Genomic DNA, 72089 nt, shown 5'->3' with positions numbered 1-72089 from the left:
TTCTCCCTAAACTGATCTCTACATTTAATACAATCCAAATAGAATTCCTAACAGGCTATTTTATAGAAATTGACAAAATTATTTAAAAATTAATATGGAAATGCAAAGAATCTAGAAGAGCCTAGATAATTTTGAAAAAGAAGGACTAACACTACCTGATTTCAAGAGTTATAAATCTACTCAAATCAGGACAGCATTGTATCAAGATAGAAAAACAGACCAATAGAACATGATATAGAATCCAGAAACAGACCCACACATATATGGGAAATGGATTCTGATGAAGGTGCCAAGGCAACTCAGGGGAGAAAGAACAATCCCTTTAACAAGTGGCGTTATAACAGTTGGACATTCATGTGCAAATACGAAAGAAAAGCAGAAAGGAAGGGAGGGAGGGACAGAGGGAGGAAGGAAGGAAGGAAGGAAGGAGGGAAGAAAAGAAAGAACTTTAATCCATATCTCACACCATATACAAAACTTAACTAAAAATGAGTCATGAACTAAACATAAAGCATAAAACTATACAGGTAAACACATGTAAAGCTCAACTTTAATCATTAAATAAATGCAACTTAAAACCACAATGACATACCACTACACACCTAGAAGAATGACTAAAATCTAAAGAGATTGACCATACCAAGTATTTGCAAGGATGTGGAGGAACTGGAACGCAACTATATTGGAAAACATTTTGGCACCCTCTTAAAATGGTAAACAGTTAGATATTGAAATCATTAAGAATGATGACAATTGTATAGGATAGAGTGACAGACATCTGCTTAAAGCACACACAAACACACACACACACACACACACACACACGAAACTTTTAAGGACTAACATGAAGAGCCCTGGGATTTGTAGATATGTTTAACAAAAGCACAGTGACTAATCTAATATGATGACAAGAGCTTCAAAAACGAGGCTTTTTCAGGAAGTAAGGAAGGGCAAGCATCTGGAAGTGCCAATGAGGAGCAAGACATGCACTTAATCATCTCCAGATCCAAAGACAAGAAGACTGGAGAAAAAAGCTCTGCTGGAGAGGGCTTCCAGGGAAGAGTATCTTTGGAGACAGCCAGGGCTCCCTCAGAGCTGGAAGGTCAAGGGAAACATAGGGAAGAGAGACAGAACATATAGAGAATTTTGATGATGACAGACTGTGAGTTCCAAGAAATGCTGACAGAATTGTTTCTGAAGAGACGTTGTTTATCTGAGGACTATGAATAGATTTTATTTTGTAAACTGTGTACGAAGACAGATATTTATGTGTAGACTGTGCCTGTGGTTACGTTCCCATTCAATGAAGACATTTTCTAGAACACTTACCTAAAACATTAAAAGACTGCTTTGGCTATTCGGGGTCTTTTGTGTCTCCATACAAATTTTAAGATTTTTTTGTTCTAGTTCTGTAAAAAATGCCATTGGTAATTTGACAGGGATTGCATGGAATCTGTAGATTGCTTTGGGTAGTATAGTCATTTCCACAATATTGATTCTTCCAAAACTTTTTATTTTTTATTTTATTAAAGTATAGTTGATTTACAATGCTGTGTCACGTTCTGGTGTACAGCAAGATGATTCAAATATACATGTATATATGAATATATTTCTTTTTCAGATTCTTACAGACATAGAAAACAAACTTATGGTTACCAAACAAAGGGGCGTTGGGATAAATTAGGAGTTTGGGATTAGCAGATACACATTACTGAAAAAGAAATAATCATCATCATCATGGTAGGAGGGAGACGCTCAGGACAGAAAACCCAATGGGAGAGGAGAGGGCTCAGGCCAAGAGAGCTGAAGGAGGAGATGCTCTCAACACACTGCCCAGCAAAATGAAAGGAGAATGTGCCAAGAGACCAGGATGAGGAGGCACTAATGCAGATGGCATTGCTACCCGGCTGGGAGGCAGGGCACAGCAGAAGACAAGACTTCCTAAGGTCAGTCTAGGGGGAGAAGCAGGACTCAGGCCAGCCTGCCTGGGGTGGAAAACGGCGGCAGCGAAGTGCGGTTCTTACCTGTGTGGCAGCTCAGGAGGATCCGGCCTGGTGTGGGGTCGGGGCTGTGAAGAGCAGCGCCTGGCCGGGACGCGGGCCTCCAGACAGAAGCCTGAGAATGGTGTCTGCTGCTGGGCCGAGACTCTGGAGTAAATGGCAGCAAAAGTTCAGACCGCTGAGTCCTGGAAGCACTAGGAAGCAGATGGCACGTTGGAGCATTCTGGGTCTGGGCAGCCTCTTCCTGGTGGGGCTACTTCTTGGCACGTTTCCCCCCGAACCACAGTCTGAGTTCGTCCGCTGACCGGGCCAGTGCATCTTGTGAGTCCCGTGGCGGCCTTGCTCCTGGGTGCACGGCATCGATTTTGGCCCTTCTGGGCCACCATCCTCTGAGGTCTGAGCGGGAACCCCGGCTGCCTACGAGGTCAGAGCCTCTTCACCTGCACACCGTTTACAGAGGGCAGGTCAGTGTCCCCAGGGATGATGAAAATGGAGGCTGCAGTGGAGGAAGCTTTCATGCTGCCGAGAAGCTCAGTGGTGCCGGGTCACTGGAGACTGGCGGAATCTGGGCAACAGGACCAGGGGTGCCAGTCCTGCCGGTATCCATAGCAGCAGGGTAACCTCGTTCTTAGGCCCACCGGCCGCCTCACTCTGCAAGAATTCAGACTGCTGCTGCTTCTCTCCTCCTCCCAGCCTGACTAGGTGGCCATGACGCCAGGTTCTCAGAAACAAGACACTTCGCTGCTAACTCCGGCTCAGGTGGAGCCCGCGTTAGCGGAGCGAGGAAGCTGGGCGGACTCTGGTCGAATCTTCGCTTCTGATTGGTGAGCCGGATGTCGCAAGACTCGTCTGTCTTCCTAGAGCGGTCCAACCCAGATCCTTCTGGCCGCAAACGGGAGAGTGTGCACCACCGCTTTAGAATCAGCCCGGGTCTGGTCGGTAATATGAATATCCTCAATCTTTAAACGTAGCCCCAAAAGTGTGTGACTGTGTGTAGGAGGGTCGAGCTCTTTCGAGTGACCCCAAATCAGCACGTCAGCATCATTCTGGTGGCTCCAACTCAAGAAATCACTTCAAAGAAATACCGCACTGGTCAGAAAAAGATAATCCCCTAGCTAGGTCGTCCTCATGGAATCTGGTCAGAACACCGGGTCTACGGATGACCCCACAGGAGACAGCCCTGGGACTCCTCCTGGCATCTGGATCACCCCCTGCCGAAGTGGTATCAGTTTAAGAGTTGAAGCTTGGCCTTCTGAAAGGTGAGAAATGGGATGAGGGCCACGCTGTTCTTGAAATGTTCGGCACTGCCGCCTCTGTAGTTCCCAGGCACTAGTGGGAGTTTTAAAAATTTAGCTCAAGATGTTGAATATGGTTCTCCGTGCTACACAGTAGGACTTTTTTGTATCTGTGTGTATGTGTGTGTGTGTGTGTGTACATGGAAGAGTGTACCTGGGGTTTTGGAAGTTTGGAAGACTGCTTCGGCCCACCTGGCCCACTGAGGCACAGGCAAGGATTGCCTGGGATTAAGAGTGGTACTGCCCTTAAATATACAACATTTGTATAGATTACATAGTAATCTAGTAATGAGTGTATGCTAATTTATTTGACCTTGTTTCATTCTTGGCCACAGATGTCTAGTTTCTGTTAATATAAATATGTTCTGATGCACAGACTTTAAGTTTAATATTTAGACATTTATTTTAGTTATTATTACAAAAAGGTTGCATGTTTAGTACCCAAAACAGAAAAGCAAATGTAAGAAAACTTGCACCTGAATTTCCACACACCCATAGGTAACTACTGGAAATGTTTAAATATATGTTGGCAGAATGGCCATTCACACAAAAAACAAAAAAAAACCAGATACACACACACACACACACACACATATGTATATAAAAAAAAAGGCCTACTATGTATGTAGCATGGGCAACCATATTCAACATCTTGAGCTAAATTTTTAAAGCTGGTTTTGCCACGTAGAAAAGGCAGAGTGAGGAGAGGGTATTCCAAAAGAAGGGAGTGCTATGTCCAAAAGTAGTACAGAGTGATGAGGTACAATAATTGTAGTTCAGTGTGGCTGGAATATGTAAATATTGGGGGGAGCAATGGACATGAGGCTCAAAAAGAAGATAGCAATCAGTCATGAGGGGCTCTGCCTGCTGTGAGATTTGCTCATCTCTTGGTGACGGGTGAACTTTGAAGGATTTTTTTTAAGCAGGGAAGGGGCAAGACTAGATTCATATTTTCGAAGATCATTTTGGCAATCATCATCATGGAGTTACTGACTGCTTGCTTTAAATACATTATTATGGTTAATCCTGAAAGTCACAGTGTGAATGAAATATCATTATTTTCCACATTTCACAAATAAATGATTAGGGAACTTGTCTAAGGTCACTCATCTATTAAGTGAAAAAGCAGGGATTCAAACCAGGGCAGTTTGAACTAAGCTCCCTCACTTCTAACCACTACATTTCATTGCTTCAGAGTAAATTCTAGTGAAGTGTGGGTGATCAGGGATGGTCAAAGAGATTATTGAAATAAAATAGGTAAGAAAGTGGTTGAGAAGAAACAAATCAATTCAAGAATTATTTAAGAGTAGAGTTTCCTAGTACCTGATTTTGAATTGGGTCCGCCAGCATTTGAAATGTGTGGGAAGTATGTTGAGAAATATTTTATATTTTTAAGTAAAAAGTATTATTATTGTGTTATGATATAACTTTTATGCAAGTCTTCTTGCTCATTCTCTGGGGCTACATTGTGATAACTCAGCTTCTTTGCTGTGTGGTTAGCTTAAGTATTACTGTACAATCAGTGCAGATCACTATGGCCAACTGTGTTATTTTGAATTTATATGAGCTTCTCTAATATGAGGCAATGTATAGACACACTATATCATTAAAATTTTTCTTTTCATAAATATTCATGGTTTTGTTCAGCTTTTATCTTTCTCATAAAATGTGTGTTCCTTTTGGGAAAGAAATATTTGGTGGCTTTAATAGGCTGGCTACCCTAAATCAAGTAGTTTGTTCAGCACTTCTTGCGATCATTAGCAACACCTGCAATAGTTTGTTGTTTTGAAAGTTACATTTGCATTGTAGAAGTACTTTTTCTAGTTTTTTATAGTCAGTAGATGTAATTTTAAGTTTATGTATGAAACACTAAATAGTGTTTAAATATCTGGTGATCTGGTTTCCTTCTATAATTCACTACAGCGTGCCTTAAATAATTACATCTAGCTCTGGATAGCTTCCCCTCTAACTCAGTGAAAAAGGCAATGTCACATGACCAACCTAGACATTCCAGCCTACCTGTTACCCATTGTCTGACCAGTCTTAGCTTCTACCTCGTACCCTTACTCCTTTCTCTTGGTTACAATGACTGCCTTGCTTTTCCTCAAACAAGCCAAAAACGCCGGGCCTTTGCAATTGCTATTCTCACTATCTGGGATGCTCTATCCTACAGTATGCATGTGGCTGGCTCCCTCACTCCCTTCAAGCCTTTGCTTAAAATCTCTCCTGAGGAGAAAGGCCTCCCACACCACCCTACATGTAGTACTTCTTTCAAAATTCTCCTTCTTACCCTGTTTCATTTAGGTTCATTGCACTTATCCTCACCAGATATATTGTATTGATACATATGCAAATGATACACAGTGCAAATCCAGATGCCAGACTCGTGGGTGGTATAGTCTCTGCCCTGATTTCTAGGCCCTACTTACTTGCTCTTGTTTCTCTAGTGATACAGTTTTATAAAAGCTCTAACCATCATCGGTTCACATAGATGGTGAGCACCACTGTTCTGAGCTTCAGCTCACGGCAGGGAGAACTCACTGAAGCTCCAAGTTTTAGGCTGTGCGTTCTGACATAGTCTCATCTTGTAGGTGGCACTTTTAATTTTTATTACCAGAGCCAAAACTGTCAGCAGTCTTTACGTGTTTCCAGTTTGGGAACCAGCAAATTCCACCTCCTGCTTTGTATTTCTTTTCCATTTATGATCAGGAAATTGTACATCTTGTCTTTGAGAGTGGTTTTAACGTTCCAGTTTCTTTCACTTTGTTTCAATTAAAATTCATATGGGAAATGGGTATGAATTTGTGAACTTAATTAACACTGCTCATTGTTTGATAAGTTGGAAATGGCAGAGATATTTAATTAAACTTTTTTATTCTGAATATCACAGCTGCTCTTATTTAGGCAAGTGGTTCTGTGGCACTTGGATAGGCAATGAAATAGAGTTTGGAATAATTCCTCCACAAAATAAAAATAGGACAGCCTAGTTACTTTTTGAAATACATAGTGTATTGTATATACCCTGTTCAATGCAAATATTTGTCTACTGAGGTTAATGGCATTCTATTTCATTTTATTTATTGGAGACCTGGGCTGAATATTTCATTCCCTCCCAAAGACTAGATGTTCTCAATGTAACATTCAGGGAGCAGGACCAAATATGCTTTGAGTATGCTTTGGAACCTTGTTATAAAAGATTAATGATCTTTCATTCAACAGATTTTTTTTTGGTTTTCCTTCAAATGCTCACGTGACCGATAGCTTATCCATGTGCATTGTACGTTACAAATGAACTTGTCAGAAAAGGAATTATAGATGTCCGGGAACCAGAGATAACTTAACCTCAGGACCCATTTCCCATGCCCCACCCCTGGATAATGTGCAGAGTGTTCTTTCGTTAGGAAGAAAAGGTTTTCATTATTGTCAGACAATGATTATTGTCGTAAGTTAGTCCCAGGATTATAGAGATTTTTACATATTTTAAGGTTTACTTTGCTTTTTTGCTGGGAGTAATACCATTGCAATAAATGCGATGTGAGTGGTTGTCCTTAAGCTCCTAATGTGAGAATAGCATGTTTGAGGACATGTTTGTAATGGAAAACTAAAGATCATGGATTGGATTGCTCTCCAAAGGGGGATGAAAAGTAGAATGATTGCAAACACCCTCCACCCAGAGCAACTTTATTTTAGAACATTTCCTGTTTCTCTGAAGTTGACGGTTACCATTTTACATAGCATGTAAGCCATCTTTAAACAAAAATTCAAATTGTTAAACAGCTCTCATTATTGTACAGAATTTTTAGCAACAAAGCCATGGGAAAAAAGTATTTCATGGGTATAAAATAGGAGAGGCAAGATTGACCAAAATTGAGATTGAGTTAAATTAGGAGATTTTCTCTTATTCAATAAGCCCAAACTTTAGATGCTCATAAAAGAAGACGATGAGGACAGTCCAAACATGCTCATAGCTCCCCACATACACTGTTAATCAGGGGAGAGTTGTCAGACCGGGAGACAGAGGAGTCAGGAAAAGGGAACCTGGGATTCCAGGCCTCCTAAACACAGTGGCTGCTCCACAGTTTCTGAAAAGAAGGGCTTAAAGCTGTTTTTGTATAACACTTTTCTCATTCAATATAGAAAAGCATCAGTTATCCATATCAAAGATTGTGGGGAGGGAGGCTGTTGGAGATTACAGGTCCCTCACTTTCTTCCCCCATCTAATGCCACCAAGTGCTACTAGCTGTAAACACAACCGAGCCTGAAAAAAAAGAGTCTGTATACTTTGTGTCCCATAAGCTGTCCTTCAGTCTCACTCACTGAGTGACAAGAAAATGCAAAAAGCCTGTATTGACAAGTTAAACGTTTCAGCCAATCTATGAAACAAGACAAGAGAAAGATGTCCGAACTTGGGGCATCTGAAATATGATCTTGGGAAGATTAAAATAGTAGGTCAGGGGCTTCCCTGGTGGCGCAGTTGTTGTGAGTCCGCCTGCCGATGCAGGGGACACGGGTTCGTGCCCCGGTCCGGGAAGATCCCACATGCTGCGGAGCGGCTGGGCCCGTGAGCCATGGCCACCGAGCCTGCGCGTCCGGAGCCTGTGCTCCGCAATGGGAGAGGCCACAACAGTGAGAGGCCCGCGTACTGCAAAAAGAAAAAAAAAAAAACAGTAGGTCAAGCCACAGGCTGTGTGGGTCACCACCAGTGCAAATGAGCAGATGTAGGGTGTCCTAGTCCTAAATTGCTATAATAGGTAAGGTTGACGTAAAAAGCAATAAGCCAGTTTTATAAGTATTCAGATGCACCAAACACAACCAAAAATGTGAGAGAAATATCTAATAGACTTTTTTTGGAGGTAAGAATGGGATTATATTGTTTAAATTGGAACCAGATGAAAATCAAAGTGTTCTCCTGCCTAAATGGGAAAGGTTTCAAAATAAATTTGGTAACTCAAAAATAAAGATTTTTACATTAGACATGAGATAACTCTGAGATAACCAATGAACTAACTTTCTAATAAATACAGATTTAAAAAAAAAATCAGTATTCTTGACTGCTTGCATGAAATTTTTGTTTGTCTTAAGTAATTTTGAAATGGTTCTTTATTCATAAACTTGATGCAAGTTTACAAAATTTACTGTACATGGCCAAATAAATCTGCAATGAAAAGTAAGGTCCCCCCAAAAAACTCAGAAAACAAAGCATGGGGGGGCTTGGGGTGGGGGTGTGATGAATTGGGAGATTGGGATTGACATGTATACACTAATATGTATAAAATAGATAACTGATAAGAACCTGCTGTACAAAAAATAAAATAAAGTAAAATTCAAAACATAAAAATTAGAATTACCATCTGATCCAGCAAAATTCCGCTTCTGGTTATATACCCAAAACAATTGAAAGCAAGGTCTAAAAGAGATACATGTTCCCTCATATCCATAGTGAAACGGGAGGGAAGGGGGCAGGGCACAAACTAAAAAAAAAACAAAACCAAAAAAGCCCAAAGCATGCCAAATGTGCAGCTACAAAAAGTATCCACAAAAAGCTCACAGTTGCCTGTCATTCATGAATAATTTTGAAAATAAATACTTTTTTTAAAAAAGTCTTTTATTAAAAAAATTATTTATTTATTTGGTTGTACCGGGTCTTAGTTGCAGCAGGTGGGCTCCTTAGTTGTGGCTCACTGGCTCCTTATTTGCAGCACATGGGCTCCTTAGTTGCAGCAGGCAGGCTCCTTAGTTATGGCTCCAGGACTTCTTAGTTGTGACATGTGGGCTCCTTAGTTGTGGCATGCGAACTCTTAGTTGCGGCATGCATGTGGGATCTAGTTCCCTGACCAGAGTTCGAACCAGGGCCCCCTGCATTGGGAGCGTGGAGTCTCATCCACTGCACCACAGGGAAGTCCCAAGAATATATATGAAATAACTAGTAAGATTTAGACTCTGTTAATTGGAAATTTGATGGGCTTATTTTAATGGCCAAGGATGCTGGATTTGTCAAAGAACAGTACTGAAATCTTTTAAATAAGTATCTTTCACTAAATATAATTGTCCATGTTTAATTATCACTCTTTTCTCCTTTTTGAGAGTCTGCTATGATCAAGGCACAGTATAAGGGAGCACAGGCTCTGTAGACAGACCTGTTGTGTGACCTTCAGCAAGTTATTTAACCTCTCCGTGCTTCATTTTCTTATATATAAAATGAAGATAATAGTACTTATTTCAAGGACTGGTAAATATTAAAAGTTTTAATATGCTTAAAATATACATAAGGTGCCTGGCACATATATATAAGTGTTAAATAAATAAGAGCTACAAAGATAATTGCATTTTGGGCTTCCCTGGTGGCGCAGTGGTTGAGGATTCGCCTGCTGATGCAGGGGACGTGGGTTCGTGCCCCGGTCCGGGAAGATCCCACATGCCGCGGAGCAGCTGGGCCCGTGAGCCGTGGCCGCTGGGCCTGCGTATCCGGAGCCTGTGCTCCGCGGCGGGAGAGGCCACAGTAGTGAGAGGCCCGCGTACCGCAAAAAAAAAAAAAAAAAAGATAATTGCATTTTACCTTCACATATTTTATTTAAGTTTTTTTATGAATATTTTCGTGTATACTATTAATTACAATATTCCTGTAAAATGACCATTGTTAACCTTATTTTTTGAATATGAGACAACAAAAGAGGTTGTTCAAAACCAATGAGCCAATAAGAACCAAATATAGAAGCAGAGTTCAAGCCCCCTGGTTCCTGCTCCAGGATGCAACTCCCTGTCCCTTGAAAACTGAGTTTTAATTAAGTCTAAGTCACACACACACACACACACACACACACACACAAAATGTGAGAGAGAACTTTGGATAAGCAAGGAAAATAATCTCACAAAGAATGAACTTCAAAGAAGATAAGTCGTTATTTAAACACGGCCAAAGAAGTGGACAGAGCATAAGGAGGAAGCAGTTAATCCAAAGGAGTCCACCAGCTTGTTTCATTTTATTTCTTAGTATATTGAGCACAATGTCCATCTGTGGCTGAGGAAGAGACCCAAGCCCTGAGTCTGTGCTAAGGGGATCCTGAGTCTGTGCTAAGGGAATCTTGAAGGTCTTCCCCAGGGTGGTCAGTACTTCGCTGCGAGGCAAATGGAGCCACAGACCCCGATACCCGCTGGGTGAAGGCAAGGCAGTGACTGTTCATAATTAAATCATTTGTAACCCTTTATCTTGTTTTGGTTCTTAGAAACAAATCAAGGACACCACTAACAGAATGTAAATTGGCCTTTGTAGTCTTGCCCTCTGGTATAATTAGCAGATGTCTGGTCATAAGGCAGACCAGTGCAGGAAAAATCTATTTACGTAATGAAATATGCTATTTCCACATTCTCTGGAAAGTGCTTCTTCAAGTTCCTGTGTTCCTCTTGTTGAGATGACTTGGGGTGTTTTACCATGTTGATTCCAGCATAGAATCCCCGGACCTGGAGTCTTCAAATTATAAAGGAACATTTAAAAAATATCAACAAATGAAATGGCAATGTAATATGTGTTGTGAGCTTTCCTAAAGGAGTCTTTCCTTAGATCTACAATCATGAAAACACTGACAGCATGGATAAAAAAATGCAACTTTAATATTCAATAAGTATAGCATCTTTTGTTAGAACAAATGTTTGAAACTTGAGGTATATGGGGAAGAGAGAGAGAGAGACTTTCAATTGAAAATGTTGGGAATCTTTCCCTAGTAGACAACAAAGGCAGGCCATTTTCAGATGGAAGAGAAAAAGAGATGAAGGTATGAAGGTTCAGAGACTCATAAAGGAGAGAAACACCGGGAGTATAGACTCTGTAGCACTGTCACAAAGACTTATCAAGGTCTGGAAAGCAACGTTTCAGTGCAACTTGGAATTAGAAGAGAGAGATGCTAAATTGTGTTTGGCTACCCAAGTCTTCTCTCATTTCATATGCCAAAGTACACTTCATTGAAAAAGGTGGAAAAGATTTCTAGCAGGTATTTTATAGGATCTCTTTACAATAAAAAAGGTTCAGAAGTAGGATGCATAGCCACCTGTAAGCTGGCAATCTGCCAATTAATGTAAAGTTTACAATCAAATTTAGCTATACATAAAGTAGTAAAATTTAAAGTGCAATATTTTAAAGCTAAGAATATAAGACCAATAATTAAAAAAAAATAGCAGCTATGCTGAGATTATCACAGCCCTGGTGGTACTGCTGAAATATTAAGAGTAAGACTTGTGTCCATGATCAGTGTTGTTTAGAGTATGATTAAATAAAAAACTCCAGGCAGATTTCTTTTAAAGCTTAGATAAGATGGATAATTTTATAAAAAAATACTTCCGACTCAAATTGACCCCAGTAGCGAGAAAACCTAAAAAGACCAGTTGCCACAGAATAAAAGGGAAAGTAGTTAAAAAGCAGGTGACCTTGATGGCTTCATGCAAGACTTGCTTCATCCTCAAAAGTACACTTTAAAAATCATATAATCTCAATGTTCCTTAATTATTTGATTGCAGGGAAAAAGAGGTAAAACTTTTAAGTTTATCTAAAAATTAGTAAAAGATTTTTTTCCCAAAACTTGACAGATTTCACCAAAAAGAGAAAACTGCAGACCAAGCCCACGTATACTACCTGAGTAAAAATCTTAGATCAATTACTAGCAAATAAAATTCAACAATGCATTAAAAACGTAAACATTCTTACCAAGTAAGATTTATTCTAAGAATTGAAGAGTGGTTAAATATTAGAAAATCCATTAATAAAATCTAACACATTAACAGAGTTATGATTTTAAAAAAATCTGGGCATTTCTGTTCTTCATAGATGCAAGAAAGGCATTGGACAAAATTCAACACCTATCATGTTTAAAAACAAAAGCACTCAATAAAGTTAGAATTGATGAATAAATCCTTAATATGGCCATGTATATTATAAGCCTCTGTTGAGCTGGACTGAGTTATATATGCTTCTCAGTACTACATAAACATTTTAAAAATTGAGGGAAAGTATTACATGGATTTAAAAAATGAAAAATAGTATTAAAGAAAAAAATTTGTTTCAGTATTAAAAAATAGAGCAACAAATCCATAAGATCTTTTAAAGCGGAAGTACACTGGGGACTAGGCAGAACCTGGAGAGGGAGACAAACCCCAAGAGAATCTGAAGTGACATCAGTAGGGCCTGGGGGCCTTCACCAGAGCTCCTCCTAAAAAGTGAGTCCATATGAGTGAAAGGGAGCAAGGGGCGCCCTGTGCCACTTGAACTTCCAACAACAGTGTTTCTTTTGTTTTTTTATTCGCCTCCAGTTTTCGATAGTTTGGATGTCTCTAGAGTGATATTGATAATTTTTGATATACCGTTTTTCACAAGAATCAGTTTAAGGAGTGTAATGTAAAGAGAAATCCATACATTATTAATCTTAATACCCTGTCAGTAAGATCCAGGTTTGCTTCCTTCTACCTCACTTAAATATTTTTTTCCCTATTCCTTTGCTGTGATTTACACATTACTCCGAAACTTTTGTCTTCCTGGAATTCTTTTAAAAATTATCACATCTTGTCAATAATTTTTAAATACGACAATTCAATTTACTTTGTAATGAGAAACTGTAAAAGTATTTTGAGAATTTGAAAGTGATATATAAGGAAAATGTTTTATAAGTATATTTCAGTTTCGCATATAACAGAAGGTTAAGGATAGCAAAGATGTTGGTAATTTTGCATCAGAATGTATGCTATTTGTCATGATTGTGTAAACACCTCTAATCCATTACTTCATTTTTCTAGCCTCTTTTGGACAGACAGAGAAAGGAGGATTAACATTCCTCTGAATACAAAAACTTGGGATATTCTTTCCCTTTACTTGAGGGAAAAATGCAAACTGCATAGGAAAAGAATCAGTGGTCTGTAACACAGACATCTCATCAGGTTGACAGTTTGAGTCAACCACAGGGGCAACGCCACTGGATGGTGCATTTCCTGAGAGTGGGTACCATGTCTGTTTTAGGCACTGCCGTGTCCCTAAGGCCTAGCAGTGTGCCTGGCACATGTTGGATTAGTGATGTTGGATGAATGAATGAATGATTGTTAATGATTTGGCTAAGTTGACAACCTTTTCCTCTTAAATATTCTTCCCATGCCACACTGAAAGTCACATGATATAACCTTCTTTGCAGAGGAATGGCTTTCCTCAGTCAATGCTAAATAAGTAATAGGGACTGACTACAAAATAACTCCTATTCAAGTTAGAATGAATGTCACCAAGGTTATTTGACTTAGCCATATCAAAGTTAGGAGTCAGACAAGAGTTTTCCATTTTGAGGAGGCAAATCAATGAGTTAAAGTGTCTAGTTAACAAACTCAAAATTTGTAATCGAAAACTGAGCATCACCTGAAAATTGTAAGCTTTTTAAACAAACGAAGGACATGGAGGTAAATGTTTCTAATTAGATTCACTTATCTAAAATCTTTCGCTTTCCTTAGTAGCTTGACGCTCACAGCATAAGGTCAATGTGAGATTAGTGATAAAATACACAGGATTGTAGAGTTCGTAACACAGCCTGCTTGGGAGGATGTTATGTGCATGGCCCACAGGCAGGACTGTTTATTTCAGCCCGTGACAAACATGACAAATGACATGCCACTCTGACATCATTGCTACTGGTCACTAGAAATGCTGGCTGAACATCAGCCCAGAACCCAATTCCCACAGGTCCACTGCCAAACAATTTGAATAAATCCAGGCAAGTTTACAATTTTTGCTTTGGCTGAAAAATACTTCTTTCCCTTGGCTGTCTAAATAACTTCAGAGTATTTGAGGGTGGACTGTCACCTCCCATGCCTACAAAGTACTGTTAGTCTTTTTAAAGACATCTGTATTGAAATATAATTCACGTATCATACAGTCCACCCATGGCTTTTAATATTTTCAGAGGTGTGCAACCATGACCACCATCAACTTGAGAACATTTGCATCACCCTAAGAAAAAATCCCACACTCCTGATCTATCACCTCCCCATCTTCCTACCCCAGCTCTAGGCAAGCACTAATGATTCCCCTCCCCGGCTCTGAGGCTTGTTTTTGTTGTTATTTGCTTGTTTATTTGTTTAGTGACACGCTAAACTGTTTTAGTGAAGTTTGTCTCTCCTGAAGTGCGAAACCCTGGGTGTCTGAGAGGGCACAGCCACACAGTTATCTGAGATGACAGCATTTTTAGCAGGGTTCTGTTGGAGTGTCTCCTTTCCTGATCATTCGGCCTCATGTGGTATCACACCCACCTGTTAGGCACCACTAATTACGAGCTGATTACTCCGATAGTTTTTGACAATGCCCTCAGGCATAAATAGCTCTGTAGTCTGATCCGATTAAATTCAGACAAGAGTATATTTTTGAGAACAGTCTTTATCTTTTGTACTCAGGAGGTACTTCTTAGTTATCTCTTTTTCTCTGGTGAACTAGCTGGCCTGTAGTTAAGCTTTTTACTCCTAATTAAGAGGAGCTATTGTTTTCAAGAACACCCTTAGGCTTGAACCTCACCAAACTCTATTTCTAATAATGACTTTATCATTTCCTTTGGATAAAGCTTCAGAGGTCTCTTATAAACTGCTTCTCAACCTGGGCAAAATCTCTCACTGCTATTCCAGGGCAAGCTGCAGCAGTTAGCCTCTCGTCCTCTGGTCCTTTGACCTGACTCTCCTGGTGTGGAACTTCTGCTCTATGATTATGTTGATGTCAGGGTGATTAGGACCCCAGTATTCTTGCCAGCCATGGCTGGAGAAGACCTTCCAGGTTCTAAGTGAGGGCTGGGTGAACCTCTCAGTAACTCTCAGCCAACCTCCAGTAATACCTGGAATTTATCCTCTTCAACTTGGAGTTGGAGGGAATGAGAAATTCTGGTGATGAAACCAAAGGCGGCCCTGTGGGGTGCCCAGGCACAGAGGCCTTTTTTTTTCTAAGCTCATCAGCACAAACAGAGCTTTATTTAATTACAAGTGATGTAACCTATGTACACGTTAGTTTCCCTTCCAAGTTTAACTGCTAAAATTACCCTTACAGAGATTAAATTGTAAATTGTATTTCATTAGTAATTTATTAAATTTGCCTGTCAATTGACACATTCTCTATGGAGCTTTAAAATGATGTTTTGAGAGTTTATTTACAATCATTGAAAGCAACAGTTCTGTCAAACAGGTAATTACAGCTCTTTAAACTCACAACATACATATATTTAAACATTTAAATAGAAGTCCATTTTCTTCAAAAGTAATTTTCTACTGCTTTTTCATAAAAATATGAAAAGACAACATCTGTACTTTAAAAACCTATATTTAACCGAAATCAAGATTTTTCTACAAATGATACCTCTTTCCAAAAAGCTTAAAAGATATCACAAAATAATGTGATGTTAAACCAGATAATTTCGCCATGGCCTACTACTTTAAAGAAATACTGTGCAGTATTTCTTTTTAAACTTTCATGCTGGATTTCAACTGTGTATGTGCTATGTAAACATACCAGATTAATCCAATTCACTCATATTTATGCAGTAGACTGTCATATACGACCAGTTACCATATAAACTGTCATACCACAATTGCAAAATGGTAAAAGGCAATCTTTATGAAAACTTAAGAACTTTAGTAAAAGGCAACCAACGTCACTCTAATTTTCTATAAAAATTACCTCTCTTCCTCCTACCTTTTTTTCCCCTTTGAATGGTACCTTTTATAGCATATCAACACACAATGGTATTTATATCACTTTTACTTGAGTTAGCTTTTTAAATGACTTTTCTCATACACTGAATTTATCAAAAGGCACCAAGATTAGAGTCCTATGTAGTTTCATAATTTTGTTCCTTTTTAAGTTCCTCTGGAATAAAAGGGTAACTTTAAGAACCAGAAGAAAATGAATGATACAACACAGTAACTTGAAACTTGTACCATCCAAAAGGTATACATTTATAAATAGATTCCTTGAACTTTTCATTTAGGACAAGAAGTCAGAACAACTTTCTGAACATAAACATAAAAATAGAGCACATTTATTAACAGTAGGAAAACTCTGTTTAGAGAGGTATTTAATCTTACATGATAACATACAGCCAAAAGCATTAGAAATTCACTGCCAGATAGATATTCTGAGGCACTCTCCTGAAGACATGTCTGGCACATAGCACACACACAACAAAGTATGGCATTTATTTCCCAGGGAGAAGAGATAGGTTTCATCACAGAAAGATTTACTAGATTTCAGCTTTGATTAATTTTAGAGATATATTTTAAAGATGAAAAACAAGATTCACCCCTAAAATAAAAGCCTTTATATATATAATCCATTATTAATACTCTTTATGCTCTTACAATGTAAAACATTTAGAAGCTTTTGAACTCTAAAAATTTTGATCAGTTAACCTATTTGGTCTTAACACACTCTAACTTCCCTTCTGAGAATCACATTGATGTTTTTAGTCCATCAGTCCAATATGGATGGAACAATTCTATTTCTTTTTCTTCTTCTTTGGTGGTTTGGTTCCTCCTCAGAGCTACTCTCTGTGCTGCTGCTGCTATTACTAGAAGAGCTGGAATCTCTTCTGCATCAGAGGACGAGGGAGAGCTTGTGGAGGAGGCTAAAGATGATGAACTGGAGGAGCTTTCATCAGAGTCACTGTCCTCTGAGGAGGACGAGGTAGACGGCTCTTCACTCCCTGATGAAGAATCACTGGCTGAACTGTCACTGCTATTGCTACTGGAACTGGTTACACTCTTAGACCTTTTTTTCTTGATCTTTCTTTCTACAGTAGTTTCTCCAACGCTTTCTTGTAATAATAATCTGTTTTCTTTTTCTTTTAAAGCTTTCTTTAGTTCTGCTCTTCTTGAAGGCCTATGTAGGTACTTTCTTTTTCCTGTATATTCATAAGTCCAATGCCCAAATTCCAGGCCTTTCTGACATCTTACATGTTTTACAGATGGAGAAAAACCATTATTAAAAGATTTTTTGTGGATAATGAAATTAAGGAGAAAATTAGTATAAATAACAATTCTTAGTGTATTAACTCTAAAACCTTTTGGTACATTTAAAGCTATTTTAAATATTCCAAGCTGTATCACTCCCTGTGTAAGAAGATAACCTTTTATTTCTGTAGCTTTAGTATCAAAGTTGGAAGAAAACTATGGCTATCTATTGTTCTCATCTCCTTCACAGTCCAAAGTATAAAATTGTGGAAGGGGTTAGAATATTATTAGCATCTTAAAGAGACTTTAAAATATAACTTTCACTAGCTTTTCATGTAGAATAATGATGTTAACTAATTTCACCTCTCAGTGTTGTAAAGATTAAGTTAAATACAAGTTCATACATGAAAGGTCAAAAAATCTGGTACCTTGTCTACAGCAGACATTCAATAAATGTTAACTTTCCGTTGCTTTCTTTTTTTTTTCTTTTTTTTTTTTTTTGTGCGGTACGCCGGCCTCTCACTGTTGTGGCCTTTTCCGTTGCGGAGCGCAGGCTCAGCGGCCATGGCTCACGGGCCCAGCCGCTCCGCGGCATGTGGGATCTTCCCGGACTGGGGCACGAACCCGTGTCCCCTGCATCGGCAGGCGGACTCTCAACCACTGCGCCACCAGGGAAGCCCTCCATTGCTTTCTTTAGAGCCTCAGAAATGTGAACCGAGATTCATTATTTCTCTCATTCTGAGATTATTCTAAAGCCAGGTAATTGAGGTCATGACTGAAGGCAACCTCTCTGCCATTTTACAGTGAATTAAGCTGAAGTTTGTGTTGCTCTGATGATGACAGGAGAAGATTTATGTCTGTTCCTTTCTCTCAATTCCCAGCACTTCATTTTCTCTTCGATCCAAATGCAAAGTTTCGCAATAATTCTGTTTTAAATTCCAAGTTGCCTGATGGTCCCACCCATCACATATAGATGTAAATTTACAGTGGCAGATCAGTTATATAAATATTCTTAAAAGCCCTTGTTGTTAGGAGACTCACATATTCATTCATCCATTCAGTTGTTTATTCAACAACTCAAATTATGTGTTAGGTGATGAATCTAATATCTGTAAGACACAGAGCCTACCCTATAAAACTCATAGTCTGTTAGGGGAGCTAGGCATTATGGCATGTGCTATGTAAGGGAGTTTTACTAGGCAATTTGGGAGGAAGAGGAGGCGTGAGTTACGTAAGAAGTAAAGAAATGATCCTCCCTGCCTTATTTTAAGGATCAGTCCTTAAATATTCAATATATATTTAAGAAAAACATAAAATATATTAGTGGGAATGGAATTGGAAGATATGTGTATATGTGAGACTTTTTTTTTTTTTTTTTTTTTTTGCAGTACACGGGCCTCTCACTGTTGCAACCTCTCCTGTTGCGGAGCACAGGCTCCAGACGCGTAGCCTCAGCGGCCGTGGCTCACGGGCCCAGCCACTCCGTGGCATGTGGGATCCTCCCAGACCGGGGCACGAACCCGTGTCCCCTGCATCAGCAGGCGGACTCTCAACCACTGCGCCACCAGGGAAGACCTATGTGAAACTTTTTGAAGCATCTGGACAGATCATATGTTTAAACCTGTAGAAGCCAGGTTACTGTTCAGTTAAGTCAATAATCTTGAATTTGGAGACTCAGCCTTTCATATGTAAAAGTGAAACTATACCTGAAATTTAAGGAGAAAAAGTCAGTGACAGGTTGAGGGCCGTGAAAAACTGAATTGAGAGAGCCTTTTTCTTAGAGTGGAAAAGGGACATCATCTACTTCAAAGTTATTTCCACATAGTTATACTCATTCTCTTTCCTCATTTATTTCCAGATGAGAGGTAGAGGAATAAAGCATATCATGAGAACTATCCAGGGTGGGACAAAACAATATGGCCAACATCTTGACCATGTGGATCTCAGGAAAAACTCTTGTCACCCATCAGCACCCTGCTTGGGAACACGCATAAGTTAGGACTGCCTTGAGGAAGACTATTAAACCCTACAATGAGTATCAGGCCCACAGAACTGAGATAGTCTAGAAGCTTTAGTCAGATTTTTGCCTAGAGCAATACTATTGACTTTGAAATTAATCTTTATAATCTTCGCCTGTTACATATGAGGAAATTAAGACTGGGAAAGCTGAAGCGTCTTGTCCAAGATCATACCATTACATGAGAGAGAGGTAAGAACTACAACCCTGCTTTTAAAGTTAGACATCATATCCCCAATACCAGGCTGTCTCATAACTGGGAAATGCAGTCTTCACTTCTACAGAATTTTCTAGTGTTATCATATTTCGGATCCCTCCCCCCCTTAATTTTACCCAATTGATTTGACACTACAAGTCCCTATACTCACAATTTTGCATACCAGGAAAATTAAAACTATTGTCTGCACTTGAACTGGTGGGAGCCAAAGAAGGAGAGAAAAAGTAGCCTCTCTTCTAAGTCTTGCATGGTCATAACATTGGAGTCACTTTAGTGGACAAATAGTGATAGAAATCCAATTCAGCATACATTGACCGAATGTTCATTAGGTTCATGTCTACACACTGTAGATACTGAAGGAGAGAAAAAATACAATATGGGAATTTCAACATGTTGTCACCCACCTGGTCTTGGTTCACTATCAAATTCGTGGAAATGGAACTCTGTGGACAGAGATGGAAGGTAGACCCTTTCAAGAAGAGATTTTTCTAAATATAATTCACCTGTATTTTGTTTATTAATATTTTCCCAGTTCCTAGCACAGTGGCTAAATGAAACAGCTCTTAATAATATTTGATGGATAAATGAGTAAATAATGCAAAATCTTTGTTTCACATTTTGCATCATATTGTATTGGTATCCTGTAATGTGTTCCCAAAAGCGTCATCCCAATCAACCTCAAGATTGACTACCAGAGTTCAAACTTTACAAAGATTTGCTTGACTTGCTGGTTTCATTTAATCATTCATTCAACATACTCCAAATGCTAGGAGCACAAAGATGACTTGGACATAGGCAAAAATATGGAGGCAATTAAGACATAATAGTTAAATACCTTCCCTGGTGGCGCAGTGGTTGACAGTCTGCCTGCCGATGCAGGGGACACGGGTTCGTGCCTCGGTCCGGGAAGATCCCACATGCCGCGGAGCAGCTGGGCCTGTAAGCCATGGCCGCTGAGCCTGCGCGTGCGGAGCCTGTGCTCTGCAACGGGAGAGGCCACAGCAGTGAGAGGCCCGCGTACCGCAAAAAAAAAAAGAAAAAAAAAAGATATATTATTAGAAATATATATCAAAATTGGTAGCATAGAGATTGAACCTAATGAATTTGCCTAATTGAGATCAGAAGGGAGGCTCCTTGGTCACATCTTTACTGAGGTGATAATGGAATAATAAACTGGAGTTTGCAGGGCAGGGGGCAATGGGCAAGATAGACTAATACTACACTCAGGGAGAAAATTGTGCTATTCACTTATTAACATTTATAGAGAAAGAAAATTATCCAATCGCTAGTGACCACAGAGCTAATTCATGGTAAAAGAGGAATATATTAATAACGATTACTGTTGATGACTTTTAACTTTACGAACGTTGGCAACTTCTGGTTTTTAATGACTACATGGTAGTGTTTTTTAAATTTCCTTTGAAGGCAAACATTTTAAATGAGAAGAACCTCCTGAGGGCTGAGAATATGCCTGGTTCTAGAGTTAATATCCAGAGACAAGTTTATAGTTTGTTTCTACTCTTAAGCTTTCTATGATTTCCTAGATATTTATTTTATTTTTAAATGATTTAAAAATGAACACCAACAAAAATCCTGTGAGAGACTGAATATACAAACAGAAAATGGCCAGGCCACACGGAAAATAGAGCTCTGATCTACAACCTTTACAGCAACCCGCCCAGGAAACCAAACCACAACTTCTGTAGCATTTGGTCCCAAACAGCCAGGACTTGCTCAATAAAGGCCAGCTTCCTTAATTTTTGTCACTGCTTCCATCTCAAGGTCAACCAGAAAAAGCCAAATATGCTCCCCAAACTAATCGCATAGGATGCCCCACTTCTAGTTAGCCCACCTCCAGCTTCCCCATTTCAAAAACTTGCAGAGTAGGGGCTTCCCTGGTGGCGCAGTGGTTGAGAGTCCGCCTGCCGATGCAGGGGACACGGGTTCGTGCCCCGGTCCGGTAAGATCCCACGTGCCGCGGAGCGGCTGGGCCAGTGAGCCATGGCCCTTGAGCCTGCGCCGTTGCGTCTGCGCGTCCGAAGCCTGCGCTCCGCAGCGGGAGAGACCACAACAGCGAGAGGCCCGCGTACCGCAAAAAAAAAAACCAAAAAACTTTCAGAGTACACCTGAAGCCTTCCTTGTTTTATCAAAAACCTTTCCCTCTCCCCTGCCTGCCTCCCTCTGAATCTCTGCCAAGTGCTAGGGACGGTGGCTGACTCTGTCCCTACAGCAACCTCCAAATGAACAGCCTCAGCATATTCTGTTTGGGTGGTCTTTATTTATTTCCATATCTGAATGATGCAACAGTCTTATTGCGTCTACCTGTTCCACCTACATTCGTCTTGTTTAAGTTATAACAAAATGTGTACTTTCGGTAAAAAGAGGGAGGGTCTTATTTGAAACAATATGTTGTGTTTAGAATCTGGCTGGACTGGCAGAGGTCAGAGGGGCTGGTGCCCTGAATGTCTGGCCACTTCCTAGGAGATTTGGGAGGCCCAGAGTCCCTTGTGTAAATTTCCTCTGCCCCAGGCTTCTCTCTAATGAACTAAAGGGAACACCCATCCTCAGATAAGGCAAGTAGATAGTCCATTGTTTGCTGTAAATTTAAGAGTATCTTTAGAGATTTTATAGGTTACTCTTATCTCCTTAATATTTCTGAGATGGATCCTAGGCTTCAAGGCTGGGAAAAATAAACACTAGGCATTGTGCTTCTAAAAGGGTAGAGGAGGAAAAGTTAGGAGCAGGGCAAGCTTTATTGGGAGGTAAGATGTCTCCAGGCTTAAGTATAGGCCAGAATGCTTTTAATGACAGTGGGAATTTCCCCATACTTCCAGCCTTACTTAGTACTACTTAATACAGCTGTCGCTGGGTATGGGGTGGGGGACATTAGTTCCAGTATCCCCACACACACCCTCCCCCAGTACCAAAATCCGTGGATGCTCAAATCCCTTATATGAAATGGTGTTGTATTTGCATATAACCTATATACATCTTCCCACATACTTTAATTTTTACTTAAATTTAATTTTTTTTATAAGGGCAGAAAACAGAAAAGGAATGCTCCTTTTCATTAAAACAACAACAACAAAACTAAAAATCAACCCCCAAAGCAAATGTTCTAAGAGCTTTCTAGGTGGCAGGCATTATGAAATTTCTCCCATACGCTTTAAATCACCTCTAGATTACTTATAATAACTAATACAATGTAAATGCTATGTAAATAGTTATAAATGCAATGGAAATGCTATGTAAATAGTTGTCAGTGTGTGGAAGATTCAAATTTTGCTTTTGGAACTTTCTGGAATTTTTTTTTTGAATTTTTTATATCTTCAGTTGGTTCAATCCATGTATGCAGAACCAGTGTACTGCTTTTGGTGTAAATAAACTGAAAGGGAGGAATCAATTTCTAAGTGGAAGCTACTATATAATTACTAAAGGAATCCAAGGTATAAAGGTTCTAACAGATAGCAAGCTTCAATGTAAATGCAACCGGATATTGATTATATTAGGAACATTTGAAACTTTTACAATGCCTTCCAACTTCTTATAGGGCCAGATAGCATTAGGGCAGTTCATATTGGAAGTGTTTCCTCAGGAAACCAGGGCAGATAGAGTGTGAAGAGCCAGCCTAAGAGGCTGGTGGCACCTGAGGGGTCCTTGTACACATATTCCCTTTACTCACTAACTGGGTGTAAACTTTGTAATGCTTTGTTTAATTTTCAGGGAGTGTTTCTTATTAAACTCTGTAATTACTCTATTTTTTGTTGTTGCTGTTGTTTTATTGGGCGCCTTTGTCTTCAAATTTAGCCTTAGTAAAGACTTTCTTTGTCACTACCAAGTATGACAAAATTTGAATATATTTATTAAAAAAAATAATACTTTAACATTGGACCAAAGTCTTTTAGAATGTTAATACAGCCTCAGAGCTTTAGTTCTTAATTATACTGTCAATTAAATTCAAAACAAGCTCCGCTAGGGCCTTCTGTGGATGCCATGCTCTATGAGATGAGGGGCTATGTCAACCAATATGTACACAAATAATTACAAAGTTGTGCAGAGTGATAAATGACATCAGAGATGTAGGAACCAACGGTTGTGGCAATCCAAAGGATGACAATATTACTGTAATAGGAAAGAACAAGTCTGACTCCATACTGGATCTGCCTCTTTTACTTTAAGCGTTGTATTGTACTGCCTTTGCTACAAGTTAATCACTAAAGGGATGTTGCCTATAGCTCAATGTACACATAATGGCCCATCTCCGGAACCCTGCTGCCCATGCCTGAGTGTTAAGCTAAAATACTTTTGTTTAGCTCACGGGAAAAATCCTGACCGGGCCCACCTGTAAATGTCTATAGGAAAGAAGAAATTAACACATCCCCTCTGGAGTCTGGGCAGAACCAGGAAATATTTGCAACAACTAACTACCTTTTTTACTTTACCTCCTCACCTCCCCCTCTTTGTTCTATAAAAGAAACGAGCATCCAAACCCAGGCAAGATGGTTCTTTGGGACACTAGTCCACCATCTTCTCGGTCTGCTGGCTTTCTGAATAAAGTCGCTATTCCTTGCCCCAGCAATTCATCCTTCGATTTATTGGCCTGTCATGCAGTGAGCGGTACAAGCTTGGACTCAGTAACATCACTTCTGGTTGGGACACACTGGGAGCAAGCGTTTCCAAAGAGGTGATACTTAAATTGAACCTGAAGGCATTGGTAGGTTTTGAAAGACACCGATGGTAAGGATATTGATAGCTGGGAGTATAGCCATGGGAAAGGAAATTAGAAATCAGAAGGAAGAGTTTGAGCCAAAGCAGAGAGCTTGAACGGGCCAGAGCAAGTTTGGAAAAGAAACAGTTGTCAGCTGTCCAGGACACATGGACTGTAGGAAAAGGAATATAAAGCCAGGGTGGTAGATATGGTTCTGATTATAGCTGGAAAAATCATGTGAAGATTTAGTATAATACTATAGGCATGGAGGAAAGTCACTAAAGATTTTTATGCAGAGAATTAACATGATCAAATTTGCATCTTAGAAATACCGTTTTGTGTTTTAGGAAGATGTGCTACATTCAGATTAGACTTATGATAGATATGCATGATAGATTTTGATAAATATGCAGTGATTTATGAGTAGTGATATGCAGTCATGAGAAAATGTGGTAAATCAGCATAAATGCAAAGAACATTTAGGCCTGGGAGGTACACTAATTTTATATATTTATTAGGACATATCACAAGATTATTTATAGTGCTTCATAACTTGTGCTTTTAAAAAAACGGAGGGATTTGAAATTAATCTTCTCTGGATTACTGCCTAAGTGGTTTTAAGAAAGAACAACTTGAGGAGCAGCAGCTTCTTGCTTTTATAAGTTGTTAATTTTTCTGAAGTATTTATGAATCTAGACCATGTGAAGATGGGCTTTTGGCACTCAGATTTGCCATTGCTCAGGCCTTTCCACATGCCCTGGAAAACTGAGTGAGAAATGGGGAGAATTTTTCTCTTATGCAGGTAAAATAAAGAGAAAAATTAGACTACTAATCAACTCTAGTTGAGTAATTTTTAAATCAAGGATAAGAAAATGCTAGGCATTGGAATTTTGGTCATGTGAAAGAAAAAAGTAATAAAATGTAAACATTTTACTCATATAAACACCAACTGTGCCAGTCACCAAAACACTGAGTTTCTCTGATTTCCCATGGCAGGTTGTGATGACCCTACTTCCACTGAGTTTCCTCTTTGGTCAGATCTGATACTGTTGAAGAAAGAAGGGAGCTCTGGATCACACAAGTCTTACTGAGTCTTACTGAGCAACACTGAGTGGATCTACTCTGCAGTTCAAGGTCCTAAAGAGATTAGAAGTAAAGGCTTGAGGTACTTTATTCAGGATTCTAGGAAGCCCTCTATTTACAAGGTGGTTGGAGTGTCAGAATAGACCAAAACTTCAGAATGATTCATAAAACCTTTACCTAAAATATCCCTGGCTGGAAAGATCTGGAGATCTTAATGATTCTGGTGTTGGGTTCTCACAGCCCCTGAAGACCTTCCTTTGTTCCTCTTTTATTTATTTATTTATTTTGCAGTATGCGGGCCTCTCCCAGTTGTGGCCTCTCCCGTTGTGGAGCACAGGCTCCGGACGCGCAGGCTCAGCGGCCATGGCTCACGGGCCCAGCCGCTCCGCGGCATGTGGGATCTTCCCAGACCGGGGCACGAACCCGTGTCCCCTGCGTCGGCAGGCGGACTCACGGGCTGGGCCCGTGAGCCATGGCCGCTTGGCCTGCGCATCCGGAGCCTGTGCTCCGCAACGGGAGAGGCCGCAACGGGAGAGGCCACAGCGGTGAGAGGCCCGCGTACCACACACACACACACAAAAAGTCTATTAAAAATTATTAACACACCATGATAGCATTTTTAATCATCTGTGATAGTTTTCTTTTTATGACTTTGATGAAAATCATCCAGTAAATAGCTACTGCTCATGGATGTATATATAACCATATTGCCATCTGTCAGGGGCTGTCCTGGGAACCAGATTTTATGATGAGCATTTGTCCTAAAAGACAAATGGGTGCTCTTCACAGATCAACTATACCATTTGGCAATGCATGGAATTTAGTTTTCTCTTGCTGTTAATGTATAGAACAGCAAACCAAGAAAGTCAATGTATTTTTTCCTTCAAAATCTGAATGAAGAATTTCTTAAACTTCTTGGAAAATACTAACAAAATTAAACTGTTGGCAGGAAAATTCCTCCAGATCGGTCAAATTCTGTTGTTTGTAATTATATCATTGTAATTGACAGTGATAAATATCTTTGAAGATCTGAAGTGCTTGGTATAATTAAATCCTGATAATGATAAAACAGCATATTATTAATACACTGTCTCTAGTGGAACAAGTGGGACTGATGTACTGAAACAAAAGATATCAGATGATTCACTGATTTTAGATTTGATTTTAAACTGGCTGAAAGGTTTTGATGAAAGATAAGTATGACTTAGAAGAGGAGGAGCCTATGTGCTGTTCTCTTTTTACTGCCTCCACAAAAAAAGCTCAGATAATTATAAAATGAATAGACCTCATCAATTTCCATTCTACCTTTTAATCAAAGGACTATAGCAGATATTGAAGGATATTCATCTGTTTTCTAACTTAAATGTGTGGTTTAATCAGAAGCTACATTGTGGTTCAAAATGGAAATAAAGAATTAGATGATATATTCATTTCTTCATATAAAGGACTATTATGTTATGAATAGATTCCATACTGTAAGATAGCATAGAAGTTAAAAACTGGCAGGACACATTAGGTCATTTGGTTGATCTCCATACTGAGGACAGCATTGTTTGGTACAATATACTTTTCAGTGTTTTGTAATGTCAAAATATTCTAAAAGACTAAGTCCAAGCAAAAATATCTTGTAACCCTGGAGTTGTGAAGTAACTCAAAGTGATGGGAGATTAGATTACTTCTCAAAGCACCATCTGTGCCCAAAATTCTACTAATGCATGAAGAAGTCATTGAGAAAAGCAATCGTTAGAAGAATAAGAAATATAAAACACTGCCACAGCAGAATATGGAGCTGGAGAAGGCAATGTTGAAACAAGCTGGAGTCAAGAGAAACTCAGACATGCACTCAAGATGTAGAAGATATCCCCTAGGGATAGACACCGTAGTTCCTTTAGACCTGATTGAAATGATTAGAAATCACACTGAAATGTGAAATGACTTCTATAGCTATTGTGTGTGGGAGAAACAGGAGAAGCAAAGACTTCAAAAGGTTGAGAGGGAACAGCGGGGCCAGGCCATGTCCTTCCTGCCATGTAAACAGCTTCTGACAAGCCATATCCTCAATGAAGCCCTACTATGGGGATTAGAGAACTATTAACTTCTCTGTCAAATGATATCTAGACATGGATATGCAGACCTACTCTCCCCAGTGCATCTCCTACCCCTTTATTTCCTATTCCTAGTGAGGAGCAGAAAATAAAACACCTATCAGGGATTCATGTATGTCTTATAGTCCACCTTCACAGTAACCCTACTGAAGTAGATGGGTTCCATTTAGCACATGGTAAAATGAGAGCTTCAAGGTATTGAGGAACTTGACCAAGGTTAGGCAGTCACTGGTCTCTCTGATTCCAAAACTATGCTCCCTTCACCAAGTGCATCTATGTGCCCTCTAACATACTTTGATCATGAGTTTTAAAGGAATGTATGTAAATGTCCATATAGGAATTAGTTAATTATTATTTGCCCCTCTTGTCTGGAGGCTCATGATTGTGGGCCCATATTTTAGATTACCTGCTTTATGTATTGAGATACTCCTAGACTCTGGCCTCACACTCGTAGTTTAACTTCTGATTTACTGAAGACACATTCTCAAGCTCTTTTATAGCATGCCTTCCTTTCTCTAACTTCTAAACTCTAGAGTTCCTCAAAGGTAAATCCTAGGCCTTCTTCTGATTTCTCTCTAAATTCTCTTCCTAGATTTTATCTATTTCCATAGCATTATATTTCATCTGTAAAATATAAATCCAGGATGAACCCCATATTTATATTTCTAGCCCAAAACTTTCCCCTAAGTTTGACTCATATATCCAGCTGCCTGCTTGATAAGTCCATTTAGATATCTCACAAGCATTTCACATGAGCCCATCTAAGATAAACTCCTGATCTTTCACTGTCCCCAACTCCCACACTTTCTTCCTGGAATCTTCCCCATATCAATAAAAGTCACCATCATTCCACCCAGCTGCTCAAGCAAAACATCTGTGTTGAGATGAATACCCAGCCTTGTCCCATTTGCAGCCTTCATTCTGACTTTCCCTACCCTCCTGAGGATGGAGTTTAATTCAAGGATTCCTTAATAGTAAACTTCACAGACTTTTTCTGGAAGTTCTGGACACAGATTTTTCTTTCTCACCTTTCAGTACCATGGCAAGGGGGCTGCCAAGAATGGAGTCAGCGCTAATGAAGCAAAGCTGTGAAATGGAGAGAGAGAAGCTATTTGTAGCTAAGAAACTATTTCCTAATCACATCACACGAGGCACTAGACCAGGTCTGGAATGAATCTAACCCTACTTCTGGACTTTTTCAGTGACTTTTCAATTTAACAGACTTTTCAATACTTAACCTCTAATTGTTTATCCATTTCTATTGAGTTTTCCACTCCTTGCAACCCAAAGCATATTAACACAGTTGTCTATGTGAGTCTCAAGAAAGTGGAGGAGGGGGAACTCGATGGTAATTACATCAATGGACAAATTAAAATCTGAAAATGGATCCACGTGTATGTAGAAATCTAGTATACAGGCAAGGTGAAAGTTTGAAAATCTGGGTAGAAAGGGTGAACAATCCAATAAAACAGTTTTGAGACAATTAACTTTGACTTTGGAAAATTATTTGTAGACTTTTACTCCTCACTATTAGTAAAAATGCATTGAAAATGGCTTAAATATCTGACTATAAATACTAGATATATTAATAAATGAATAAACTGACAAACAAATCCAAGAAGCAAACACAGAAACATGTATGTATTAACTGGGGTAGGGATGGCTTAAAACAAAAAAACTATAAACAAAGTTATAATGGAAGCACCATAAATGAAAAAGACAAATTTGATTCTTTAAATCAGAATTTCAAGATTTTATGTGACAAAAGACATGCTAAGACTGTTAAAAGAAAAATAAACCAGGAGAAAATATTAGCAGAATATATAATAGACAAAGAATTAATATTTAAAACATATAACTTTCACAAATATATAAGAAAAAGACAACAAGATAGAAAAAATGGTTAAAGAATTAAACAGATAACTGACAAATATGGAATTACAAATGATCAATAAGAATGTGGAAAGCTAGTCAAGTTTTCTAGGAATAAGGGAAACTATCGATATTTGGACCAAAACTGAGCTAGCCCTTTTCACTTGCTAGAATGGCAATAACTAACTAAATCAGTCAGTCAATCAATCAGTCAGTCAGTCAAAGTCTTGGCCAATGCATAGGTAAGTACTCTGCTGGTAAAACTATAAATTAGTTCTACTTTGTGATCAATTCGTTTCTATCCAATTAAAGTGCACATAGCATATGACTAGCAATTTCACTTTTGGCAATTATTCTAGAGTAAGACACATGATGTTTTCATGTGAACAGGTAATCATAGATGAGGGTGTTTTTTGCAGCCTGAGTCTTAACAGAAATACAAAAGAGAAATTTTATATAAATGGAAAGAGCTGAACAATTTATGGTATATTCGTATTGTAGGATGTATTGCAGAAGTTAAAAGGAATAAGACATAGATTTATTCCTAGAACTTTCTACCAGATGTATTGTTAGAAGCACGATGCAATTTGCAGCATGACACAGAGTAGTACTTTTAAAATGTATATATACAAAAGAAAGAGAACCACGAAATTGTGCCGTATATGTAAATATAAAGAAAAAGAAACACTAAATTATACCTATGGCATGATACATACCCGAAAAGTATAGGCATAGATAAAGCCCAGAGGAGCCGAGTGCAGAATTTCCAGGGATGATACTCATGTAAGAAAATCATTTAGAGTCGTCTTCTGGTAGGCACAGGGGCAGAGCGTGGCCAGGATTATAAGACCAGCCTTTGGAAGGTATTTAACACCTTCCTTGGATAAACAGCTGAGACCCAAGAATCGAAAGGTCCTGGGACAGCATCATTGGAGAAAAGAGACAAGTGTTTGATGACAGCTGAGTTCACTGACAAAGAAATCATTCCTTGCTTCAACTTACTCACTGTCAGCTCTAACTTCAACATCAACACAAAGTGTGCACGGCATTTTCACGTTTTGTTTAACAAATCCCTATCCCTCTGTTTCCACCGCGGACCCCAGGAATCCATTCTCCACCCAGCGCCCAAAACGATGATTTAGGAACGCTACTCACTCAGGTCACTCCCATGGCTTCTCATCATACGTGGAATGAAACTCAAATCCTTCCCTGAGTCTCCAGGCACCACGTGATTCACGCTAGCCCCACCCTCCAATCTTCTGCCCACACCTCCCACACTCACTCTACCTCCGCCACCAGGACTTCTCGCTTTTCCTTAGACATGGATGCATTTCTGCTACTTCCTATTCCTGGAAATCCGAAATTATTCTTCCCCTAGACATTCCTATCTTCACTTCATTCACGTCTGTTTACTTCCCTTTCAAATGCTACCTCCTGGGAGACTAGACTGCTTACATTGCTGTACTTTTCATCATGGCACTTACCATACCTGATGTTGTATTTCTTAGATGTCTTTCTTGTCTTTGTAATTGTAAGGTCCAAAGGAGTAGGAAATTTGTCTCTTTACTTCTCTCCTGTACAACTAAGTCTAGAATAGCGACTGGGCATTGTAAATTGGGTTTTTAGTGAATGAATGAATTAGTAAACAAAGAATTGGAAGTAAGAGACTAACCCAAGGTCGCAATCCTGCCAGAGCTAGAAGTAGAATTTGAATTCCAATTTTTTAAACTCAAACCCAGTGTTCTTCCTATTATATCAAAAATGTCACAATTATTTGTTTAAATGATTTTTTCGGTTATTAGGCTATTTAACAAAGGATTATAATGTGAGTAATTTTTTCTTGGAAAAATAATATATGAATAGACTAGGATTAAATACCTGCTTCTGACAGCCACCTATGCCTGATGAAAACCTTCTTTAGGGAAAGGAAAGGGGGTGGTTGCCTGGGGCATGGGAGAAACCCATAATCGGTGGGAGTGTCAAGATTTGAAATACAAAGCTGACAGGTTTCCAGGTTAACTGTGTTCCATCTGCAGTACTTGAACCATGAATGTCCATTAAATAACGAGGTTGAAGAGATCTACGGCACATGAATGTTTGCATTCAGATGATTCTAAGACGTGTCATTTCAGAACTCAAGCAATGGGAATAATATCTTCCAATGTTGAGGTAACCTAAGACTGTAGTAAGAAAGTAGCACTTCTAGAAGATTCCACCTGTCACCTGGTGGCTAATTGTTTTCAGACTTAGTGCACAGGAAGGGATTATATCCTAAATGTAGGAGACTTTCACTGGTATTGGAAGAAGTTATCAACTTCTGGATTTATAATTTATCTGCAAAATAATTCAAACAGTTCCCTAAAATCTGGATGTTTACCATGAAAACATACCATTGGTCTCAACCAACAACACTTAGCCCAAAGAACTTGGGTCCTGGAAACAGTTGCTTAACACTCTTGGTGTGCAGAGTCCTGGCCCAACTGTACCTTTTCTGGCTATCTCAAGACATTAAGTACATCATTGACTAATGCACTGTGTATAAATCCACCCATGCTTGTTGCAAGAGTAATCTCTTTCCCTCCCTGGCTAATTTTCCTATGGTAGATTTATTCCGTTTTGGGGAAAATGCATTTACCCCCTTTCCAAATATTTAGGTCAGTGAACTCATTTCTGGAATTCAGAAGTCTGGAGTCTATAAGATTTGGCAGATAAAAGATGATTCCTTTTGAGACTGTAGCTTAAATACAGTGAGTTGTGCACACGCTAATGGAATCAAAACGTAAGCTTACACATCCAGACTTATCTCAACATTCTGTGTTACCATTTAAAGAGAGCAGTTTGTGTCAGATCTAAGAGGCAGGGACCTTATATTACACTAGTTTATGACTAAGTCAAATGCATGTCTGCTTATTAAATAATATATCTTATTATATCATCACTTGAGAGGGTATGAAGACAGAAGAAAATATATCAAATGAGTTATTGGTATATTATAATAAAATGCACTTGCAATTAAATAATCTGTAAGGGAAAAGTTCCAGAACTCATATTGAGAAAATTCAATTACTAGTCTCCATATATATATATACACACACACACATATGTATATGTGTGGATATATATTTCAAAATTAAATACATATTGTAATTATCACAAAAATCATTACATTTTATTTAAAACCTACTAGGTGCCAGATACTCAAGAAATTGAGACTTAGAAATTTAAGTTACTTAGTTTGTAAGAGGGTTCCACTATTATCCAATATGACTCTAATGTGCAGAATAGCTAATATTTATTGAGTGTTTGCTAAAATGAAGTACTCTACCGAGCTCTTAATCCTCAAAACAACTCCATGTGGTAGGTACTATCATCCCAGCTTTACAATGAGTAGATCAAGACTTAAAATGAGTAACTGTGCCAAAGGTTGACAGCTAGCCTGACAGGGAGATGGGACTCTATCCCAATGCTGTCAACCAGAATTCCAGGGATTTTAGAACCTCTTGTGTAGGGACCATTCTATTTCCTTCAGTGGTCAGGATTGCTGCAAAGATTGAGATAGGCGCTTAGGGAAGGGGTGGTGGATTGCAGGCCAAGTGAGACTTCCAAGCAGGCCTACTGTCCCATAGGCTCCCCCTGCTGCATCTTCCTGGAATTACCTCTGATGTTGCTCAGGGAAGCCGCCTAAGCTGGAAGCTTTGAATGATGATGATTCCTGGGAATTATCATTTCCTTTTCCAAACACCTAGATCAAGCAGGGATGATTGACAAAAAGATTAATTACAGCAAATAGAAGGTATAGTTTACCCTTTTTGCGTTTATCTGAGTTGGCCACTGAAAACCTATTGACTCACTCTCATTTTGCTTTCTTTTCTGTCCATTGCTTACAAATTGTATTCTAAGACTGTTGTCACCTAATTTACTTAGTCCATATTGTGGGAATGCCACTATCATATTCTATGAGAAAATTCTACTCTCTGATGCTGTCTTTGGGGGCTGTGTAATTTATTTATGCAAAGGTCATGCTTATGGGGTACAGCATTCTCTTCCTTTGCATTCAGGAATTGAGAATTGTATCTAGTTTTCTTTCCTCAATCTTCTAAATTATTTTTACTTTATGTGTTGCCATCAGAGTCATGAGAGGGTGCCAGTTGTCAATCCAATACCCCTTCTCTCCTTTCTTACTAACAGAATGACAATCTTTAAGTGACCATAGGGCCACTTAAAATAATAATAATTCCCAGGTAGCTTGAGGCTGTTGTATCCATCCAGTTTAGATATGTAAGAGCAAATGTGTTATGAGAAACTTCCAAGAAGACTCTTTAAAGGGATCTTAGAGGTAGACTCATTTAGCTTTCTCTTATTTTTCTTTCTGCTGTCTGGAATGTGGGTGAGATGGTTGGAACTCCAGCATCCATTCTGAATCATGAGGTCACCTTAAATCTGGAAGCAACACATCAAAAATGGTAGAGCAGAAAGATAGGAAAATCTGGGTATCTGGTGACTTCATGGAGCTGCCACACCAACCCTGGACTTTCTGGCCTTAGTCTTCTTCTACGTTAGAAAATACACATTTGAGAGTTTGTCACTGTTATTTTGGTGTTACTGTTATTCCTAACCTATATAAGACCCTTTGTAAGATAAAAATAATTATAATTTTTTGAGGGAGAGCCAAGTATAGTACACTATCCTAGACTTGTTGTAAATATTAAACTGTATAATTCCCACAATAACCTTATGGAAGAGCTAAGGTAATCTTCACTTCATAATTACAGACAGTAAGCCTCAGAAAGGCTTATTTGAATATTTACTCAATTTATACAGTTAGGAAAAAACGCAGCCACAATTTATTTTATTTTAAAAATATTTATTTATTTATTTATTTTGGATGTGCCATGCAGCATGTGGGATCTTAGTTCCCCAACCAGGGATCGAACCCCAGGCCCCCGCAGTGGTAGCAAGGAGTCCTAACCACTGGACTGCCAGGGAATTCTCAGGGCCACAGTTTAAATTCAGATCTATATAGTAATTAGATTCTACACCTTACTCTTTTCTCCTTTAACAGTATTGGCTACCTGTGCAGTTTATTCATATCTCTACAAACTCTCTGCCTTGATTCAAATCCTGCCTCTGACTTCTTGACCTCAGGTCATTTAACTCTAAGCCTCAGGGTCCCTGTAAAACAAGGGACCTATAAAACAAGACTATTAAGAGTCCTTATTTCTTAGGATTGTTTGGAAATCAAGTACATTAATTCATAAAAAACACTTATCAAAGTAGTTCACACATATAATCTTGTCGATAAATATTTCCACTGTATAACTTCATTATTTCTACATTGTAGTAGCATTAATAATTTGTATGTCTGTCTTACTTAATAGATTCTAAGGTCACAGTGACAGGAAATATACTTTTGTCATCTCTGTGTCCCTTTTAGATTTTACACAAAGCTTTGCACTTGTTAAGTGCTCTATAAATGTTCGTTGAGTTTAACTTATTTGAAAAACAGTATTGTGGGACACACTTTGCTTGATGGCTTGTTTAAACTTTATTTTTATGATTATTTAGGTGTATTTTATGATCATTTTTGTGATCCAGATAAATAGTTAAGTCTGAAGAATGCAGTTTGCCTGAGTGAAACAGAGGTCAATTATCACTCATTTCTTTAATCTTGTGGTCATTAGTTAATGGGATTTAACCATAAAAGCATTAATTTACAAAACATTTTAAGAAGCCAAAACTGTTTCATTGCCCATATTAACCATTTTGAAATATTATACTTAGGCCAAATTCCATTTTAATTTGTATCGTTGGCTTATAAGAAATAAAGAAAGAGTCTGTGTTATTTAAATTTAGCTATAAAATACAAGAAAATCTTTGTTTTGTCCATGTGAAAAAGTTCTAAAACTGACAAACTCATCTATTATTCTCAAAACTCAAGTTTTGATGCCAAAGAGCATCACAATAGTTCTTTCTTCAAAAGCCTATTCCATAAATGTATCTATCATAAAACATAAATAACTCAATAAAATTTGCATAAATATTTATTTTTCTCTTAGACATATTTCAATAGGACAATCTTGGATTCGATGTGAAATGCTATAAAAAGAAAACAACTTAGAAGTAAAATATAGTTCAGTGTCCCTAAGGATCTCACATCTTAGGGCATAATCTTCCAGAGTTATCTTCTTTATTCGTTAAAGAAACATGTGAACTTTGGATGAGGTGACATATTTTAGCAAAGGAAATTTCAGTGCTGAGAGCATGAACTTGAATTCAAACCAATTAAAACATAATTAAATTTATTTCTCAAGGAAAAAGTATTTTGGTAAGTAAACAAACAAAATGTTACTGAATCCCATTCTTTACCACTAGCAGAGGTTTTGATTGTAGCTATTTGATAATCCACAACAGGATTTTTCCTGCTGATACATTTTATACACAGTCAGTAGAAAAACGAGAGAATTCTCTGCAGCACTCCATAGGAGGTGGTAGACGCCAACGTAAACTGTTTATAAAATGTTGTTCTGGTATACCCCTGTGTTGAAGAGTTGATTACGGAGGGTCTCTGTAATCCAATTATTACATGACTGGGACAATATTTTGAAAATAATAATTTGATGTTTTGCATTCTTCTCTCCCACAACTCATTTTTTTGGGAAGCCATTATGCCATTTTGCCTCGGGAAGCAGGGAGGGTAGATACTTCTAAGGGAAAGAGATGCCAAAACAATGATCAGTGAACAAGTAGAACGGAGACACCATCACCTCAGAGTTTCTTTAAGCAGCACAGATCCACAAAGACCCTTCAGTTCCTCTCCACCCCATGAGGCTCTAAGGGGCTTATGAGGCAAGTTTTATTTAGTTTCTTTGTTGGAGGCAAGGATCAGGGTAGTAGGATAAAAGGTAGAAAACCAAAAAGAAAATATGTCCCTACCACATACTCTGGCTCAGTTATTTTAAGGACATTTCATTTTATTATTTATTTATTAATTTTTTTGAAATGGGTTAAAGTTTTTTTTTTAACCTTTTTATTTTATATTGGAGCACAGTTGATTAACAATGTTGTGTTAGTTTCAGGTGTACAGCAAAGTGATTCAATTATACATATACCTGTATCTATTCTTTTTCAAATTCTTTTCCCATATAGGTTGTTACATAATATTGAGCAGAGTTCCCTGTGTTATACAGTAGGAGGATTTCACTTTAAATTGATTAAACTTCATATTTATAGCCAAGAAATTCTTAAAATAATTTCTATATGTTTTCTCCTTAGACATTGTATTTTTTCTCTTTGAAAATTCAATTTGGGTCTTTTTATATCTTCCACATTTCTCCTCAAAATGCTTATGTTTTCCTCTACCTTCTTGAACATATAAAATATAGTTATAACAACTCATAATAACTCTCATGATACTCTTGTCTACAAATTCTATCAGCTGTGTCGTTTCTGGATCTGTTTCAATTGATGGATTTTTCTCCTCATTCTGGGACATATATTCCTGCTTCTTTGTTTGCCTGTAATTTTTTACTGGATTCCAGACATTCTAGATTTCACCTCAGTGGGCACTGGATATTCATGTGTGTGTAATATAATATCAGTTCTTGAGCTTTGATCTGGGACACAGTTAAGTTACTTGGAAAGAGTTTGATCCTTTCAAGGATTGCTTTCAAGTTTTGCCTGGCAGGTCCAGTGAAGTCTTTAATCTAGGGCTGATTTTTTTCCCCCATTCCTAAGGCAATATCTGTCTTCTATAATCTGTGAATTATGAAGTTTTCCCACTATGGCAGCTGGAAACAAACTATGCCTAGTCTGTGTGATTGTTCCGAGGGTTGTTATGCCTATTCCTTTCCAGTGGTTCTTTCCCCAGTGTCAGGCTGGGGGAAACTCTCCGTAAGTCTCTTTGCTACTCGGCCCTGAGGACTCTTGGCCTCCCAATTCCATCTTGTCAACTCAGGAAGACCACGGGGCTTCATCCACATTCCCTTTCCCTGCTCTAAATCCTGGTAATATTTCCAGGCAGTGACCTGGTACCGTCATAGGACTCACCTCATTTGTACGCCCTCCTTTAGGGATCACCATCCTCCACTGCTTATTGTTCAATGTTTGAAAACTATTATTTCATATATTTTTTTCCTTTATTTATTTTTTCGTTGTTTAAAAAGGTAGAAGAGTAAATCTGGTTCCCTGGACACCGTCTTGGTAAGAAATGGGTCCCTCTTTTCTTAATAGCTAAAAAACCGTCAATTTTATCTGGAAAATTTGGAAAGTCACTATACAAAGCTATGCTTTGTAATAAGATTGTTCATAGTCTTGAGTTTTTAACACTTACTGAAATATTAATTCATTTTGTCAACAAACATTTGTTAAATGCTTACTATATGGCTGGTATTATGCCAGGAACTGGATTTCACAGACTTAAGTTTCTAGTATTTTAGTCATTACTTCCCTAAGGTAAATTTTAGTTTATTTTTATAATCTTAGAGATTTTATCATCATTAGTATGAATTAATCTACATGACACAGTGTATCAGAATAAATTTTGCTCCTTTCCAAAGTTGTTTGGTTTTTCTTCAGTTATAATTGGCCCTGTGCATGCTAATGAAAATTTAAATTTCTATACATTTTCACATATAATTACTAATTTTAGTTGAAAACACAGGAGTAGGGAAACACTTAAAAATTCACAGAAAATCAACAAAAATGATTAAGAGATTGAGGGTGACAAGAATAAAACTTTAAAAAATTAATTTAAAAAAACTTGCACAGAAACCACATTGACTCTTGGCTCAATGTGTATGTTTCCTGGCTGAGCAACAGTTGAGAAGGGAAGAAGGACAGCACCTCTTAAGTGAAGTTTGGGCAGCCATAGTGGAATCCCAGGTATTGAATGTGCTTTTCTATCTAAATGAGGGTCTCTAAATACTCAGCATCTCCCAATTATTTTACCTCCCCCTACCCCCCCCCCAAAATACTCTTACTTTGTTTCCTGGTTGTATACATAGCATATCTTCATTTTCAAAAAGTCAAACAAAACTTAAAAGAGTATATATTTTAAAAAATAATCTTAAATCTTATACTCTGAAGTAATCATTAATTTTTGATGACTATCATGTTATATATCTTGTTATATAAATAGCAAGCATAATTTCATATAAAAAGAATTATACATTCTTTAAAATTATTTGTGGTCAATTTTTTAAAAATTAATTTATTTATTTTTGGCTGCGTTGGGTCTTTGTTGCTGCACACGGGCTTTCTCTAGTTGTGGCGAGAGGGGGCTACTCTTCATTGTGGTGCGCAGGCTTCTCATTACAGTGTCTTCTCTTGTTGCGGAGCAGGGCTCTAGGCGTGCGGCCCTCAGTTGTTGTGGCTCATGGGCTCCAGAGCGCAGGCTTAGTAGTTGTGGCGCACGGGCTTAGTTGCTCCGCGGCATGTGGGATCTTCCTGGACCAGGGCTCGAACCCGTGTCTCCTGCATTGGCAGGCGGATTCTTAACCACTGTGCCACCAGGGAAGCCCTATGGTCAATTTTTGTTTTCAAATTCCTTTCCCTCCCTCTCTCTCACATATATTCCTATTTTTAAATTAGTTAATTAATTAATTAAGGTTACTTTCACTGGAACCAGGGGTTAGGTTAGCCCTTCCAAAACCACATGGAATGAGAGTGGGGAAGGCTTCTTTTTCCAAAGAAAATTAGAGGTACCATTAGCAGAGCAAGGTGGATGGATGCTGGGCAATTAGAAACAGCAAATGCTCACCACATAAGGATTCTGGACATGGCGTAAAGAGACATATTAGCTTTGTGACCTTGAACAAGAGCCTTTAATTTCTCTGAGCTTTACCTTCTTCATCTGCACCATGGGCTTTTGGAAACTAAATGGAAAATGTACATGAAATGTAGAGTAGGCATTCTTTGATTGCTCACTACACTCCTACCTTTCTGCACTCATTCATGTTTTCAACAAGTATTTTGAATGCCTGTTATGTGCCAGACACTCTACTAGGTGCTAGAAATGTAATGTGGAGCAAAATCAGATGCATCCTGTCCTCAAGGAGCTTATAGATGTGGATACAACAGATACTAATCATAGAAGCACATTCATAAATGTTAAATTACATAATAAAGGGGCATGAAGGAAAGCTACCTGAGGAAGTAATCACTGTCCTTAGATCTAATGAAAGGTCAGTAGTTGACTAGGTAAGGAAGTGGGAGAGTTTTCTAGGCTGAGAAAAAGCATCTCAAGTCCCTGCAGTGGGAAGGGGCACTGTGTGTTTGAGGAACTGAAGGGAGGCCTGCACAGCTAGAGTGCCGTGAGTGAGGGGTTGTCCAGTGCAGACGAGGCTGGAGACAGAGTTGCCTTGAGGGACCATAAGAATTTTGTTTATTATCCTAAGGACAAAGGGCAGTCACTGATGTGTTTTAAGCCGGGCAGTGAATAATAATGTTTGCATTTTGAAAAGATCACTTTCAGTGCAGTATTAGAGAAGTGACAACGGGAAAGGTGGCTGGTAAGAGTGGATTTGACTAGAACAGCTGGGGTGGTCCAGACCAGGGAATCTGACCACTTAGACCAGGTTAATGTTAGTGAACATTCGGAGAGGTGGATGGATGAAGGTAACATTGAGCAGACAAGAATGGCAGGACTTCATGACGGCCTTGACCTGGGAAGTAAGGGAGAAAGTGTAGGTGCCAGAAATGAGTCGGATATTTTTGTTTTGATGAGGGGATGAAAGTTTTTACCATTCATTGCTGTGGTCTGAAGGTATAGTGGGGAGGATAGCCAGAGAACTTGAATTTGCTTCTGAATGTTGCTGAGTTTTAGATGCTTTTGAAGAATCCAAATGGTGTGTAGTTGACAGGTAGAAGTATGCATCTGTATCCCAGAAGTGAGATCTGGGCTGAAGACATAAAATGGTGTGCAACATCTCTGTGTGTAATAATTTAAACTACAGCTGAGGAAGTGATCACCTCAGGAGAACAGGAAAAGAAGTCCTTTCTTACCATTTATATTTGCATATATTAAAAATTAGCCCACAAGATGTTATGACAAAAGCTACGTTGTAAGTACTGCTGAAGTAATAAAAGTACTTATAAGTACTATATATAAGTACTCGATATACATATTCACATTTAATGTATGTTTATGTAAATATTATATGAAATCACTATATATACGTATGTATAACTAGTGCTTCATTTAAGTACTATATATATATATATATATATATATATATATATATTTTTTTTTTTTTTTTTTTTTTTCCGGTACGCGGGCCTCTCACTGTTGTGGCCTCTCCCGTTGCGGAGCACAGGCTCCGGACGCGCAGGCTCAGCGGCCATGGCTCACGGGCCCAGCCGCTCCGCGGCACGTGGGACCCTCCCGGACCGGGGCACGAACCCGTGTCCCCTGCATCGGCAGGCGGACTTTCAACCACTGCGCCACCAGGGAAGCCCCTAAGTATTATATTTTTTATAACTATTATTTTGAACTAGTTTCCTTACTCCATATTAACAGTCATTGTTTGACCTGTTGAAGATTTAGCCTATAGGTCATTTTTTTTTCCATTACCTTCGACGTTAATGATGCCATTCTAGTTTTGTAAAACAATGCAATATATGACATGCTTCTTATGTCTGAAGAGCCTTTAGCTCATCCCTTGGTAATACGCTTTTGATAATTGTTTTTGTGGAAGTTACATTCTTCCAGGATTTATGCACTGAGACTTGGCTGTAGATTTATTAATGATTTATTAATGTCCTCTCTTTGCATTACCCTGTGTTGGTGGTCTGTCGTATACAATTTCTGCTGTGTTTTTCTTTTCCCTTCATGACAGGCCTGAGAGTGAAATTAATACAAAGATTTATAATTTCCTGTTTTTCCTTCCCTGTACTATCTTTTTGTAACCTTTAGCTCGTATGCGGCCATTTCTTTAAATATATGAATTTGTAGGGATTTATACTGCATACAAAATTGACAGTGCACTGACCTTACTTCTTACTTATAGTACTGCAATTTGCAAAAATTTCATTGCAAACAGTGGACTTCGATGGTTATGGAAAACATCCAGAAACACAATCTAGAACCTTTGGATTAAATAAGAAGCAAAATGAGCAAAGTAGATCATACAAAAGGGATTTTTTGAAGTGTCATTTTTAATCTTAACAATTCATGTGAAATTTGCCTTTTTGTCTAATGTAATCATATGAGTTTTAATATATATATATCACACTCAAATTATCAATATTTATTGATACAATTATGTAACTTTATCTCTCAAAATCTTAAAGTAAAATTAACTTGTCAGGAAGATATACTATATGTATCTTGTAGTGCTTACATATTCTGTGGCACAGAACCAATGGGGTGTAGGCCTCAGTGTTAGGGCACCATATACTGCTTTTGGTTAAATTGTCCTTAGGAGCATTGAACTTTGGTTAAAAGTTTTATCTACAACAGCAAAATGGGATAAAGATACTGCAAGTGTGTGTTTCATTCAGGCAAATGATTTGAACATAGACTCATAGTCAATTAAGTTTCATTTCTAGGAATTGAAGTTGTACTTCCAGATTATGTTGCCTAGTTTTTTTGTTTTTTGGTTTTTTTCATTTTGTAGCATAAGTTCTTCAGTGATGAGGGTTGCTAGCTATTTGGTGTTTTAGCATCCAACACAGTATGTGGCACATAAGAGGTGATCAGAAAATAAATGTTACATAAAGGAATGAAGATGGATAAGTGAGTTACCTGTGTTCAGTATGCTCTAGCTGCAGTGCTTTCTGACCCACTTTTTAATTGGCTACTAATATATGGAATCCATTTGGACAGTATTGAAAGTGTTCTTAAAAATAATGTTCAAAATTTCAAGTGTATTTTATAGATTCTCAGAACATGCTAACATAGCCTCATAGCATACAGTTATTGGACATTAGGGGGGAAATGGTATTTAGAAGATGGAGAATATCCAGTTAAATTTCTAAATTAATTTTTCTTATAGATGTAAAAGGTTGAAATACAGGCCTCAAGAATAAATGAGACTGTGGTTTTCTAATTAAATGAAATTCATTTCTAAATATCTGCTTCTTATTTTTTCATAAACTGTACTAAATGTTGACATTACTTTGGAGGTTGTCTTCTATGGCTTTATTCTTAATTACTCTGCATTTTTTTCTTTTATCCTTTATTGTGTATTATCTTTAAAAGTTGTTGCAATTCTTGAATAGTTGCAAATTTTCAAAGATTGGACTCTAATCATTTAATTATCTCCTTAAGGTGGTTGTCTAAAAAAAGGTATCTTCTAATTTTAAATATAGTTTTAAATTAAGTCAGAGGAAGCAAGGTTTGAAGTAAAGATATTTTCTTAAGTTAATTTTAATTTTGACAGCCTGCAGCTATTAGCTAATTATGGAGAGCTGCCTAAAAGAAAAACTCATTAGTATGTGAATAATAAGGCCATGTTCCTCATGTTCAGTTCAGTGTTCTTATGAAAAAAATCTTGCAAGTAAATATATCCACAGTGTTTTGAATTCACCAGTGTCTTGAATTTACTGGACTTTCAAATTTTACTACAAAAGACAGTTTTCTTCACAGTAAATTACCTATCCCACCAAAGCTCCATGTTAATGCAAACTAAAGTTGAATCAGATGGAGTAACAATAGGTCAGTCATGGAGCTGAGATTTTGTGAAGCTTTGGAAATGTGTAATATATCTTGATGTTAAAAAGGATTCATTTATATCATTTTTATATCTTTATTACGTCTTCATAGGGGTCAATCAGTGAAGTAGATGAAAATGATAATATATGAAGCCTTTACTGATTTTATGAGACATTAATCCATGTTTAAAAGGATGTCAAGGGCTTCCCTGGTGGTGCAGTGGTTGAGAGTCCACCTGCCGATGCAGGGGACACGGGTTCATGCCCCGGTCTGGGAAGATCCCACATGCCGTGGAGCGGCTGGGCCCGTGAGCCATGGTCGCTGAGCCTGCGTGTCCGGAGCTTGTGCTCCGCAACGTGAGAGGCCACAACAGTGAGAGGCCCGCGTACCGCAAAAAAAAAAAATTAAAAAAAAAAAGGATGTCAAAACACTTCCACTTCCAGGAAGATGTAGTAAATACATTTTTCTTCTTCATTCCCCTAAGTACAATTTTAAAAAACTTGGACATTATACATAAAACGAACACAAGAAAACTGAAAAGTAGAAAGACCAGTTAGGGATTTGGGGACTGAAGGAATGATGCGTTGGTCAGTTCCCAGGCTTTTTTTTGGCCTCATACATTCCAGACTTGGGGCTGGAGAAACCAGAAACCAGGGATACCAAAGAGCTCAGACAAAAAAAAAAAAAAAAAAAGAAAAGAAACAACAAAACAACCCAAAACCAAAAATTCAACAAAAGTCTGCTTTTTCTAGCCAAGGACCAGGAAAAGGACAACCTAGCTAGACAGAAAACCTTTACATAATAACCTTCTATTACAGGCAAATAACACAGATTAAACTGTGGCCTCACTCCTACCCCACCAGCAAAGGTTGAGTGAGGCCCCTAGATTTCCACTTTTGCCAGGCTGTAATAAGGTGCCTCCAAAACTTCATCCTCTAGAGAAAAACAAAACAAAAAACAAAACAAAACTCATGTTCGCACAAAAGCCTACACACAGATGTCCATAGGGGCTTTATATGTAATAGCTAAATCTGGAATCAGCCTCCATGTCCTTCAGTGGTTGAAAGATTACATAAGTTGTTGTATGTCTATACCATGGAATAGTACTCAGCAGTAAAAATGAATAAACTGTTGTTGATACATGTGACAACATGGGTGAATCTTCAGAGAATTATGCTGAATGAAAAAAGCCAATATCAAAGGCTACATTCTAATTAAAACATTCTTGAAATGACACCAGCGTAAAAATGGAGAAGAGATAATGGTTTCCAAGGGCTAAAGAGGGTACAGGAAGGAGGGGAGGGAAGTAAGCGTAGCTGTAGAAGGGCCACATGAGGGATCTTGGTGGTGATGGAAATGTTCTCTGTTTGACTGTATCAGTGTTAATATCCCAGTAGTGATATTAGACTATAGTTTTGCAATTTATTGCTATTGGGAGAAGCTGTGTAAATGGTACGAGGTTCTCTCTGTGTTAGTTCTTACAACTCCATGTGAATCTATAATTATCTTAAAATTAAAAGTGAAATTAAAAAACCTCAGGTGAAAAGTAGACATTTTCCATGAATGAGATCAGATACTACAATTCCTCGCACAAAGAGGAAGATTTCCCACTTACAATGATTCTTTAACATGTTCCTCTCATGAGCTATTTAAGCCTCTAATACCTGGTTTGGCTCGCCCTGGATTTGAAATGTAGCGGGGATAGGTGGAGATATGGCGTTCTTAAAAACTAGAGGGGCCATGTTGCCAAGATCTCTCCTTAAACTTCCTTAAAGATTCCTTGGTTGTCATTAGGCCAAACTTAAGTACCTTCAAATCCCAATTCTCGGTTATCCACTCCCTACTGTCTTAACGAGCTTCCTTCTTGAAATAGTTTGAGTCACTCTATGAAGAGTGCACACAGAGTCAGCCCATTAAAATAAAGATAAAAACCAAGAGTTGTGTAATGCAGGCAGGGAGAAATGGGAGAGAAGATATTGTATTAAAAAATCTAAGTCCCCCACCACTTTTTGGGTAAAAATGAAAAGAATTTAATCTTGGTTTTCTGGTATCTTTAGCAAAAGAGGCACCATGATGGTCTACATAACTTCCATCATGACATAAAAGTGAGTATATTAGTTTATCAAGAGAGAGAACCTTTTGCTAGGAATAAATTCTGAATGCAATTTATTGTGTGGCTGCATATTATAAACTGTGTGGCTGGTCAAAAAGAATTAAAGAATAGAACCAAAGAGCATTGAACAAATGATAAGGCCATACATTGAATAAGGCCCAGGGATTTTTCCCATTGTAGATAGAGAAGGGAGGGTCTAGACTGAGTCACAGACTCAGGGCATCTGGCTGTCTGGTTGTTACCCTGAACTCACATCTAATCATCATACACTGGCCTCTACAGTCAGCTTAGTGTCCTCACCATCCCCTGCCTGGTAGCCTGACAGTCACTCCTATGTCCCTGCAGCACAATGTATCCCTTGAATAAGGGGTCCTCATTACAGTTCTCCTCTGCTTCTCTACATCCCTCTTTCCCCTGGCTTTCAAAACTGGGTCCTTCAGGAGTCATCACTGTCTACATAGATCCCCAGCTACCCAGGTTGCTTTCACTTCCATAACTCCTGTTAATGTAATTTCTAGAGCACAGTGCACAAGATGACTCTATATACGGCTTATTATTTTTCCATGCATGTTGATTATATATTCCCAATGAGACTGCAAATGTCTTGAGAGAAGGATATATCCAGCTATCTACTGAGCCACCTCTTTGCTTATAGGTGCAGTCTCCAGAGTGAGTCTAGCTGGATTCCTGGCTCTGCCACTTACTAGCTATGTAACCATGAAAAAATTGCTCACTATTTCTGGGTCTTTGTTGCCTGATCTGTATGGATGTGGGGATAGTTGAATTACATACCTCAAGGGTTTGTGAGAATTGAATTCAATTATACATGTATTGCCCATAGAACAGTATTTAGCACACTGTGAAACCTCAGTAAGGTTATCTATTGTCATCTCTTCTCTGTATACTTAGCCCTGTGTGGGAGAATCGTTATCCAACCTTATATAATTAAAAGAATATCCTAAAGACAGAGCCTGCAAGCTTCTCACCAGAACATAAGTCCTCCTTTTCATTCTGTGTCCTCAGCTGGACCTTCTTTCCCAACTCTTTTTGGGACTGAGGGTTGGCCAATAGAATGTAAGAAGGAGTGATAGGTATCATCTCAGACTTGATTCATTAGAAACTTCCCACATGTGCTCCTCCATACTTCTGGCCAGTTAGAATGGAGGTGATTTGAGTTGTGGGAGTCACGTGTGGAAGATGGCAGAGTCTTTGTCAACCTGTCACACCAAACTGTTCACCTACTTGGTCAGTTGTGTCAGGCTGCAAGAAATAAACTACTCTTGAATAAGATCCATAATGCATTTCTTGGGTCTGTTTGATAGCAGGTTATACAACCCTGCTGTTTCTCACAATGAGGAGCTCTAACAACTGTGCATGTGAGAAGCAGCTTGACATACATCAATGCCTCTATCTTAGCGTATCTGCCCAGTTGTCTTCTAGAGTGGGCCTCCCATCAAACAGCTGCTTGTTTCCTGTCTACAACATGTCTACATGCATGGCTAATGTCTCCCACTCAGCGATCTCATGGGATTGCATCTGTGTCTTAATCTTAGCTCTATTAAATAAGATTGCCTATCTTTTTTGAGCTTATCTCAGGATCCTCTGAAGCAAAAGTTGCCATTGACTGTGCAGCCCCAGTTTTAAGTAAGAGCATCCCAAACATTAAACACCATCCCCAAAATAGTTTTAGCATTTTTCAAGTGACTTGATGACACAGACATGTATATGTGTGAACGTGTGTATTGGTTTGTTTGTGACTTTCCTAGGTCATCTAGCACAGGGCTGGCTGGGCTCAATAACGTATAAATTCACTGATCAGTTGAACACAGCCTACCCCCTCTTCCCATAACTGCCAGAGCTGAGGTAAAGTGTTCTGGGTAACAGAGGAAGTTTATAGGTTGGAAAAGGTGGGTATGCTTGAGTAATCACTACTTTCTGTTCTTGGAAGCAGACTTTTTCTGCTTATTCATGTTTCTCAATTCTCTTTCACTGCTTTGCTCATTCAACAAACTTGGCTTTGTTTGAGGTGATGGGCAGACAAAGATGCGTCAGTGCACGTGACATTCTTAGGAGAGGTGCCGATGCATCTGCCCATCCTGTGACTTTACTGAAGAACCTATTCAAGAGCCACTTTATGGGATATTTCTACATGGGCTTGGAATTTTAGGATAAGAAAACATGTAAGGTAAGCCATCAAAATAATACTGACTGAGAAAAATTAAGTTCCAACATGGAAAAAAAAAACAACCCTTTAGTCAGGGTCAGAAGTAGATGCTTTCCTTGAGATATAAAAGTTTGTTATCCCTTTTAGCACCTCTCTGGTTTGGGAACTAAACTCCCTGCCCCGGAAAGTGAAGTGCATGGGCTATTTCTTTCTGTGAGGCACCTGAATTATAATAAAGTGACTCTAGAATTACTACCAGCGTGACTCAGTCCAAGCTGGAATGAGGGGAATTGTGCGCCCTGTGACTGGGAATTCTCAGATTCCTGGAGTAGTGTCAGAATGACAGTATCTTGACCGATAGAGGCTTGTTTCTTTGCTGGTGCTTGAAGGAGGGTGAACCAGTACTAGTAGCCAAAGAAAGTCAAGGTTGAGCAATAGTCACCCTCCTTTTCTCCTCCCACTTCCCTTCAGAACTGCCTTCTCCAAGTCCCAGCAGACGTTAGTGTTTGTGGGATGACATTGCAGATGGCTGTGTCAGGACAAATTTGTGAGTTCCTGAGCTCCTCTCTTCTCCCTTTCCTTCCCCTCCCTGCAGCTGACAGTGCTGGAGAAAAAGAGAAGTGTCCTGATGGTTGGGACAAAGCAAGGAACAAGTCATGAGTTTGCTATTTTTTGAGGGGCTACTGCAACATTGCACAGCGTCGCTCACTAGGCTAGTAGTCTCAGTATGACACAGCATTTTTTTTTGACCCTTAAATGCAGTCTTAGAATTTTTAATACCACTTTAAGTAACTCATCATAAGACTGAAAGCTTAATGTCTCCTGATCCAACAAAACATGTGAGTCAAGTACCAGCTGTGTAGTAATACTTTTAAAATTCAGGATCTTGATCCTGAGGCTTGAGATACAAAACAATTGAAATATACCCATTTGGAAATTTATTAAATGCTGTAACTACATATTCTCCTACAGTACTTTTTAGCTCCAAAAGTTAGTTCTTATAGAAATCATAGATAGTTATTCTAGAAGTGGGCCAAATCAGGTAGGCCCACTGACAGTGGAGAAAGATAATCTATTTTTGACCTCAGTTTGAATGTGGATTCCTTCTCAACTAATCCTTTGAGCTTACTCATTGGACTTTGAAGGAAATAAGAGCAATACTATAAAATATGATGTAGAAGCATGTGTATCTAAACATTGTCTAGAATAGGACTCATCGAAATTAATCTAAGTACCCACCAGTGTGATACTGGTCAAAAGAATTATGTTAGATTCATAAAATGGAATGTGTTGGATTCATTTAAAATAATATTTTATAAATATAAATTTATTTAATATATTTTATTATTATTATTAAAAATTGAAATCAATTTTTAAAGTGTTTAACGTAAGAAAAGGGTAACAAACAAAAACTATATATTAATGTGGTAAAATAATATTACACATGTATGATATTTTATTAAAAATATATATATTAAAAGTTCTCACTATATTATCATAGAAAAGTACTATCTCAGTGTTAATGATTATCACTTCATGGTAGAATTACAGATTTTTTTTCTTTCATTTTCATACATATAGAGGTGTGTGTGTGCGTGTGAGTGTGTGTATGTAAACATGTATTGCTTCTGCCACAAAGATAAATTAATATTAAAATATTATAGATTTCAGGCTGAAATGGAAGAATAAAGCTGGGGCTCAGAAGCTCTATCTATAGCAGGTAACAAAAATGAATCAAGCATAGTAATATATAAATAAAAGTATAAAATATAAGCAACAATCAAACAAGTTCAAAATGTGATGTTTGAGACAAAACCCACAATTTCTCACATGGAGCCGAGTATAGTGGCTCCTAACGTTACCTCCACATTCAGGTAGTCATATTGTGTAGAAAGTCGAATCCTCAAAATTCTCAGCATTCTCAGTAAGATCTGTACCCACCACTACTAGTTTACAGAGCTGGAAGCAGGCTGAACTGGGAAGATGAGAAAGTTACTCCAAGAAGAGTTAAGGACAAATCCTGTAGAGAAATGGCCACATTAGCAGAGCCAATAGAAATGGACACAAAAATCACTGGAGAGACTTGAGATTATCCAGGACTTCCTGATGAATTTTGGAAAAAGTTCAAAGCCCCAGTGCATTCCCTTTCAGGACTAAAACACTTTCCAAACTAGGTGAAATGATCCAGAACATTTAAGAAAATCCCAAAGGAGAGAGCAGAGCTGGTGACCTTCAATGAAGTACACACACAGACCCGGCTGAGTCCTCCCCACTCTCGTTTCCCTTCCTCAACATCACCAGTGCCTCTAGGCTACAGAAAAGCAGATGGAACACTGCTCAGCCTTCAAGATGGTAGAAGGGCAGACAAACAGGTTCTAAATCCAGCATGGTAGGGATCAAGAAAAATTTAAACGCTTAAAGGAAGACCACTTTACTCATAACCCTTCTGATATCCAGTGTGTGGGTTTTCCACACCAAGCAGTTCTACGATTCTCTGTAGTCACCAAGTGGTGTCCTACAGTTTAATTCCATTGTGACCCTAACTATCCGAAGTTAGCACAGATCCCACAGGTTAATGGCTCAGTCCCACAAGACTACCCCCGGCTTCAGATGCTAATCATGAGTCCCCAGGTTACCTACACTTCTGTCCAGCTTGGCTACCAATCAGAGAGTCCCACAACCCCCTCCTCAGTTTCTATAATTTGCTGTAAAGACTCACAGAACTCTGGGAAACACTTTACTTACATTTGTGGGTTTATTATAAAGGCTATTGTAAGAAATACACATGAGGAGGCAGATGAAGAGGAACACAGGGTAAGGTTTGGAAGGGTCCTGAGCTCTGGCGCTTCACTCCTCGTGTAGTTGGGGTGTGTGCGTTCACCAATCCAGAAGCTCCCTAAACCCCATTGTTTAGGGTTCTTATGGAGATTCCATTATGTAAGTATGATTAATTAACTCAATTTCCACTAGTGATAAACTCAATCTCCAGCCCCTCTCCCCTCCCTAGAGGTCAGGGGATGGTACAGAGCATTCCAACCCTCTAATCACATGGCTAGTTCCTCTGGCAAACCCAGCCCTCACCCTGAAGCTCACCAGGGGTCACCAGTCATCTCGTTAACACACAAAAAGATACTCTTACCACTCTGGAGATTCTAAGGGTCTTAAAAGCTCACTCAAAAAATTACAAGGGTTTTAGGAGCTTTGTGCCCTGAACTGGGGACTTAGACCAGATATATATTTCTTCTTTTTTTTATAGTATTTATTTGGCTGCGCCGGGTCTTAGTTGAGGCATGTGGGATCTTTAGTTGCAGCACGCGATCTCTTAGCTGCGGCATGTGAGATCCAGTTCCCTGACCAGGGATCGAACCTGGGCCCCCTGCATTGGGAGTGTGGAGTCTCAGCCACTGGACCACCAGGGAAGTCCCTATATTTTTTATTATATCAACATTACAATACTATATCCAAAATATAGGTCTGGGTAAATGTAGGAGAAATTCCTTTTAATTATGCTTGTCCATTTTGCCTTTCTCTAAAATTTCAAATTTAATTCATCAGCTAATTCTGTCAGCTCTACTTTCAAAATATATCTAGAATCCAACTACTTCTCACCATCTCAACTACTAACGCTCAGGTCCAAACCTCCATCACCTCTTGGCTAAGTGGGGACTGGTCTCCCCACTTCTGCACCCGCATCCCCTAGAGTCTTGTCTCAGTGCAGGATGATAACCTATAAAGATGTTGGTCAGTCTCCTTCTATTTCATTAAATGGTGTCCTATCTTACTCAGAATAAAATCCAGGGTCATTACTAGGGCCGCAATACCCTACATGGAGTTTGTGATTTCTTGCCCTCTTTCTGCCCTGCTTTACTTCCCTCCAGCCACACTCACTGATTCACACTTGGAGCATATGCCAAGCACGCTCTTACCTGAGGCCTTTGCATTAACTATTCCACGACCCTGGAATGACCTTCCTCCACATGTCTGCATGGCATTTCATGACCACACTTCATTGACATCTCTGCTCCAATATCACTTAATCAGAAAGGCCTTTGTCGATCACTCAGAATATAAAAGCACCCACCTTTCTCTCTTTACCTCATTTTAATTTTTTCATAATATACACCATATCCAGCTATAATTAATATATATGTAGTATACATTTTTATATGTATATAAAATGCATTATGTAAATACTACATTTGCTATAATCAATATATGAAAATACCTATCAAGAGTATATAAATATGTATACATGTTGCCTTATCATCTGACACACACGCCCACACACACAAGAATGCAAACAAACTCCATGTGAACAGGGACTTTGTTTTGTCAGTGTTATAACTCCCACGCTCAGCACAGTATCTGGCACACAGTGGGTGTCCTCACTAATTATTTGTTTAAAGAATACTCAACAATTAAGGAAAACCAAAGATATACAAAGAATCTTTAAATATCTAGTCAAACATATCCATGTAATAGTAAACAATTTTTGATTGAAGGAATGGCAAGAAACGTGCAGGTATCCTCATAGCTTTGCCCACGTGAAAGTGAGGTCCAGAGATATGGAATCATTTGCTCAAGGAGGTACTGAGGTATGAAGGAGACCCTGCCTGGGCTTTGGAGTCAGGCAGAACTGGAATCCACTGCTTCCTAACCCTGTGACCTTAGGAAAGTTATTTACTCTCGTTGTCCCTTTACTTTCTCATGTGGAATATTTAGGCTTCACACCCTGCAGAACTGTCAAAATAATTAAAAGCAATACTGAATGCATGGAATTTTTCTGTTGCTATAGATTTAAGACAGGAATCCACAAATGAAAACAAAGAGGCATTAAAGACTCCCATTGTAAAGAGAGATGAAAGCAACTGGGTCCTCCTTCCCAGTCCCAGCGCTTATTATTGGGTTGGCCAAAAAGTTCATTCGGATTTTTTCCATACCATCTTATGGAAAAGCCCGGATGGACTTTTTGGCCAACACAATAAATGCAGCAGAGTTAAAACAGCCACCCCAAACAAAACCATTCTTTACTTCCAGAGTGGGAGAGGAATCAGAAGAGAGAAGGCCACTGGGGACATGGGCCTTCAGGGGAGTTTAGTGTTAGTAATGAAAGATTTTACTTTCCCACCCATGAAGGAGGAGGAAGGGTTCTCCTACCCAAGTGATAGGAAGGCTCCCACAAAATCATAGACACTAAGGATGTCCATGGAGGGGGAAACTGGTGTCTACTCCCTGGCTGGATGCTTACTGAGCCATGGAATGTTCGGGCCCATCATCTTGCTTTGCTCAAGTGAAATAGAATATGGTGAAAGAATTCAGCATCACCTGGGATTTTAAATGTTGCATCCACGACACTGGTGACTGCCCCTCTTCCCAAGATCCCAGGATGTTCAAAGCTTATTGGTGCAGAATACACTAGCATGGGTAGTGGATCTGGGGAAAGAAAAGGATATCCAGCCCTGTTCTCCACAACACTTGGAAGACCTCAGTGGTTCCTGTGGCTCCATATGAAGGAGAACAGAGTTCAAAAGAGGAAGCAGAAGATTCAAAGTTGACCAAGAGGCCATGACACAAAAAGACGGTGCTTACCAGGGAGGAATGGCCAAAGGAAGATGTGTATGCACTACACTTTGAGGGTGTTTTTAAAGATGGGCAGGACTCAGTGAGCTGCATGTCATCTCAGAAAAACCACAGACAGAATTTATATTGAGACAGCATATCAGCAGAGGCCACCAGCAGTGATGGAACCAGACCAAGTCAGAGAAAATCAGAGGTGCCTCTACACCACTGATGCGGGTGGTTATGAGTGGAGATCCCTCCCTCCTCTTTCCCCTTCCTCACTCCTTCTTTTCTTTCCTCTCCTCATCTTTCTTCTCTTTAGTATAGATATATTAGCAAGAGAGAATGTCAAAGACTGATTCGTGGAAAGTTGAACGGAGGTTTGTGTGTGAATGGGTGTTGGGGACTATGTAACCAGGGTTGGCATGGAGGAATATGGTAGGAGGCAGGATAGATACTCCTGATGCCACAGCGATAGTCTCAGAGGGGAAACTGCCAGGCCAGGTCCGACTATTTTAGGCTTCAGCATATGAATAGGTGTTCTCACCTTGCTGAAGCTGTTTGCATCTAATGGAGGACGACTTAAACTTTCAGAAGACTCTAGTCTAAGGTACTCTTTTTAAAATAAATTTATTTTATTAAAAAAATTTTATAATAAATTTATTAAAATTTTAAAAATTTTTAATAAATTTATTTATTTTATTTATTTTTGGCTGCGTTGGGTCTTCGTTGCTGTGTGAGCTTTTCTCCCGTTGTGGGGAGCTGGGGCTATTCTTCATTGCGGTGCACAGGCTTCTCGTGGTGGCTTCTCTTGTTGTGGAGCACGGGCTCTAGGCACACGGGCTTCAGTAGTTGTGGCACATGGGCTCAGTAGTTGTGGTGCACGGACTTAGTTGCTCTGCAGCATGTGGGATCTTCCTGGACCAGGGCTCAAACCCGTACCCCCTGCATTGGCAGGCGGATTCTTAACCACTGTGCCATAAGGTACTCTTTTTTTAAAAGCTGATGTGCCTGTCTTAAGACTTCATTCCTAGCAGAAAGTATTTAAAGTAATCCTTTTAAGGGAATTCCATGATGGTCCAGTGGTTAGCACTTGGTGCTTTCACTGCTGGGGCCTGAGTTCTATCCCTGGTCAGGGAACTAAGATCCTGTAAGCTGTGTGGTGTGGCCAAAGGAAAAAAAAAAATTAAGAAAAAAAAGTAATCCTTTTAAAATATAGTAGAGAAGTTGTGGCAAATTCCAATTAAAAATGATAACTTCTGAGTAGACATGTTAGCAAGTAGAATTATTTTGATAATATTTTCACCAAATCTCTGTAAGGTAGAATATAGAGTTATTTAGTCAGTTGAGCTTTTTTGAAAATACAGTTTTAAATTCTGAATAATGGAGCATAACTTTTTGTAATTCTAGCATAAAGACATTTCCCTATATAGTTATGCAACAAATTAGACAATCCCATAGTCCACTGAGGACTTTAACTTTGTTTCACATGAAAACATGGACAGTATGTCAAGTTCTAGATTAGGTATATAGCTTGTGGCTATAGAGACCAAATGAGATAGGAGGTTTAGGAAAGTATTTGGTTAAAATTGACAAAAGAGTTAAGTGCTATGTCATATAAAAAAAAAAGTTTGGTTTTCTGATCTGAATTATTTGAATTAATTGCACAAAATGACAAACAGAAAAAAAGTAAGATAGAAAAGTGAAAAGAAAAGCACAATAGAATAATTCTTAATTTAGATGCAGATTTTATTAATATCTCCTTTCTCTACTCCAGTTTGATCTTTCTTCATATCACTCACACTTTCAAGTTTAACTAACAAGAAAAAGTGAAATGTACATACAATTCAGATACCTTTTCTTTTGAGCCAGAGAGACAAATCCCTTCCATTAAATTCCTGAATTAAGAGACAGGAAGTTCGCCATGTAGGATAATGTGTTCACCTCTTACTCACAGAGAATGGGCTTTGATGAATAATCAGCTGGACAGCAGTTGTGCAATCACTTAAAGGACATCAGAAGTCAGTGCTGAGAAAGGGGAAGGAAGTCTGAAGAATACAAGAGGGGAGGGCTCCACCTCCCCTCCTGAAATCAGGATTTACAGGTTCACATAAAGGTAAGGTATTTTGGTATTTCTGGCTCAGAAATATACAGGAGGTTGTGCAAAAAAAAGTGAGTGGGTCCACAGTCATTAATTTTATTTAGGAAAAACAAAACAAAACTAGAGAAAAATTTTAGGAGCATCTTTACACAACAAAGGTTTAAAAAAAGAAAAGTGCCCTTTGCTACTCTATCGGATGCAATATTCAGAAGCATTACAAGATATTTCTGTCCCTCTGCAGGGAACCCTGATGATTTAGGGAAGTGATTCATTTAAATCTGTAACCTTTTTTCCATTCCCTTTTAGATTCTCATTTTAGCATCATAGTGGAGAAGCTTAAAAGTTCTTACAACTCCCCTTGCTGGCAGCAAATAAGAAGTGCAGCTTGAATATGGAAAACTTCAGCATATATACCCTGAATATAATGGCTAAATGTTAAGATCAACTTTTTATTTATTTTATTTTTTAAGTTTTTAATTATATTTTATTGTTATTTGATTTCATAGGCATACAAATTCAGTCAGGGCAAAATTAATATGTGCATTAGGTTTCATTTCTGTATAGGAGAAAAAGATATTTGAATTCAGACTTTTTTTTTTAAACAATAAAAAACTATCTCTCACAGTTCTGGAGGCTAGAAGTCTAAGATCAAGGTGTTAGCAGGTTTGGCTTCTCCTGAGGTTTCTCTCCTTGGCTTACAGGCGACTGCCTCCTTGCTGTGTCCTTGCAAGCTCTTTCCTCTGTGTGTGTGCATCCCTGGTGTATCTTCCTCTTCTTATAAGGACATCAGTCCTATTGGATTAGAACCCCATCCCGAAGACTTTAACCTTAATTAACACTTTAAAGGCCTTATCTCCAAATATGGCCACAGTCTAAGGTACTGGTGGTTAGGACTTCAACAAGCCAATAATGATTGTCTAGTGTGTAGAAAGGTCCTGAGCCGGGCTGGAGACTGAATCTGGACTCCTGGATGACTCAGCTGTTAGTGGAATTTCCTTCTGAAACTTTAAAAAGATTGATGACTATCTTAGACCTTTTTTTTTTTTGTGGTACGCGGGCCTCTCACTTTTGTGGCCTCTCCTGTTGCGGAGCACAGGCTCTGGACACGCAGGCTCAGCAGTCATGGCTCACGGGCCCAGCCGCTCCGCGGCATGTGGGATCCTCCCAGACTGGGGTACGAACCCGTGTCCCCTGCAGTGGCAGGTGGACTCTCAACCACTGCGCCACCAGGGAAGCCCAGACTTCTTTTTTTTAATTAATGTTTATTGGAGTATAGTTGCTTTACAATGTTTTGTTAGTTTCTGCTGGACAGCAAAGTGAATCAGCCATATGTATACGTATATCCCTTCTTTTTTGAATTTCTTTCCCATTTAGGTCACCTCAGAGCACCAAGTAGAGGTCCCTGTGCTATACAGTAGGTTCTCATTAGTTATATATCTTATACATAGTAGTATATATATGTCAATGCCAATCTCTCAGTTCATCCCACCCCCCCTTCCCACCTTGGTATCTATACGTTTGTTCTCTACATCTGTGTCTCTATTTCTGCTTTGCAAATGAGATCATCTTTACCATTTTTCCACATATATGTGTTAATATATGAAATTTGTTTTTCTCTTTCTGACTTACTTTACTCTGTATGACAGACTCTAGATTCATCCATGTCGCTACAAATGACCCAATTTCATCCGTTTTTATGGCTGAGTAATATTCCATTGTATGGACCACATCCTCTTTATACATTCATCTGTTGATGGACATTTTGGTTGCTTCCATGCCCTAGCTATTGTAAATAGTGCTGCAATGAACATTGGGGTGCATGTAGCTTTCTGAATTATGGTTTTCTCCTGTATATGCCCAGGAGTGGGATTGCTGGGTCATATGGTAGTTCTATTTTTAGTTTTTTAAGGAACCTCCATACTGTTCTCCATAGTGGCGGTATCAATTTACATTCCCACCAACAGTGTAAGAGTGTTCCCTTTTCTCCACACCCTTTCCAGCATTTATTGTTTGTACATTTTTGTGATATGGCCATTCTGACCAGTGTGAGGTGATATCTTATTGTAGTTTCCATTTGCATTTCTCTAATAATTAGCGATGTTGAGCATCTTTTCCTGTGTTTGCTGGCCATCTGTATGTCTTCTTTGGAGAAATGTCTATTTAGGTATTCCACCCATTTTTTGATTGGTTGTTTGTTTTTTTGATATTGAGCTGCATGAGCTGTTTGTATATTTTGGAGATTAATCCTTTGTCCATTGATTCATTTGCAAATATTTTCTCCCATTCTGAGGGCTGTCTTTTTGTCTTGTTTATGTTTTCCTTTGTTGTGCAAAAGGTTTTAAGTTTAATTAGGTCCCATTTGTTTATTTTTGTTTTTATTGTCATTACTCTATGAGGTGGATCAAAAAAGATCTTGCTGCAATTTATGTCAAAGAGTGTTCTGCCTATGTTTTCCTCTAATAGTTTTATAGTGGCTGGCCTTACATTTAGGTCTTTAATCCATTTTGAGTTTATTTTTATGTATGGTGTTAGGGAGAGTTCTAATTTCATTCTTTTACATGTAGCTGTCCAGTTTTCCCAGCACCACTTATTGAAGAGACTGTCTTTTCTCCATTGTATATTCTTGCCTCTTTTGTCATAGATTAGGTGATCATAGGTGCATAGGTATATTTCTGAACTTTCTGACCTGTTCCACTGATCTATATTTCTGTTTTTGTGCCAGTACCATACTGTCTTGATTACTATAGCTTTGTAGTATAGTCAGAAGTCAGGGCATCTGATTCCTCCAGCTCTGTTTTTCTTTCTCAAGATCACTTTGGCTATTCAGGGTCTTTAGTGTTTCTATACAAATTGTAAAATTTTTTGTTCTAATTCTGTGAAAAATGACATTAGTAATTTGATAGGGATTGTATTGAATACATAGTTTGCTTTGGGTAGTATAGTCATTTTCACAATATCGATTCTTCCAGTTCAAGAACGTGGTATATCTCTCCGTCTGTTTGTGTCATCTTTGATTTCTTTCATCAGTGTCTTATAGTTTTCCGCATACTGGTCTTTTGCCTCCTTAGGTAGGTTTATTCCTAGATATTTTATTCTTTTTGTTGCATTGGTAAATGGGAGTGTTTCCTTAATTTCTTTTTCTGATCTTTCATTGTTAGTGTATAGAAATGCAAGAGATTTCTGTGTAGTTTTGTATCCTGCAACTTTACTAAATTCATTGATTAGCTCTAGTAGTTTTCTGGTGGCATCTTTAGGATTTTCTATATATAGTATCATATCATCTACAAACACTGACAGTTTTACTTCTTCTTTTCCAGTTTGGATTCCTTTTCTTTCTTTTTCTTCTCTGACTGCCTTGGCTAGGACTTCCAAAGCTATGTCGAATAATAGTGGTGAGAGTGGACACCCTTGCCTTGTTCCTGAAGATCAACTTTTTGTTTTAAAAACAAGATCCCTTCCAGCTCCGATTTCTGAATAAGTTTGAAACATTATTTAAAAACATGAATAGTATCAATCAAATTTGTTGGAGATACTAATTTCCAGATCAGACCAACAATAAATCTTACATTAAAGCATTTAATTCAGTAGCTTAGCTTCAAAAATTTATATTTCTGAAATCTGCTTCAGAATAACCTTATGATTTGGGGGGCTTTTAGGTTGTACCTCTGCTTTCTGTCATTTTCTCTCCATAGATCCATATTATCTGTGGCTGACACAGGAGGTCCACTAATCATTTAATGTCCTCCCACACACTTTCCAGCCCCTTGCTCTTCTTGCAGTTGGGCAACCGTGAATGATGTGTGTCACTTATTGGTCCACAAGTAAAAGATCCAGCCCTCCACCCCAGCTGTCTCCTCCACTGCTGAGCTCACTGAACACATCTCAGGTAAAGTCCATTGGCCTAGGTACCTGAGTGCATCTGTGGAGCAGAGTCCCCCTGTGTACCTCCTCCTCCCATTGACGTACAGTGGACTTTGTGTGAGTAAAACAAACCTGTTAGGAGTTAAGCAATGGAGATTTTGAGGTTCTTTTGTCCTGAAAATAACAAAGTATCTGAAGTTTATAGAACACTTGCAGCATATTAGGCTCAATCCTGAACACTGTATGTCTCACTTGATCCTTACAACAGCACTAGGAAGTATTTTAGATATTTTATTAGCCACATTTATCTATGACAAAACTGTGGCAAAGGTAGATTAAGTAACTGATCCCAGGTCACATGGCTAGGAAGCGATAGAACTAGGAATCAATTCAGTCTCCAAATTCTTTCAATTTTTATGTCTGTGCTACACTGTCTCATAAAATCCAGATTTCACACTGATTTAAGGTTAATTAAATTAAGTTAAATGTTATCATTCTATTTAAAAAGTTATAAAAGCAAGTAATCATACACTGACCCAGTTAACCAAAACTATTCATCAAGAGTCTAGTTTGTTGAAAACACAGTCCTAAGCATTGTGAGATATATAAAGAAGTATGAAAGGCGTTCCTTTATCCTCATAGAGCTTATATTCAGGCTAGAGAGACCAATCAAGAAGCTTGAAAAGCTCGGTAGCAATAGAAGAGACTTACAAATAGTCCATGACCAGTTGGCAAATTAGCCTTTCACATGGTAGAGTATCAGGAAATATTTGCCAGGGAGAAGAAAGAAGGATGATCAGGAAGGAAAGGTGGAGAAAAACTGGTGAAGAAGGTAAATGATGGGATTACAGTGCTTATTCCCATCCTTCAGGGTGGGGTTGGTCAGGCTCCATGGAAGAAGCAGGGCTTGAGCATTATCTTTTTTTAAATTTTTGGCTGCGTTGGGTCTTCATTGCTGTGCGTGGGCTTTCTCGGGCTTTCTCTAGTTGTGGCGAGCAGGGGCTACTCTTTGTTACGGTGCGCGGCCTTCTCATTGCGGTGGCTTCTCTTATTGCAGAGCATGGGCTCTAGACACGCAGGCTTCAGTAGTTGTGGCACGTGGGCTCAGTAGTTGTGGCTCGTGAGCTCAGTAGTTGTGGTGCACAGACTTAGTTGCTCCGCGGCATGTGGGATCTCCCTGGACCAGGGCTCAAACCTGTGTTCCCTGCATTGGCAGGCGGATTCTTAACCACTGTGCCACCAGGGAAGTCCCGAAAGTAAGCTCTTTTACCTGTCTCTTTTAGTTTGTGGTGAAAATTACCTTCATAACTCTAAATGATATACATCTACCCCTATTTCTTTCTTTTATTTTTTTTTTTTTTGCGGTATGTGGGCCTCTCACTGTTGTGGCCTCTTCCGTTGCGGAGCACAGACTCCAGACGCGCAGGCTCAACGGTCATGGCTCACGGGCCCAGCCGCTCCGCGGCATGTGGGACCCTCCCGGACCGGGGCACGAACCCGTGTCCCCTGCATCGGCAGGCAGACTCTCAACCACTGCGCCACCAGGGAAGCCCTACCCATTGTTTAATTTCAAAATTCATTTCCATCCTTTCTGGCTTTCAGACAATTTTTGAAATTTTTTTCATTGATAACAGCTTTTCCCAGTCTTCTTGTTCTCTCAGATGCTATGGCTATATTCTTTTTGTATTTTATCTTACCCCACCTCAGCCTGCTGCCATTGGAGGTTGAAAAAGATGAAAGGCAAACAGGGATGCCAATCATAATGTCTTCTGTTTCTCACAGACATCACATGTTTTAGAATCTCAAATTAAAGAATCTCTTAGTTCCAAGAGGAAAATCAATATGAAGGGTAAGAATTAGAGGCTGCTACTTGAGGAGCCAAGTGGTAGGAAGGCTGTGAACACATAGTGGTGATGTGCTAGTGATCATATTTCTCAGCCTTGTGAAGGGGAGCTGGCCAGGCTGATTTTTGATCAAGGAAATACACTTGTGGTATTTTTCTAATCCTGTACTCCTGTCCTTTCAACTGCATCTGTTTCAGTGTTTGCTCTATCAGTGCTTCTGCACATTAGGTTTCCTGACTCAATGTCTTGAAGAGGAATATTTTCTTTCACATCTCTCTTCATGATGTCTCCACGAAAGAATTTATCCAGAGTTTTTGTTTTATCACCATCAACATCATTGTTATTATTACTTAAAGGGTTGGATGTTACTGATTCCTATTTCTAACTCCTTAAAATCCCTTTGGATTTTTAATCTGCAATTCCCAGTGTTTGCCAGTTCAGTACCAGCTGCAAATTAGTTAATGTGCAGTTTAGTCTTTCTTTGAAATCAGTAATTAAGATGTAAAGTAAGACTGAGCCCAGTACTAATTCCCTGGGCTTCCCACTGGGACCCCTCCTGAGCTCAATAACTCTTTTACCACCACCTCTGGTTTATCATCTTCCAGCCAAGGCTCAAGCCATTTCACTAGGTATATAATTAAGTTGATTTATGAGGGTCGGTAGATTAATTTTATTTTGTAAATGTTGTCTGATGCATATATTTATTTTTCTGAGCTTCATATTTACTTATGTTGAAATATTATAGCCAAAGAAGGAAGCATATTTTCAGCTAGGCTAAGCCTGATATTTTCTGATAGACAATCACTTAGTCTGGAGATATACATAGATGGTCTCTTAATGTTATTAGTTCTATCATCTATCTGCAGACAAAGTTCAGCCTCTAGAAAAAAATTACAATTCAATGATCTTTTTTTCTTCTATCTTAATTATTTTTTATATCTTTTCAGTTTTCTAGTATCTTTCCACTTCTTTAGGATAAAGACAATGAAAAAAAGTATCTCTATTTTGGTAAATTTATTCACTTGATTCCCTGATCAACCATAGAAGAATCTTTTGTTTTCGGGTCTTAGGCATCTTCTATTAGCTGCCAATTATCTATGTCTCAGACTGACATTCAAATAATTAAATATTCAGGTGCACTGATCTTGCCACCAAGGGTTTTATGAGCGTTTGAGAAATTTGTTTAAGTTTAATTGGGAAATTAAGCCATGGGGCAACGTTACTGCAAAGCTATACTGCTGTGTTCTGAGTAACTAGACTAATCTAGGTCAGAAAAGCACAATAGGACACACAAACACCCAAAGAACTCAAAATCGTGCTTTTGATGACTGACAAATTTTGAGATACTTTAATTTTCCCATTCTGGGACTCTTTCTTCTTTGGGCGTGCAGACTGGGCTCTGGTTTATAACCTAAATCTTCTTAATGATTTGTAGCCCTTGCCTCTTTCCTCTGGCTCTTCGTTCTCCCTTCAGAACTTACTCAAGGATTTTATTACTTGTGTGTTTGTGAAACATACTGCTTTTCTGTCTGTAGTATCAGATAACACTCCTAGCACTCTGAGTTAGATGTTGTTTCTCTGTTTCTGGGAAACGCATACAGACAGTAAATATTTTTATTTCACTATAAATCCTTGAGAGTTTATCATGTATACAAGAGTGTGGAATGATGGATTATTTTTTTTCCCAGCTGGTTCTTGACCACCTCTTGGCAGAGAAGACCAAATGAATGGCCCTTTCTCACTTCATGTTTTCCTTAAGACCTGCTTAACATTAGTGAAAATTATCAAAAAGTAAAGGAAAAAAATGGAAAAGAAGAGAGGGGAAGGGAAGGGAAGGGTAGGGTAGGGAAGGGAAGGGAAGGGAAGGAAGAGAAAGCATGAGAGTATGTAAACTTATTTCTAATCTTGAACACAAACTTTCCCAGCTGTTTTCTACCATCTCTACAGTCACTAGGCTTTTTAAAAAAATTAAAACCTCCTGAATTCTCTGTCTTAGTAAGTACAGTGATTAATTGAAGACATTAAATTGCTTTAAGAGACAATTTTACACATTTAAGATTTCTGAAATCATGAACCTCGTGAGATGGATCCAGAAGTATTAAATTCATGTTTTAATGGAAGCCTCTAAATTAGGAGTTTGAGTAAAATTGAAGAGAATTTTGTCAGTGTTGTTCCAAGCTCTGCTATTCTTTGTGCATTAGGTAGCTACCTGTCTCCGTCTGATTTAATGAGCTTCTGTAATCCTGATTTTAGTCTGTTATTATTGTATTCTTGTTTTCAACTATATACTATTTTATTCTTCTCCCCGCTATTTTACATTGATAGTGACTTAGAGCAAAGCTCTACTACACCTAAAATATACTATGTCAGAATAATACACATGCTTCTTTGTTTCTCCATGCATATTATATAAACACAGCATACACATACATAGATAAAATATATTATCTTGAATATTATTTTAATCATAATAGGCTCATGTTTATTCTGTGTACATTCTCTTACTTCGTGGTTAAAAAAATCATCTTGCAATCGCTTATTTTTCAGATAATATGATAAACCAGATTAGCAACATGGGGATAAGAGTGTTCTTAATAAGTAGCTAGAATTTATTTACCTGATGAATAATCATTATTTTCTACCTCTAGCTGTATCAAATGGCTTCAGGCACAGAGCTATGACTGTAAAGACTTTTTGCCCATGATGTCGAATTACATTATGATCCTACACGTATCCTAGATGGATATGACATGAAAATGACATTCTTTTAAAGCTATGGGGCAACTTAGAAATAAACTACCCTTTCAACTAGGAGGTAAGATAAGTGAAGTTCAGGAAGTAAATTCCTCAGCCGAGGTAATACAGAGTGCTTGAAGCAGCTACAGAACTGGAAGAAACTAGAACTAGAGTTGGTCAGATTGCTTTTCCGTTCTCCCTCCATAAAGATGACTACTTCCTATGAGTATGATAGAACCACTGAAGGAAATACATGCTTGTCTTTTAAGAGGAAATACCTATGGGTCTTGCCAGCCCCAAAGTAAAATCTCAGGAAATGTACACAAATGAAGAAATAAATCCATATGCTACTTGTGAATTATCAAATAATAGGGAGGTTGATAATTATTGAAAGTCTTTGGCTATAGCTCAGAGAGAAATGATCAGAGTACAAGCTACAGAAGTAAATATCCTGGATTAATCTGTTTGATATTAAAATCAGCTCTAAAGAATCCACTATTTTAATATGCAAACAAATTAAAACATGAAAACTGGTTTTAAATGTGTTCATTCTTTTCATTATATAAAACATTTTTTCTAAAAATTCTTCAAATCTGGGAATTGTGTTTTAATTAATAACTTGTTCTCCTATTAAATATGTGCAATTGGGACTTCCCTGGTGGCGCAGCGGTAAAGAATCCACCTGTCAAGGCAGGGGACATGGGTTCAAGCCCTGGTCCGGGAAGATCCCACAAGCTGCGGAGCAACTAAGCCCATGCGCCACAACTACTGAGCCTGTGCTCTAGAGCCCATGAGCCACAGCTACGGAGCCCGCGTGCCACAACTACTGAAGCCAGCGTGCCTAGAGCCCGTGCTCCACAACAAGAGAAGTCACTGCAGTGACAAGTCCGCACACCACAAGGAAGAGTAGCCCCTGCTCACCACAACTAGAGAAAGCCCGCAATCAACAATGAAGACCCAACATAGCCAAATTTAAAAAATTAATTAATTAAAAAATATGTACAATTAATTATGGAAGAAGTCCAGCATCATGGACACCATTAGATGGCAGTATGACACAAAACTATTATTTCCATTGAAAGTTTACAGCACAGTTCACATATTCATCTGCACTGCATTGACAGTAAGTTTTTAAGTTTAAAAAAAATGAAATGCAGATTGGAGATTCTGATGCAAGAGAATGAGACAATTCAGAGGGAAAGTAAAAAGACTGAGAAAGAGCAATAGGAACATGAAAGCTGATGACAGGGAAAATATATATTCCAGGAAGGCAAACGGGACCTCTGTCTACCATGCTGCCTCCATGACCATGTGATGCAAATATTGCAAAGTTTGGTAAATTTTTTTGGACAAAATTTTTATATTGAAAAATAAAGGAAAGGAAAGTCATTTAATTCCTCTGAGACATTCTAACTTCAAAATAAAAAGCAACTCATATTCCATCTATCATTAAGTGTGTCGGGATAAAAAATTTTGAGTTCCTAAGAGTTGGGTATTTACCTGAGTATAATTTTGTATACTAATAATTTAGCATATAAGAGAGAAATTTTTTAAAGAAAAAACTTAAGTTTAATAAATCTGTTTTAAAAATAATCCAATTCTTTTTTGGAGACAGGTGTTAGCCTATACAAAATTGGACTGTAGTATATGGTATGTGACTTACTCTAAAAGTTTGACATCCCTTGTAGATGGCCTGCATTATGTGTTAACAGGAAGAAAAAAATTGAGGGAGTGACAGAAACATTTTTACATCCAAAAATTATTTTGTATAATGTGCAATAAACACCATGTCTAGAGAGTATTCTTTGCTGATATAGAAATACTGTATTTCTAGGTAAGGATGTAGCAGGAAGCAAGGCTGGAAGGCTCTACTCCTGTTTTACTCGGGCAATGGTGGATATCCGTTTTGAAAGGCACAACATGACTACTCCATTTTAACACTTTTCACTCCTCTACTCCTTCCTTTGTATGGCCAACTCCTGACATAATGAGAGAAAAGTAACCTATTGGGACCAGCTCAATTCCGTGACATGTTTTAACAAGGCAAGCTCCTCATTAATACCAGGGGCTTTTTGGAATCCCAGTGGTACCCTCTTATAAACATAGTTTGTCCAGTACCCAGATCTGCAATAGTATATACTTTACTGCCACGGTCTTCCTTCTTCAGTTCATGCCTCATAGTACTGACTAGTCTGATTAGTATTTTAGCCCACAGTCATAGACTCTGTTAAATTGAGAGTGCTATCGTTGCTGTACATAGAGATGTTTGAAGCTAAAAATTTTCCCCACCCTTTCAGAAAAAAACACAGTAAGGAGCTGCCTTATATTCAGGGTGCGCGATTCTTTCATGCTTCAGGGCATATTGTTATCACCAGCTGTGGTCAGGGAAAAAAAAAAATCCCCATCTCTGTGACGTAATACAGTACAATTAGGCACATAATATAGATTTTATGCTTTTCCCCGAAACATCTGGCATGTACTACTTTCTAAAACCAAACCTCGGAGAGCCAGGCCTCCTGTAGCATTTTAATATCAATGTGCCTTTTCACACATTAGTTATCTAATGTTTGTGCCAGTTTTTGAAAAAAAATACCACATCCTCAATATCATCTCTTGAATGAGTGTAAATTTAAAATGCCTGCCAGGGGGTTATGTGTTTGGGGGAGAAACTAATATCTGCCCTCATCTAAATACCAAATGAATTTTAGACTGTCATTCTAGCCCAGCATTAGCATCGGCCCTTGGGAAAATCACTGTTTATGTATTCTTTTCAGATACTAAGAATTAAGAATCAATCTATTTAAACCTTGTTGCTAATATTACCTTTGTATAACTGACATATTAGGGAAATGTGTATGGAGTTATTACTTTTGTCCAGAGAGAAAAAGTTGGCCATGAAAAGTTTTAAACAAATTATCTCCAAGTTCTCAGGAAAAAAGAATTGAGTCACTTGGGGAAAAGATAAAATGTTATACTGAAATCCTTGTGAACAGAAAACTTTCTCACTGAGATTCAGGAACTCTTCAAGTCAGGGCAGTGGGTGTGAAAGTAACTGCCTTAGCAAGGTAGCAAAGTGTACTTTACCTGTTATGCCATCTTCATAGGATTCCATCTTCCTGTAAAATCCACCTCAGAACCAACAAAAAATAAAAAGAAACACAGATTACACAAAAGTAAAACCAAGAATAAAATGAGAGAAGAAAAGTTTATGTGATCCATATAGTCTGAGGATTTAATAATATAGTAAAATGTTGATAAAACATTTACAAATGTACCTGCAAAATGGCTTGTATTGGTTTATAAAGAATGTTAGTTGGCATTTAGTCGTTTCCATGAATCACGTTGAAATTTTAAAAAGAAGATGATGAAATTGTTTGAACCAAGTACAATGTAAACGAACTCTAAAACGTTAGAAAATTAAAACAAAAATGTTATACATTGCATAGACAACTATCCACATGCCCAGATAATAGCTTTAAGATTTATTGTTAATAAATTTAATGGAGAGATTAATAAGTTTAATTAAAGAGATACTTATTTTAACATTAGAATGTTGCCATTAGAATGTTGCTATTTTGGTAGAGGTATTGCAAAGAATTTAGGAAATTGTTCTTGAACTCTCAGGGCCTTGGTTTTCTCATTTATAAAAGTTGGTTACAGTGAGATGGTTTTTAAGATACTTTCCAGCTCTAAAAAAATTGAGTTCATGGATTTTAATGTAATTCCATATGATTGTGTGGTGAACGACTTGCTTTAGAAGAATATTGAGTTCATTATTTATACATTTTGGTACTCTCACACCCTAGTGGTTCTTAATAAAGGTCAAAAAACATTGGTCACAACACCATAATATAAAACATGTTAGAAACAGATGGCAGCACTGGATATGTCTAAGTAGAAAGACAGATGGAGCAGGACTTAGATTCTGACCCTGGAAGCTTGGAAGGGGTTGAATGACATGACTTATTTTTTTTCCTCTAATTTAAGAAGTAATTTGGTGTAAGGACAAAGACACCACTTCAACTATATGAAACAACATATAGACAGGGAAAGAATTGAGTTCCAGCAATGTGGTAGACTGACCTAATATGAACTACTTCCCCTTAACGAAAACTCACTTAATGCTGCATAAAATATACCAGTATTGTTTTAGTAAAAATACAAAAATGGGTTAGAAAGAAAGACAAGAAAAGTCCTAGCTGCAGAGTTAAGGAGAGTAACCATAGGCAAGTGTAAGCATATAAATGAAGACTCTGGTCCTTGGGACACTGACAAGCAAATATAGATCCGTGAAATCAAATACAGAAGCATGGAAGGTAAAACCAGCAGCCTGGGAGGGCTGCCTCTTTCTTAAAGAAGAGCCTGGGAAGAGTCAAGAATGCTTATCTCTGAAAGAAGATATAAATGTCCCATGAGAAATAAAACTCTCAAGTACAGAGTCCAAACTTATACATCCATGTTGTGTACGATTCCCAAGTAGAGAAGTTAGTGGAAGATCTAGTCCTAGACTAACAAAATCTCTGGGGCATTCTGTGTGAACAAACACAGGGATTCTTCCATAACGCAGAGTGTACAAGACCTCCAAAGGAAAAACAAACAAACTACGAAAAAACTACGGCGGCAGTAATAAAATACTAACTGAAGATGAGCTCACAATAAAATTATAAACTACATAAGGAAATGGTAACCATAAGGGAAAGTCAGCAGAAACACAAAACAAGAAGCACCTCAACAAAACACAATCAAAAATTAAATACAAAATATGTGTACGTCAACAATATTTAAATCAGGTGTTTGGCTTCTTGGATGGATGGGTGCGGTCCATCTTGGATGTCACCTCTTCCAAATTAGAGCCTTCAGGGGCCTCTCTTACCCCCAGGGTTATAAATAAACTGGTATTTATTTTATAACAAGAAAAAGATGGTGAAGTTTTCTATTTTGCGTCATTCACCGTACTGATTCTTGGGGAAATCTTTCAAGTTGCTCTCAGGTTAATGGTAACACAAATGTAAAAAATTCCTGATGAATCTATGTTTATTTGAAATGCTGTGAACACTTCTAATATTTTGGTTTTTCCTGAAATTCTATTTTTATTCTTGAATAAGCCTTCCATCGCTTGCTTTTTTTTTTCCTCTCCCTCCCATCCTCCCTATCCCCCCCCTCCCTTTCATTGCTTGCTTTTTTAATCAATATTCTGGAAATACTTTTGTAATCATGGAAATCATTATTTTCCCAGCTTCATAGTATATCCCAGAGATCTCTATACCTGGTCTCTAATGGCAATATAAAGGGTATGGCAGGCTCAATTATGAAATGATATTTTTATTAGTACATTGTCTTAATTTGATGATTAAAATATGACACTTCATTAATATCAGGGTTTTCAGACATTAGTACGTTAGAAAGCAAAGAGTGTGGAGTTAGAGGTAGCCATAGATCTTCCCTGTATGTCTGTAGAAAAACAAATAACCTTTCTTTTTCTTCAAAAATATCTGCGTGGAGCCCAGAGGGGGGCACACTCAGCTCTCGGTGAAAGGAGGGGGCAGGGCTAACCAGGGGCTGCCTTCAAAGATGGTTGAAACGCAGGAGGATTTTCATCACAGGTTTTTGGCATTGGAAGGTCTTTGAAGATTTGGGGATTTTCGCTTAACAGGTGGTCTCCGAGCCTGCTGCAGTCTGCTGATCTGAAGCCACACAGCTCTGCAGGACTCCTACTTGCTTGGTTTTCTGGAGGTAAGGCCCCAGGAACCTCTCCCTGCTTTTATCCAATGATTATTTTCTTATGGGAGGGTTACGGTTTCCCTTCCCCACCTACTACCAACTGCCCCTCAATCGGACAGGGAAAGCCCCGAAGGAAAAGCGGTAGCATGGGAAGTGCCCACTAGATGGCAGAATTGATTAAGCAGATAACGTGTTAAGGCTGTGATCTCAGAACAAAAACAGGATGGGAAAGGAGTCCCAGTATGGCTTCTAACCCGCCCACGGGTGCTGAGCTAATCATGGCCGGACTGCTTTTACCTTCCAAAAAGGAAGTGGCACTTTAGAGAGGGACATCGTCGTGGCTGCCAGTTAGCGGTGTTAAACGCTGTGGTGCTGCCCATGAGGGTAAGAGAGGCCCCTGAAGGCTCAAGTTTGGAAGAGGTGACGTCCAAGACCGCATCCATCCATCCAAGAAGCCAAACACCTGTTGTTGAAGTTCCCAAGGAAGATACTGAGAACATCTCTTATTTTGAGAGAATGTATTGTCTACAAACTCGAAATTCTGTTTCAAATTGTCCCAACCGAAGCAACAGAAAGGAGACATTATCTCTTCAGTTAACAGCTCGGATGTACACTGGCACTTTTTGCATTGCTCTGTCAGCATCCATTAGCTTGACAGAGTACCTCAAGACTGAAACAAACATTATGGAAAACTATGTAAGAATTCAGCATTGGGAATGCAGGCTGAATTTTGTTCAGCTCTAATTTGGCCTCATCTCACATCCACCCACTTATATTGGCTTGCTACCTGTAGCCAGTTTCATTTAACAGCAGTTTTATGCTATTTAGAAGGCACACAGAGTGCTTTAGGGCCAGAAGTTTAGACCCATTCCCATCTATGACTCTCTGTTTTCACCAATAGCTTTTGCGTCAACAGCCCTGGGATTCCTAGTGATGAAGAAACTCTTATAAAATGTTACTGAATACTTACTATCAGGAATGGGCCTCCATTACCTCATTTAATCTTTTCAGCAAACCTAGAACCCGGATGTTTTTATTACCAGCTCTGATTTGGGGGATTTTTGGATGAAGGAACTGAAGCATAGAGCAGTTGAGAAACTCAGATCATATAAAAGGGATTTCCTTCTGCAATGTGTAAATTTTATTCCTTTCTTAGTTGAATTTGAACACGATAGACATTATACCTCTATTTAATGGCTGTGTATAGGATCAATTTTAATTTTCCCTTATCTGTAAATAAACAGTCACCGAACCTTATGCTTGTTCTGAATAATGGCTGGTGTACGCTGTGGGGTCTCAATTATTTTAATTAATTGGGATCTAGAACATAGAGCTTATGTTTTCTGGACAAGTGTGGAATGATGTGTTAGACTCTATACATACAAAGCTGAGGGAAGAAAATGAAACTTGGACATGAGTGGTTATGTGAACCCAGCCTAACAATAGTCAGTTGTCTTTCACTTTGGCAATTATGGAAATTAGTGGTATTATAATTTCTGTGTCTGTTGATGGGATATGTTATTGAGTGATAATCTTATTTTAGATTTTATATTTCTTCTATAACAATGGGCCAACAGCTGAAGAGGAATCAAGAACTACCATTCTTGCTATCTCTCTCATCTCTCTTTTTGTTACTTTTTTATGTTGGAATAATTTTAGATTTCGAGAGATGTTGCAGAGACAGCACAGAGTTCCTGTCAACGCTTCATCTAGTTTTATTTCATGTTAACACATCACTTAACATGATATATTTCTCAAAACTTAGACACTAACTTTGGGAAAATACTATTAACTAAGCTACAAACATTATTCGGATTTCACTAGTTTTTCCACTAATACTCTTTGTTCCAGGATCTAATCTAGGACACCATGGTTCATTTTGTATCCTTCTCTTTTTATCCAGTTACTGCTGAAATGTGAGGTAGCATCATGCACTCCATCTTCTGCTGCCCATTTGCTTTGGTGTGAACCATCTAAGCCCAGATATTTAATGCAAGTCTCCTGGGTATTGGGTCAAATGGGAACCCTTCTCGATCAGAATTAGGCCTGGGATACTCAGATTGTATCAGTGCTTTTAAGCTCATTCCTAACTTCTCTGCTTCCCTGTCTCACTGAGCTACTTAAAAAGAGACATTTTCATCTCTTCTGTTGAAGAAAAAAAAAAAAAAAAAACTCCAGGTAGTACTTTGCCATTGAGAAGAAGTAAATGAATTTTTATTTATTTATTTTTGGCCGTGCGCAGGTTTTCTCTAGTTGCGGCGAGCGGGGGCAACTCTTTGTTGCGGGGCGCAGGCTTTTCATTGCGGTGGCTTCCCTTGTTGCGGAGTTCGGGCTGTAGGCCTAGCTTCAGTAGTTGTGGCATGTGGGCTTAGTAGTTGTAGGTCGCGGGCTCTAGAGCGCAGGCTCAGTAGTTGTGGCACACGGGCTTAGTTGCTCCGCGGCATGTGGGATCTTTCCCGACCAGGGCTCGAACCCGTGTGCCCTGCATTGGCAGGCAGATTCTTAACCACTGCGCCACCAGGGAAGTCCAGCAAATGGATTTTTAAAGCATCCTTTGACCCTGTTCTTTTTCGTTTGTGTTTGATTTATGCAATGAGTGAAGCACTGGTTCTTTAGGAAAAATAGCAAAGAAGTCTTCTTATCATCAAGAGATTTTGATATATAAAATCCAGTTATCCTTACTTTGCTTGTCTTACTTTGTTTCCTTGTTACTTTTCCAGTATCACGAGTCATTCAGTATCTACACAGCCAAAGGTGCTGCAATTCTCCATTGGTCATGCAAAATAATTGTTAGCTGGAAAAAGAATAATACAGAATGGAGAAGCATAATACAGAATTAATGTAAATTTCTAAAAAAGGATCTCAGGACAAAATAACTTTTAATTTCATATGCAACAGGAGAGAGCTTCATACACTGACAACCACTTAGAAACAATACACTCAAGAGTCACTTGGGTGATATGAAAAGGTTACATTTTTTATTAGTAGTAGTAATTTATTTTTTTGGTATAATGAATGAGGCTGCCTATATGTGATCGAAAAATAACTTTCTGGTTTCTCAGCTGCCGTCTCTGTGCCGTGTTATGCCCGTGACAGTC

The 72089-nt window shown here is 38.6% G+C and overlaps 1 pseudogene; it reads right to left on the bottom strand.

Annotated features, from left to right (window-relative positions):
* Positions 1-16760: 16760 nt before the first annotated feature.
* On the bottom strand, positions 16761-44634 carry LOC137211486 (zinc finger CCHC domain-containing protein 10 pseudogene; annotated as a pseudogene).
* Between the last annotated feature and the right edge of the window lie 27455 nt (positions 44635-72089).

This window comes from Pseudorca crassidens, chromosome 18 (assembly GCF_039906515.1).
Source record: "Pseudorca crassidens isolate mPseCra1 chromosome 18, mPseCra1.hap1, whole genome shotgun sequence".
In the NCBI taxonomy this organism is placed as follows: domain Eukaryota; kingdom Metazoa; phylum Chordata; class Mammalia; order Artiodactyla; family Delphinidae; genus Pseudorca; species Pseudorca crassidens.
Note: the sequence above shows the minus strand (reverse complement) of the source record. Positions and strands in the feature narration are given on the sequence as shown.